Source organism: Schistosoma mansoni, chromosome 1 (assembly GCF_000237925.1).
Source record: "Schistosoma mansoni strain Puerto Rico chromosome 1, complete genome".
NCBI lineage: Eukaryota > Metazoa > Platyhelminthes > Trematoda > Strigeidida > Schistosomatidae > Schistosoma > Schistosoma mansoni.
In genome coordinates, this window is record NC_031495.1 from 54,471,915 (window position 1) to 54,529,275 (window position 57,361).

The 57,361-nt window shown below is 31.7% G+C and overlaps 1 protein-coding gene across 1 annotated transcript; it reads right to left on the minus strand.

Moving 5' to 3' along the window:
• Positions 1 to 26,413: 26,413 nt before the first annotated feature.
• On the minus strand, positions 26,414 to 35,822 carry Smp_173010 (putative dro/myosuppressin receptor; the record flags this gene model as incomplete). The annotated part of the gene is made up of 3 exons (XM_018794877.1): positions 26,414 to 26,614; positions 34,758 to 34,822; positions 35,024 to 35,822. The coding sequence occupies 3 exons, from the start codon at positions 35,820 to 35,822 to the stop codon at positions 26,414 to 26,416; spliced, it is 1,065 nt and encodes a 354-aa protein (XP_018649245.1).
• Between the last annotated feature and the right edge of the window lie 21,539 nt (positions 35,823 to 57,361).

Sequence of the window (57,361 nt, forward strand, 5' to 3'; positions counted from 1 at the left end):
AATCCAGGACGAGCATTTCGTTCTATTTGAGACTTGTCAGCTGGATGTGCCTGGATGTACCAGAGTGAACATCAACTCTGAGATGCAGGTACATCCAGCTGATGAGTCCCAAATAGGATGAAATGCGAGTCCTGGATTCCACTGCTAACCACTATCCATCTTTGCTTATAATGCTTGTAAATTAAGGCAATATCGAGGCAGTTCTGACAGGATGCACATGTGCCAACAAGAGACTGATCAATTGCAGTCCTAAGCATATATGGGAAGATTCAAACAAATAATATCAAATGAATTTAAAGAATAATTTAGTTATTAAGATATTAAGAAGTCATTCAAGTCATAAATTTTGTTTACAATGATTACTTTAAATATATTGTTAAATATAAGATAATGGTTAATGTCAATCAACCGTAGACCTAGGTTTTTATTTTACGGGGACTAATGTTCACAGGTAGATTTGATCATATGTTTAAAATAAACCCATCTATTCATTGATATCTCTTTAATGCATTTAGGGCACACAGCATAACCATAATAATTCATACTCAGCAGTGAAGAAATCCCTATTGTTTTATAAACATGTCATGATGTGTAATTATGTAACATCTCAGTTTGTCACTATTATATATAGTGTTAACCATAGTGATATAAATAACGATTCACTAAATCTATGTCTTCGATAACAATGTATTTTGAACCTATTTAATTTTCTATAAACGAATAGCAGTGACTACGTAGATTGACCTTAAACTAGCTATTGTGATAAAACAGTTGTCCATTCAATCATTTCTTGTTACTTTATGTATGGAATATGAATTTATGTAATTGAAGTTCAACTATGTCTAGTCTTGTTTATCTATATCATTCAAATAATAACCAATATACGTAATTATTATGTAGGTATTATTGACGAGGTTGGACTTGATGGTTTCAACTTGATCATTTAAACTTGTGTTGATTTTATTTCGCTTATTTATTTATTCTGAAGTGACCTACATTAAGTCACGAAATGTCAGAAATGCAATTTTCTACTCATTGGGATACCACAAAAATAAATCTATTATACATAAAAATAGTCAGATCGTTATTTGCATCCGGTTGAAATGTTAGTACAATGTTAAAATTGTCTTCTATTTTCAGTTAGATTGTTATAAAATACACTGTATTATTCAACAAAAAGCGTTTCACTCTGTTGTCTCTCTAGCAACATGATTAAAGTGTTTATTCTTACTCCACATTGATTAATCTCCAAGTAGTGACCAACACCATGATTGTCCGATCTCATCATAACAAAAAATATGTTGTGCTGATCGACCGTAAATAAAGCCATATAAAATGCCGTGGATTGGGTGAAGTTAGACAACACAGTTGGATGTCGACTAAGTGGTCTAGAGATTAAGCATTGGTGAGCAAAACCAAGGGCTGTTGGTTCGATTTCCGCGCTCAGGGTCGTGGATGAGTGCTGCTGAGGAGCCTCACACTACGATAAAACGGCCGTTCAGTGCTGAAAGTCTTCTAATGGCGATCTAACTCAGATCGGTTCACGATTTAAATAAAGAGACCATATTCTGTAAGTGACAATATAATTGATATAATATATAATTGATAATACTGGTCACCTAACTAGTGCTTTCATTCCAACTTTTTATTTTATTAAAATTCAATAAAATGGATGTTTTTATGGCGAACATGTTTGAAAGATTTCTAACTGATAAGATGTTAGTTGTTCTTCTTCAGCTTATGACTTCTTTTTATCATTGACAAAGTGATAAAGTAGCTATTAAATAAACGTCATTACCGAGCTTGAGTAGTATGGTAAGAGACATATAAAACCTGTACATCCTACAGAAGTATATACTTTACATGGAGATTTTAGTGAATTTTTTGTTATCAATTTTCATTAAAATTTTCCATTTTAGAACAAAGTAACTTACTTTGTTCTCAAATACCGTGATGATAAGATGTTCAGTAGGTAATTCAGTTTCACGTTTATTTATTACTAGGTCACATTGTACCATTCTGCAGTATCCATTGGTCATTACTCGTTTCCTGCAATTTTAACAGCCATAATTTGTTCACTACAACTTCAATAACCAACGCAATAAAACAGTCCTTTAATGTTAACAGATTCTCATTTATAGGGTGAGAACAGAATTTTGACTTTGCTCATGTGCATTCAATCAGCCACAAAACTATGAATGAGCATCAACTATTGAATCCTTCTGTTATTGCCCAAATAATGTAAGCTTGTATCTTGTAAGTTATGTATAAGTATATCGGATCATATCACACCATCAAATGAAAAATAACAATTACACATGATCAAGTCAAAAAGTGGCTATTAGTTGCAAGGGATGTGAATAATAAACCGGCAATAGGTTAGAAATAGTAAGTCTTACAACGGTAGGTAATGGGTTTATAGAAAGATTTTGATAAACGGAATATACAAATATAATAATCTAGTTACTTAAGAATTATACAAAAAGAATATTTACATAGAAATAGTCCATAAACTAATCCTGGAACTTACCATTCCTTTAGTCTTCGTTTGGACGTAACAAAAAAGTAATTGTGCACACTAATAAACCAAACAGACTGTTATTAACTTAAATGTGTACCAATGAAACATAACTAGTAATCACATTGCATTCCTATGTAATTGTTAGAAAATGTAAAAATACATATAGAAAACAACATTTCTAAACCTTTAAATAAAGGAATTTCACGTCGGTTTTTCAAACAACTGACCTAACAAGTAAATATTTTTACAGCGCATACCAAACTACTAATATAAGATTAATGATTACTTATGAACGGAAATAATAAATAGAGTGATCGGTTGTTAAATCTAGGTTGATCTGAACTTTGAAGTGACCTACGGTTACTGCATCAAAAGTAGAATAATTTTTAAAGTATTTGGAAACTTATACCACAGAAAGAAACTGGATAAATTGATATGATTTTTTTCATACTAACCGAAACAAACCTCATTTTCTATAAACAACCAATTTATGAAATGATTGGAGCGTACCCTACAAATTTAACTTCCATTCACTTGGTTCTGACGTCGCCATTCAGTCTTTTTTAGTTTTGTATCACGAACTGACCTTAGTTAAGTTTCCATTTAGACTAGGCTCCCAAATGCCCTGGTACGGCCGAAAGTGGGGAAAGTCCGCTCCCCATCTCGAAATGCTCTCACATGGTCACGCGTATATAGCCTCTGCCAGGGAAGTCCTACTCACTTCCTTCTCATGGCATTAATGTTGTTTACGAAATTGAGAGGACGAAAGGTTAATGTCCGTCGCTTTAACCGGGTTGGTGGACACGAAGGTTCCACCTAGGGGAGTTGGAAAACTCTGATTCTAAACTATCGGTGCACATCGGCTCCAGTATCCTGAGGGGACAAATGGCGTATGAATCAATCGTTGATCACTGGCTACCATGGGACTGTATCTCTTCACGATGCTCCACTGCCTTGTGGATCAGACCTTTAGGTCAAAGGCTCGGGGTGTGGCTCCCTAAGAAAACCACCTGCTTCATTTTGGGCACCTATCGACACCATTAGAACACACCACAACGCCACTTATATTTGTTAGGTTTACTTAAGAAAATATAACCATTACGTAAATGATGTATTTTCTAAAAGAAATTGTTTTCTTCTTTCTTTTACGAATAAATATAAGTTGATAAGAATACAAAATGATATGGGACTACAATCATTTATTCATTTTGAGATAATTATTCAAATTCCATTATTGTCTGATAGAATTAATACCATAGGATTATGATAACGTAATACCCTAAAAATGATAGTTTTAAATAGGAAATAAATAAATAGAGATATAGATCAAACAATGTCAATAAAACTGAAGTATTTTTCATATATTCCAATGAGTATGTTGATTATCTAAACAAATTAGCAATGGAATATATATATATTTTTTTCATAGCTCAGTGGTCTATTGGTAAAGTGCTCACGCGCGAAACTTATAGGTCCTGGGTTCGAATATCGCGTGGCGGTATCGTGGATGCGCACTGCTGAGGAGTCCCACACCAGGACGAAACGGCCGTCCAGTGCTTACACGTGGTCTAGCTACAATTGACTCATGATTTCAACTATGAAAATACTGAAATCTCCACAAAACCCCTTCTGTAATGTAACTAACAGCAATTAGTTGATAATGACTGTAAACAATTAATCATTGATTATGTAATATTTAAATGTTGATAATTTCTTTTATGCTAATTACTCAAAATTTGATTTATCAAAACATTGTCTGAACAAAAAACACAAAAAATAAGTCATTTAAAGTTAGTTATCACATTCCTACTAGTTTACCTTATGGGGTTCGATCTCGTTAGTTACACATAGCAGAAGCTATAGGAATTCGGGCCAACAATCCAAGTATTTGTGTTCATAAGAAATTTGTAACAGCTTTATCTCTCCCTTAGCCTTAATGAATGATTTTATTTACTGTTATTTTCTACACTCTTCCTTCGTTTATTTTTCTTCACCCCCTCCCACCCTTTTCTTTTTTCTCAAATATACGTTTCACGGTCCAATTGTCTGAACACATCTTATTACGTAATCTTATAATCTCTATGACTGTTATTTCACTGTCTGTATTTTTTCTAACAATTGATCTATTACCCATTATAAAACATTGATTCAAGCCATTATTATTCTTATCACAACTGGTACTCTTGTCATCATACTACCAATTTGTACTATTCACTTATTATGTTGATTTATGTAATCTATTCCACTGTTATCATTGGATCTACCATTAGTTCATTTTGATTAGTCTCTCAGTGAAATATTCGCATCCTGTTCAGATTGCCTTGATATTGCCTTAAATCACAAACCTTATAAGCAAATGTGGGAAGAATTCAAATAAATCATACAAAAATGAATTAAAAAGTTCACCCACTGACACAAACTAATATCTATCTGGATTTAGTAGCTAAGCGGATAACGTGATGGTGTTTTAAGACAACAGTAATGGGTTAGAGTCCCAGAGTGAACATCAACTCTAGGATGCAGGTACATCCATCTGACGAGTCCCAAACAGTACGAAATGAGAGTCCTGGATCCCAATGCTAGTCACTATCCATCTTTGTTTATAATCTATAATTAGTCGTAATTTACAACAATTAACTTTTTCTTTGGTGAGTTTTTTGTCTCTCACAGGTTATATAAGAAAATGAAGATGAGAACAGATGACGTGTAACTATTCAATGCAAAGAATTAATGTTATTTTCTGAAACAGCGATTAATATTGTAACATCAAAATATGATTATTTACTTTTAAATTGTTTATTCTATTCACTTGGTATTATTTGTTTGAATCTTCCCATTGATATTTAGGACCGCAATTGTTGTTGTTGATGTTTACTTTGGGACTTGAACCCATTACCTTTCGCTTCAAACGCCATCGCGTTTTTCACTCAGCTACTGAGTCCTGGTAGCCACTTGCTTGTGCAATGGAGTGAAGTTTGAATCTTCCGATTACTGTTTGGGACTGCAATTGATCAGTCTTTTATTGGCATATGTGTATACTGTGCGTATTGCCTTAAACTAAGTCTACGTCGAGGCAATACGCACAGTATGCACATTTGCCAATAAAAGACTGATCAATTGCAGTCCCAAACATTAATGGGAAGATTCAAACAAACAATACCAAGTGAATTCAAACAATAGGATGTTATCAATTGTAGTATTATTAAAAGAGGTAAAGATAATTGTTACATTCGACTATTCTATCTGATTATGATAGTTTTAGACTAATAAATCATAAGTCAATTGTTTCTATTCTTAAATGTTAATCATTTTAATCTTAATTTATTATAATCCGATAAGACATTGAACATAAAAATGTAACATATTTATATTATAGTTCATTTTTATTTCCCCTATAAAGTATAAGTTAAATTAAATATTATGCTCAATTTTATATAGTTGAAATCATGAGTCAATTGAGGCTAGACCACCATGGAAAACCTGGAACTCAGGTCCTAGGTTTGAATCTCTCGAGGTGGGATCGTGGATGCGCACTGTTGGGGAGTCCCACAATAGGACGTAACGGCTGTCCAGTTCTTTCAGGTTTTCCATGGTGGTCCAGCTTCAATTGACTCATGATGTCAACTATACAAAATTACTAAAATCTCCACAAAACCCCCTTCTGATATTAAATACGTGTTGAATAATGTAAGAAAAATTTAGAAAAAGAAATTTTCTCTTTTTTTTCAAAATTAAAACAAAAACTTTTTGTTGCTATCCAATTGTTAATTATTATCAATTTTTTTTAATATTTGCATTTCGTTATTTTACAATTCGATTTGTTTAGATAGCTAAAATAACAATTTTTCATTTTAGAAATAATTCAAATAATTTGCTTATAAAAAAATATTTCTGTTAAAGCAAATATTTGACAGAATGAAAAATTTCTTAATGATGTGTAGTACTACTTGAAAAAAGAAAACTTATATACAAATAAGTAGTTAAGTAGTTTTTCTCGCGAAAATATATTTTGATGGTCCAATTTTTTCTATTTATTGTCACATAAAATGTTCGTATGTTGTGTGTATATATGTGGGTGTGTGTGCGTGCGTGTGCATAGTTAAAAATGATCCACTTAAAATATGACTGAATATAATGAAAACACTTTATAATCAAAAACTAAGTCTCTGTGTCACTACTCACTTCTGTACGAAAATGTCAGAGAGCAGTTGATTACGATTAGTATTGAAGATTTTGTTTGATATTATTATAGATCAACAAAAGCTCATTATTTAGGTAGTCAGAATTAATAGGTCGGACAGACGATCCCTTTTACAAATTATGATGGCCATAGGTGTGAAAGGCATTTTTTTAATATTATCATCTTACTTGTATTACTTAAATACATAGATGAGAAAAAACTGTATAAAACTAAATAATATAATTGTTCGCATGCTGTCAGAAATATATACAGAAAAATATTCACCAATTTTCTAGTAGTTCACATCTGTTTTTGCTCCTTATTTTGAGCATTCTAGAATTTTAAAATCAGTATCAAGCTTTTATCTTTTTCTAATTGGCCATCCAGTTTTTCCAAGTTTTCCATGGTGGTCTAGTTTTAATCGACTGATGAATTCAACTAGTAAATTACTATAATACTCACAAAGCCTCTTACTGATTATAATCATCATATACTCACTAGTGATGGTCTCCAACAGGTATTCCCTGGAATTCTAGTGAGAATCCGTGACCAGTGGGGTTTAACCGGGTCTGCTGAGAGATAGTAACTCACTGAAGACAATGGTGGATGGTTGCTCAACTTTTTGTATTGGTTGAAGTTAGACATTAACACCATTGGATGCCGGCTCAGTGATCTGGAGGTTAAGCGTTAGTGCGCGAGAACAATAGGCCCTGGGTTTGAATCTCGTGAGTTGGGATCGTGGATGAGCACTGAAGATGAGTCCCACAATAGGACGGAACGGCTTTCCAGTGATTACAGGTTATCCATAGTGGTCTAACTTCAATTGACTCATGAATTCAACTTTAAACTAAGATACTTAAATCACACCGAAAAATGGAATCAAGGTGATGTAACATGACTTGATCAAGATGAATTATTCATTGAATTGTCACTATCATTCTATACAGAATCACTAGCACAGAACGATTCTTAGTTTCATTATAATTTCAGATAAATTTAATGTCAGTTACGTTACTTATTAAAGTCTGCTTAATTGTAACAAGAATATACAGTAAATGCTTAATAACCGAATTGGCAATAGTTAAATTTGTCTTTGGTTAGTTAGAATTATTTGTTTCATAGTTAAACACATTATAAACTCACATTACCACTTGTAACTCATTTTTTAATAACTGTTATTTTAAACATAAGAACTCATTTTAACTAAATTATTAACTAATTTATTAATTTTTAAACAGGATACTCATCGATAACAGGTGATCGGTGATCAGCTCAAGGATAAAAGGTTCAAAGGGTCATAAATAAGATGAATTCATTTAATTACATTCATCTTAAGTACAACAAAGGTATAATACAGAATAGCGAAAAAAAACATTTATCAGTACTTAAAGTGAGTCACTGCAGAAGTTAAAAAATAAATATCATCACTTTTACAAATTAAACATTACAATTCAAACATTTTAAGTATCATCTTTCTTATTGTCTTCTAATGCAAGGTTGTGGTTGCTTATTGCTGGGGAAACGAAACTTTCAGTGCTTCCAAGTTTTCAATGTTAGTCTAACATTGATGAGCTCGTAATCTCAATAAAGACCCTTTTATTGACTCTCTCATCGTAGAACGTATCAATGAAATTATGAACAATGAGACAATTTTATTACATAGTATCTAGTACTGTGGTGTATGCTACTTATGTTTGTAGATATAAATAGTATGTGACACCAGTCGGAAGTGGAATGTCTGAGAACAGGAGGTTGAGAAGATTGATATGAGGATAAGCGAGAAGGAAACTGGAAGCAATCAAGATATAAACAGGAATCAAGGACAAATGAAGCTTGCAAGAGATAATTCAAAGAAGATGGGCAAATGATGGATTTGATGTATGATTTTAACATTTTAATAAATCACCGTGTAATTGTGCATTAAACAATTAATTGGTCCTCCAATTTAGGTGTTAATTCACTACAGTGCTTAGTCATGTCGATATAGGTTATTCTAGCTTTCCAAAGGACTAATTAATTTATTGTTCATGGATCATATTTTGACCTTGGTAATTGTTTGCTTACAACTCTTACTGTTTTTATTATAGCGTATGTATGTTTATCGTCTACCCTATTCATCACCTGTCTTAAGCTTATCTTGGCCTAGTGATAAACAGTGAGTCTAGCTTTATTAAAATTATCTGGAATGCTTGTCTTCTCCAGTCCGCTTCTCTTTGCCTTCTCGCTTCTCAATTTGATCTCTATCTGAGTAAATGAAGGTCTGAAATTAATCCATACAAATCAATCCATATTTGGCTTTCTACTAACACCTTCGCCCGGGCTGGGTTAACCTACAGAACTAAACAGAAGATTTATATTGATGGCATATTCATTTGTTCATACAAATTGGTGTAAGATCTCAAGCAACTAAAGTGATTGAGTCAACATAGTTTGTAAAACAATCAAAACCACTGTTTCTTAAATTTCCAGTGAAATTCTTACTTCTCAGATTATCTATCGTTATACTTATGAAACCATGATAAATTTCGCATATTTACCCTCTAAAATTTAGTAACTATTATAATAGAATTCCAGTAAAAGTATGTCGGTATACAATTTTACAAAAATGATGTAACATTAAATTGTACATTGATTAGAAAATACCTTTAGAATAATTTTGTCCCATTTGAAGTGATTTAAATAAGGATTGAATAAGTGTAACGATCTATTTGGTAAGTTTATGCAAATCACTAAATTGTATCCCATACAATCAATCATTTCAAAGTAATGCTATAAACAATTATAATTGGAAAATGAAATTAACGAAATTACTTTTTTCTTCTCGGAATACGCTTACTCTCAATAGTCTTTTGAATGCTTTGTTAAACATAGTGTTCTTATAGTGACTTCAACTATGTACAAGCCGCCTAAACTGTGGAGTACTATATAATATGCCGTTGTGTCGCATGTATTTCGCTGCTATAATGTTTAATTATCAAAACGTCAATTGCCCATATGCCAACAGAAGACGTTAAGGTTAGTACAGTTTGATCTTTTTCTGATATGATGAATGAGATATTGTCTCGAAATTGGTCTGATTAAATTCATATTCTACAGCTTCGAACAGAAAAATATAACAGAATTTTTAAAGATGCCGGCTCAGTGGTCTATCGGTTAAGTGCTCTGGCGCGAGACTGGTAGGTCCTGGGTTCGAATCTCGTGAGGCGAGGTCGTGGATGCGCACTGCTGAGGAGTCCCACAATAGGACGAAACGGCTGTCCAGTGCTTCCAGGTTTTGCCTGGTGGTCTAGCTTCACTTGACTCACGCTTTCAACTATGAAAAAAATAAGGCATTTGTTTCCTTGCAGGACCAGATAAAAATAAGTTGGTAAGTGTCGTGTAATAAGGTCTGTCAAAACGACTTCAAATTATAGCATTAAAAAAACATGGATTCAAAAGCTAATATCTACGACGTCATCTTATCTCTCATTGTAATGTGATTATTGCAACTGGAAGTTAACATTTAAAATAATAACACGATCAAACTTCTCCTGTGATAACTACGGAGAAATTATTTTTTGAGTAATTTTGTGTCTAAAATTTAACCTTAATGGTTATGTATATCGTGATTGTGGCTTGTAAACTATAAACTGGAAAAACATGAACTACTTTCAGACCTGAACGTGGATATGTCAATTAAATATTTAGTATTCATTACGCTCAGAATATAGACACACAAATACTCGCCCACGGTTTTGTAGTGGATTATCTTCGTGATAGTTCCTTAGGCTTTGCATATCAGTCACCCTGATAACGTTATTAAATGAATCCCAACGATATATGAGTTACAGAAGGCAGTACGAAGCTCATATTACCGTTTATTACTGTACAGAGCAGGTCAATAAGCCCAAAGCACATATAGCGAATTCAAGCAGAAATGAGAAAGCTAACCAGTGAATATAGAGGCGAATTAAGAGTCTAATAAAGAGTCGTATGAATTGATGAGATGTATGCACAAATGTATATACGAAAGTTTATGATTCATCGAGCCATTTAAGCAATTTAACCTAGTGAGAACGTTATGTGCTTAGGCTGTGATCAATCATACAGACAGTATACTACTACTAATATTAATAATAATAGTAATACAAAGATATACAAATTGTAACTGTTCGAATGACACTGTCCGTTAAATAAGTCTATTGAAGGGCTTGACAAAATTAAACATAAACTGACTTATGTGTAGGTGAGCTGCTATAGTTTTTTTAGAGGCAGCATTAGAATCTATTGACCGAGGGGTTATGTTATAATATTCACAATTAATAGGTGTGCTGAAAGAGTATACTATTCTTGTGAATGATTTGAACTTAAACACCATTGGTGGAGTAGGAACTTATGATTGATTGTCCCTGAAACTGTCATACCCAAGTGTTTCATACCGAATCGGCTCAGTTTTACCGTTTTTATTTACTCCTGTCATTTATGTTCTTCTAGTAATCTTTTCTTCTTCATGTAATATAAGAGGATTTGTTTATATCTTAGAGGCCCTAATGTAGTCAAACGACATAGTTCTGTCTGATGAAGACACTGATGTAATGCAGAGCCTAATGAACACCTCGAGTAACAATTAGGTCATGTTTTGAATGAGTTTCCCTCCATCTAAAACCAAAATGTTGCTTCAGGATTGATCTGCATCATTACCTGGATTGATATTAGAAAATTAAGTAATGTTTTGAGCATTTTACTTATTTAAAGTAATTAGTCCCTTTTATAAATTTTTATAGAGTAACGAGAAGACAAAATTGATCTGGGATTTTTTTAGATCAACTTCGTCTTCTCATTTTACTTATCTTAGGAGTTTCCTAAGCCTTGGTGGCTTGGTGCATATTAAAATGCTAGTACGATTTCAGGAAATTGGCTTGGTCTTTGCCGACTTGCATTATTGGTGTCGAAGGGGGAAATATCCGTCTTCTACTCAAACTGCGAGTTTACTCGATAGTAGTCCGCCCTGTATTATTCTATGGCAGTAAAATGTGGTCTATGAAAGTAAGCCGCAGATGTTCGACTGTAACTATTCAAAACTTTTTTTGAGCTTGTTGGAACAACCGAGTGAGTAGTACCAAGATTAGGCCAAAAACGTTAAACTACGACGGAAAATCAGTTGATGAGATTGTGTTATGTGTAGTTAAGCACAAGCTACCTTGATCCCACAAAGCTTATTGGAATAGGATTGAATTAGAGAAATCTACAGACATCCAAACCATGATTTGGCATCACTTCATAAGGTTAGTGACATTTGATATGAGAGGTATCGATATATCCACATTACCAGATTACGATCATCTCAGCTACCACGATCTGTAGTTTTATATGTTATATGACATGGTTCAGAATTGCATTCACATTCTATCTTACTTCAGATTTTGAGTTTCCATATTCCTTTAGATGTACATGTAGGTACACCGCTATCGAATCATTTTTTCAATGTTAAGTATATCTCATTATAATTTTTACTATCTTTAGTTATCCATATTTACCATCTGTTTTAACAATTTTATCTCGATATGCCACATGTGTTATGACAACTTAAGTTAACTCATATTTGTATTATGCTCTCACTTAGTTGAACAAATTAAAAGTTAAAAATATTTGATGCATTAAGTCTATCCTTATCTTTGAAATTTGTTTTCATTTAAACTAACATTCTGTCATTTAAGCTACAGTGATTTTATTTATTAGTTTTAAGTACAGCATAGTAATCTGTTATTATGAATAATGTTCAGCACTAAACTCATTTGGTATTGTTTGTTTGAATCTTCCCATTGATGTTTTAGGACTCCAATTTATCAGTCTCTTGTTGGCACATGTGCATCCTGTGTGGGTTGCCTTGGTATTGCCTTAATTCACAAGCATTATAAGCAAAGATGGATAGTGGCTAGTAGTGGAATGGAGGACGCGCGTTTCATCCCGTTTGGGACTCGTCAGCTGGATGTGCCTGCATCTCAGAGTTGATGTTCACTGTGGGACTCGAACCCAGTACCATTCGCTTCAAACGCCATCACGTTATCCACTCAGCTACTGAGTCCATCTTTGCTCATAATATTCAACACTGCTTTAATCGTTAATGGAAGGTTACAAAACAATGTACGAAATTTCACAAAACTTATGATTATCTTCAGTTATACTACTGTTCATAAATCCTACTTTCCCCCCCCCCTCGAATGAATACTTTCTACTTATTTATTAGTGAGAAATATTATTGTAATCATTAAATGAATGGGGTTGTTATGTAATTATTTTTGGAGCCAATTTTTATTTGAAATATTTAATCTACATAGCGAATAACTTTTGTTTTTGCCGAATCCATATTTATCATGAAGATTGAAAATAATGTTTCTTCTAACTTGTTATTATTATTTTGTAAGTAGTACTGAAATATTCATGAAATACTTTGAAATTGTTTACAAAAATAACAAAACTCGACTGTGTAAAACATATCAGATGTTAATATATTTGAGTATAGATAGACTTTACTGGTGTCAGTAATATGGCCTTGATAGGATTATTAGTAGTGAATAATGTTACATCCTAAGGAATAATAAATGGATGGTAACTGCTAGGATTTATTTATGCACTATTATTATATATATATTCTTATTGTATTGTGGTGTGGGTTACTTATATCCATAGAAATAGTATATAACGATGGTCGGGTATTGAATGTATTTCAGTAGAAGATCGATAACAAAAGAACGGGAACGAAACGCAATTGGTATGAAAATGCATGAACAATAATAATCAATGACGATGGACTGATATCTGCAGAAGAAACGGTCAGGATTGAGACAATCGATTGATAGTTTGCAAATTAACTGTTTACTGTATGGTTGTCAGATTTTACTGAGATATTCTGTAATTTTGTGACCAAATACATCCCATTGTCCTGATTCGTGTTCTTGTCCACTGCAGTATGAATATTAAGTAACTAGATTATGTATATTTGTATTTCTGTTATTATAAGTCTTCATCTGACCTAGTGTCTATTATAATATGATTTACTATTCTTAAGTTATTTCCAACTTATTAGTTACAATCTCTCACAGTCACAACCACGTTTTTGTTTGATCTTGTATGATTGTTATTTTTTTATTGTATGATATGATGCGGTCTGGTTTGTTTATATACAAACCAAGTTCGTTTGAAAAATATGATTCATGCGGTGGAAGCTGTGGTTGTGTTCTGGACTTAAACGGACAGGTCTGGGAGTGAAAAAACAATAAGAATTCAGAGTTGATTCGAAGCTACTCGTACTGGTTAACGCATCATTGGTTTGGCATAGTGCCAAGATTAAATGAATCAATGTTCTAAACTGTGATTTAATCACGTGATAAGTAACAGAGCATAAGATCATAACATGTAATTTGTTGAATCTATGTACAGACAGAATATTGGCAAACATCGTTGTATAATATTTAAAATTGGGATTTTGAGACAGATGTAATTATTTCAGTTGACTTGTAATTATAAAAACAATTATTTAGCATGAGACGTTTATCAATTTTCATAAAAATGTAATCTTGATTGGTAACACAGTTAGATCTTAACAAATTGACATGAAAAAAAACATGAAGGTTTAACACTCAGATGGATAAAGTAAGTCTAAATTATTGATTTGGTCAGATTCTCTTAGATAAATTGACAATGTATTGTTCACTTTTATAAGTAATGTGGTAGCTAATATGAACACTTAATTCATACAACTCGGAAAAGAGGGAAATCTTTGGCCACGAAAAGCTGTCAAGCGAGCTTATATTAAAAGTACATCCGTGATACGTATTCTTTCGACTGTAATGATGGTGTCTTATCTGTTGTCACTTTTTCTCAAGTTCTTTAAAATGGAAAAGATTTTTTTCAGAGTTGTGAAAACATGAAAATGTAAAAAAAATTTGAAGGTAGGATAACAACAATGAGTAATGCTTTTTATGAAAATGGTTATCTGGAAAAATCTATCAAGTTTGTTAAAGTAAATGTAGTATGAAGAAACCATTTAACGTCAGTGAAGATTGCCAGCGCAGGTAGAGAATAGGCTTCTAAGTCTCCACTCCCACGTAGACCCACATACGGCATAACTAATTGGGCCAACTGTTTTATACTTGAGCATTATCCAGTGTGATTAGATAAAGGACCAAACAAATCCACCAATAGTTCAATATTATCCTATTTATTGAATATAGAACACTAAATCTGTAAGATCTCTTGATACGACATCATATACAAGTGGATCCGGCATCAATTTAAAAGAAAGCCGTTGAACAAATAACTGATACCAGTTATTTGTTAAAATTCAAAGGCATCGAAATTGACTAATTTGACAAAAACGAATAGATATAGATTAACGAAATCAGAGGATACATTTGTGGAAATAATGCTCAGAAATTTATGTCAATCAACTGAGGTCAGATATGTTTCTAAAGTAAAACTCAGAAAAATGTTAGACCCATTTTGTAGAACAATGTTAACTGAATACAAAAGGTTTATAGGAACTAATTTCTTTTTACAGAATGAATAAATACAAATATATATCCAAAATGCACTGAAAGGGTTACAGTTTGATATGCACTATAATGATTGACTAACAAGTTAACATATTTCATGAGATCTTGAACAAAAGATTAATAATGAAAGTTTGATCGTTTTCAAATTTCAAATACAAGTATACCATTAGAATATATTCAATATTAAAATGAATCTTTTTATAAGTTTATAAAGAAATGTCAATAATTTTTCTGGTGCAGGAGTTTCACAGAGATTTTTCAACTTATAATTGACAACCACTGCAATAGCCCACAAATGCTCTGGTACGGCAGAGGGTGGGGAGAAAAAACTCTCCCTCTCCGAATCCTCTTACATGGCTACAAGTATACAGCCACTACCAGGGAAGTCCTACTCACTGTCTTCCGGCAACGGGGTGTTGTTTACGAAATTAAGAGGACAGAAAGTGAATGTCCAGTGCTTTAACCCGGTTGGTGGATATGGAAGATCCACCTAGGGGAGTTGAAAAACCCTGACTTCGAAAGAATGATGTTCATAATCTCCAGCGACCTGAGGGAACAAATGGTGTATGAACCTTTTATTCGTCACCGACTACCATGGGACTGCATATCTCAACGTTACTCCACCACCTTATGGATTAGTCCTCTAGGTCAAAGGTATAGGGAGTGACCATCTAAGAAAGCCACCCACTTCAGTACGGGAGCCTGGACAGTGTTCCAGCCCTCATATACGGGACTATTCTTTAAATAAAAATGACCGTTTTGGTTTATTTTGTAAAAGGAATACAAGTATACAGAAGCTTTCTAAACAAAGTACTAACAAAAGTAGTAAACAGTAGTAATCTTCTTGTGTGAAAAAAAAGATATTGTATCATGAAATTCATTTTTTCAATGTGATTCCCATGAGTTAAATAACTCGTTATTGTGTAGCTATAAAGTATTGTTACATTTTTTTCAGGTTTGTTTTCTGATGTTTGCGTAAATTTTATTTTACCTGATTACTACAATTTTAATTTATTTCTGATTAGTTAAATACTTCCAAATAACGTCCATACACTTTTATACTGGTTACCTTCTCCAAACTATTATTATTATTACTATATTTGATATCCAACTATTCATTTACATAACAAATCTCTAGTACATAAGAAGCATACTATTTATGAAGAATGAAGAAATAACTTTTGTCTGAGTAAAATTTGGATGATTTTCTCTTGTTAATAGCTAATTCGATGATCTATCAAAGATAAGTTGTATTGCTATTTAGCCTCAGTATGTGTTAATTGCTATATTTGATCCATTTTCAGCTAGTCATACTAATCACACAAGAGAGTTCTTTGCTAATTTATCTCTGTCACTTACTTTGAATGTCTATCATAAAGGAGTACAAAACAAATGATGTCTGCTTTCTAGAGCGTCTTGTCAATAACCACAAAATAACCCTAACAGAATTATCTGTTATGTTGTGCAGTGTCCGGTTCTGATACTGGTAAACTAGCTTTTGGCTACTTGAGTCAGGAGAATAAGAGCAAGAGAAGCTTCTTATTGACCAACTGAGCAGAGAAGTAACTGTACACTAATCAATATATGGAAATGTATGTATATGTCCCTTATAGATTTAAGCTACATCTTTCCACCGACTTAGCGCACATCATTCCGCGAGAAAAGAGCCTATTTTTACCAGCAGTATAGGCTTATCACCAATATTCTGATTGACACCCCCCTATCAGTTTACTTCGAACTTATTTATAAAACTAAACAAACCGCACTAAAAAAGAAAGAAGATCAGAAACAGTTGAAGCTTTGGCAATTTAGCAATTCCTACTTGAACTCTGTGTTTAAAAGCGTAAGTCTCTTGTTTCATCATAGCTTAACACACCTTCAGATTTCACAAGTGATTACTAATACCATTTAATTGTTCCTTCTTCATTTTCTTTTAAAAGATAGTTATCTTTCATACTTTGTTTTTATTACATTTCTTTATCAAAACAGGAAAATACAAACTTTTATCATGAAATTGATGTACTTTCAATAAGTTGGTTGATACCTAAACCAGGTGATTTAATGATTTAATGTATAATCCGTTGATATAATAGATTCTACTCCCAGTATGGATATTAACACAGGGAGGTATATCTAGCTGACAAGTCCCAAACCAGAGTCTTGGATTTCATTGCTAGAGAGAATCCTAAAATAGTGAAAATTAAGGCGCAATATTAACCTATACTCTTTAGATACACCTGTACAAACATCAATATGACATATATAGTCAAAACTTTATGTAAAATATTGCTCTGTCTTTCAGAATAAACATGGACGAAAATAGTGGTTTTTCTAGCCTCCCTGCTGATTTTGTTTAAGTCATATTTATGAATACTGACCATCAAATTTATTCAACATTATTCATTCATGTTGGTACAGTTAAATAAAACTGATATATAGAATTTTACCAATAAAAGTATACACTTTTGATTATTGTTATTCATATTGTATATGGAAAGTAATCTTACTTTTCTTAACAGTTTAAATTATAGAACAATAATGAAAGCATTATTAATTTTAAATGGCTGTAATTTGTTACCTGAGGAATCAAAGTTGATTTTCTAAAATTAAAAATGCCTCATACTGTTTGACTGAATATAAACTATATTTTTAATCTTGGCAAAGTTAAAAATGAAATCTAAACTTTTCAATATGAACGTTTCTTAATTCAAACCAAGATAAATTATTGACTTGCATCAAATTTATAAGATTTTTCAAATCAAGCTAATCTTCATAGTTAGGCAAATTTACTCCTAATGGCTGAATTCATGAGTCAATCTAAGCTAAACCACTATTGAAAACCTGAAAGCACTGGACGGCCATTTAGTCCTAGTATAGGACTTCTCAGTAGCACGCATCTACGATCCCACACGCGGACTGGAACCCAGGATATTCGGTGCCGCGCGAGAATGCTTAGTTTCTAGACCACTGAGCCGGCATTCAACGGTGGTAATGTGTAACTTCAATCGATTCACGATCTTGCGCCACTGTTCATCCATTGTCTGAAGTGGATAACTGTCTCTACCCGACGTAGATTGTACTTCAGTGGTTACTACAGTCTCCCCAAATCCTCATTCTAATAAAATCGACTTCTAACTTCAATAAGTCTTTGTATATTGACTTAGTGATTGAAGGAGCTGATTCGGTAATCTTATACGTCTGCTTCAAGCCATGAAATAATTTACATCTAAGATCACTTCACAAAAACACCGTCATGACGGATAAGAATAAACGATTGAAATACCAGCATCAATCATGATGATGGAGTTATTTCAGCTGCTCTGCATTTCGTCGATCATATTGTTGGAAAAAACTGTTATCATATGATAAGACAAACAGTATTGAACGTAGGTAGTATTCTGCAAAATAATACGTTCTTTCTTTGTAAATTCCCTTCATATCTTTCCGTACAGTAAGCAAGCAACAAGTCGATATGTTAGATTCAAAGTACTTTCTTACTTACGCCTGTTACTCCCAATGGAGCATAGGCCGCCGACCAGCATTCTACAACCCACTCTGTCCTGGACCTTCCTTTCTAGTCCTATCCAATTTTTGTTCTTTCTTCTCATGTCTGTCTCCATTTCTCGGTGTAATGTGTTCTTTGGTCTTCCCCTTCTCCTTTGGCCTTCAGGATTCCATGTGAGGCCTTGCCTTGTGACGCAGTTGAGTGATTTCCTCAGTGTGTGTCCTATCCACTTTCAGCGCTTCTTCCTGATTTCTTCCTCCGCTGGAATCTGGTTTGTTGTCTCCCACAGTATGTTGTCACTGACAGTGTTTGGTCAACGGATCAGAAGTATCTTGTGTAGACAACTGTTAGTAAACACCTGTATCTTCTGGATAATGGCTTTCGTAGTTCTCCAGGTTTCCGCCCCATACCGTAGAACTGTGTTGACATTTGTATTGAAAATTCTGATCTTGGTGTTGGTTGACAATTGTTTTGAGTTCCAGATGTTGTTCAGTTGTAAATATGCTGCTCTTGCTCTGCCGATCCTCACTCTCATATCTGCATCTGATCCACCCTGTTCATCAATGATACTGTCCAGATATGTAAAGGTTTTCGCATCCTTCAAAGCTTCTCCGTCAAGTGCAATTTGATTGGTGGATGTTGTATTGTATCGGAGAGTCTTGCTTTTCCCTTCGTTTATATTGAGACCTACTGCTGCTGAGGCTGCTGCTACACTGGTCGTCTTCTCCTGCATTTGTTGTTGTGTGTGTGTGATAGAAGAGCCAGATCATCTGCGAAGTCTAAATCATCCAGCCGCATCCTAGCTGTCCACAGTGTATCGTGCTTCCCTCCAGATGTCTATGTCTTCATGATCCAGTCGATCACCAGGAGAAAGAGAGAGGGTGAGAGTAAGCAACCTTGCCTGACACCTGTCTTTGCCTCGAACCAGTCAGTGAATTGTCCTCCATGGACGATTTTGCAGTTTAATCTATCATAAGAATTCTGTATGATATTGACTATCATCTCAGGTACACCGTAGTGTCGAAGAAGCCTCCATAGTGTTGTCCTGTCCACGCTATCGAATGCCTTCTCGTAGTCGATGAAGTTGATGTAGAGTGATGAATTCCATTCAATTGATTGTTCGACATTGATCCGTAGAGCTGCGATTTGGTCTGTACACGATCTATCCTTACGGAATCCAGTCTGTTGATCTCGAAGTTGGGCGTCTACGGAGCTCTTCATCCTGTTCAACAATACCCTGTTGAAAACTTTTCCTGGTATTGAGAGAAGAGTGATGCTCCTGTAGTTATCGCACTTGCTGAGATAGCCTTTCTTTGTTATTTTGATCAGAAGTCCTTCTTTCCAGTCTGTTGGTACTCGTTCTTCATATCAAATCTTAGTGAAGAGAATGTGGAGTATCTTTGCAGTTGCTTCTACATCTGTTTTCAGTGCCTCTGCCGCAATGTTGTCTGGTCCCGCTGCTTTTCCTCTCTTGATTTGTCTGATGGTCATGTTGATCTGTTCAATTGTTGGTGGGCCAACATCAATTGGGATTTCCGTGGGTGCTGCTTCGATATTGGGTGTGTTCAGTGGAGCTGGTCGATTCAAGAGTTCTTTGAAGTGTTCTACCCATCTGTTTAGTTGTTCTTCAATGTTGATGATTACCTTGCCTTCCTTGCTTTTCACTGGTCGTTCTGGTTTACGGTAATTTCCAGCGAGTTTCTTTGTTGTATCATACATTTGTCTCAACAGTCCTTTTCTTGCAACCTATCCTTAACTTTCACTTTATATTTATTTGATGATTTTGATTATTACCCTGAAGAAGCCCAGACAAGTTAGCTGGACTAAACGTTGGAATTATTTAAATTTTAATCGCTGAGATTATTTCAAATATAATTTTTACATATAATGAATTTGGTTGACTGTTTTAAATGTAATGATCTGTATTTTTCATATACACATAACTTCTACTGAAATGTTGAGTTTAATTTCTAACTTCTTAAAAAGATGTATCCTATTCATTGTATTCTCTAAAAGAATTTAACATTAAATTCTATACATTAGTCTATGGATATAAATCTAAACTGATACAATATCTACTCTCTTCTTTTCTCATTGTCTGTAACTAACCAACCAATCAATCGGAATAACAAATTTCCTCGCTTCAGTTAACTTATAATGAAATATAAAATGTTCAATAATGCCTAATAATTATAACAATAATTTTGTTTTCAAAACATGTCCATAAATAGTCAATTGTATCAGACTATTATTATCTTCATCTTCAAGACTATATGGAGAAATAAAAAATGATTTAAAGATTCATCTATAACATAATATGATAGTAAATGACAATTATTCAATCCTCTTCTCATATTGCTTTTACTGTATACTTCTGTAATATTTCACTAGTTCTATACAAATGTTACGTAACAGTGTAAAAAAAGTGTATAGCTTTTACTACGGACGAAATACGTTTGAATGTTCTTTCAGATGAATGGATATTACACAATTGTGCTGAATTCAAGGTTAGAAGTGTTTCGATGAATGAATAAATCGATCAACTCTCTCTTAGGTAAGCAAAGATGGATAGTGGCTAGCAGTGGAATCCAGGACGCGCGTTTCGTCCTATTTGGGACTCGTGAGCTGGATGTACCTGCATCTCAGAGTCGGTGTTCACTCTGGGACTCGAACCCAGTACCTTTCGCTTCATCCATCTTTGCTTATAATGCTTGTGAATTAAGGCTATATCGAGGCTGGTTGATTAACTTGATTAGATCTGAACTTTTATATCTGTATGGAGTGTTATAAACAAAGATGGATAGAATTAAGGCTATATCGAGGCAATACGCGCAGTATGCACATATGTCAATAAGAGACTGACTAGTTGCAGTCCTAAACATCAATGGGAAGATTCAAACAAGTAATATTAAGTGAATTTCTCTTAAGTAATTGTCAAAATGTTATGATATAGTAAATCATTCATTCCAGTTATAGTTAGAATTGATGTTTTTTGTTTGATACTGAGAAATCTAATGTGAGAAATATGCTAATCTTTATCCAAGCGTAAACATAACTACTCAACTCATCCGTAAGCTTGAAAAAGAAAGAATACACGAAGAACAGTTTTCAACACTTATTTACAGTTGGAATCAGTGTGCTACTCTGAAGTTATTGAAATACACCTCGTTTTTTTTTCTTACATTCAGTAGTTAGCCATTTAAGTTATATTATAACATTGAGACACAATAGGTGTCTAAGTAATGAAAACATCGACTGTTTTTCATTTATAACAAAATCACATCTATAATATTTTAACTTTCGATAAAAATTTGGAAACCAACCAGTCGTCAATATTGATCACGAAACATTAAACTTTGGAATCAATCAATACTTTTATTTTTAAAGAAATACTGTAATATTATATAGTTGAAATCATGAGTCAATTGAAGCTAGACCACCATGAAAAACCTGGAAGTACTGGACGACCGTTTCATCCTATAGTGGGAGTCCTCAGCAGTGCTCATCCACGATCTCACCTCGCGAGATTCGAAACATGTAATACTGTAATAAATAAATTAATTATCGGCCTTCTTTATAGGTAATTGAAAATGTTTGTGTCCACTTATTCATTTTAAGCCATATTAGAGAAACTGAATTTTCATTAATTTTTATTAAGCTCTCAAATAAAATTTCGAGACAAAATATTTCGTCTTTTGTTGAAAACTTATAATAAGGATTCGTTCGACGGTAAATTAATCATCTATTAGGTTTTAACAGCTTGTCGCATGTAACATTCAACATTTCTGGATTATTTTGTGCTTGTTAACTGTCTGTCTTACTTGTTGTGGAAGATCATGATACTACGTAGGTAAGGTGTTTCAAAAGTGTTAAAACCAACAAGATACTGTTTGATATATACTGAACTGGTTGATATCATTCTTTTCATACATCTAATTCATTACACTTGATGACATTAGATATAACATATATATTTTCGCTAAAAACGCATATATTAAATATTTGTGTAAACTATTGTTTCTAAAGATAGATTACCTAATTAGGTAGATCTCCATCGACTGATACGGTTGGAACATATGCTACTTATTCCTAACCACCCCTAATCCGGACAAGCGAATTTCACTGATATCAGATTAAGTTAGAAGAAAGCCATGGCGGCCAAACCAAGACATGACATCAGTTCATAAATCCGTTGACTATTGGTACGAACCATGTTGTTGGTTACAAACTACGTTTCTGAGGCACACGAAATAACCTCAAATGATGGTTAGAAAATTTGCGCGATATGACGTGGGATCTTTCATGGTGGTGCAGATGAATTCACCCTTTATCTTTCTATAGATCTCTAAATCCAATTTTCTTTCTTATTTATCCTTTAACTACTTTTTCTTACCCTATTCTTTATCCTGAGACAGTTTTGTAATCATCGTTGCCATTAAAATATACTGATATCTTGCCTCATTAATCTTATCACGTGTTAGTGTAGCTCAGCAACTTGGACCAACGTACCTCTATAACAGACTCAATATTGATGATAACTGAATAAATGGAATACGTTTATATATCACATGAGACATAAAGTTTGATCCTGATTTACATTAGGAAATTGTTCTCTTCCCATTACTCAGGAACAAATGCACTAAATGCCATATATTTAAATGTGTATTATGTTAACTTATTTGACTCATACTCAAATGAGGCGCTATAAGGATGAATTGATAACAGAAAATATAAAATTTGGATTGAATTATTGTTTATTTGAGCATCAAAAGATAAGTTAGTGAACAATTTGAGTCGACTAGGGTTAATATGTTAGGTGTAAAGAAAACCACTCGTATACAATTTATTTTTATCGACAGAGGATGTCTAAACAGTCGTCAATTTTTCCATTATTATTTTAAAGAAATTTTTATTTGTATAATTAAATCCATACAGAATGAAAAAAAATTATTTAATTTTGATGGAGTTTTATTCTCTGAGCTGAATGGTTTAGTCGTGGAGCTTTCATCATTCCTCTGAACGACATCATCAGCTGATGATGTCGTCATCTACTTGAGTTACAAATCTTCTCCACCACCTCATTATTCAGTTTTCACAACTTTAATTATACTTTATATATCAATACAATTCATTATTACTTTTCTATGTTTTTCATAAAATATATTAACAACACTAACTGCATTCAAAGTATTTGTTGATTTCTGTAGGGATTGAAGTACCTGACATTATTCTTAGTAAATGTTCTTACTGATATGCTGTAATTCCTTTTAAGTTTGTTTACTAAATATAATAAACTAATATTAATTATTTAACTTCGCCTGTAGCTCCTCCGGGGGCTACTGTCAGTCACAAGCCCGGATGAAGGAGGAGGGTTGGGCATGGGGTAAGCGATCCCATCACGTAGAAAAACTAACTCGCTAAAAGAAACGCTAACCAGAAAACATTATTCAAACCATTTAAACTCTGCCCTCCTAGTTGAAGGAACAATTATGACGCCTCATGATGAGAGCTGAGTTCCTTCGGAAGTCATGAGGCCGACGCACCTTCTAACAACCAGAGCATCACTCCCTCTTAATATTATGTATATGATCAAATTATAAAAAATGTATGAACCATTATAATCTAATAACTTTATGAATAGTTTACTCGTAATCCTCCTGTTTCCAATCTTTCTTTTTTTGAATAACCGGGATGAAAACTTATTTATACATGGCATTCAAATTGCACCTTTACAAATCTATGGATTTAATCTTATTTTGGTTTTCAACTGATGATTATCATTTAGTTATGGGTACATTGTGATAATTATTTATTTGGAATAGATAATTTGTAGTTATTTCTAAGTATATAAATATTTCTCCCAAAAAAATTAACCCCCATATTTTCCGTATCCCACTGGTTGCGTAATGTCAGTTGAAATATTTTATGTAACAATAAGAGACCTTATATTTGACTTACAAGTCTTTTGAAAAGAAAAAAAAACAAAGTTAACATACTGCTGACTCATATTAATTAGAATTTATCTAACCGCTGTGCTGCTTGTCATTCATAAACAAGTTACATATTCGAAGTATATAAATGATAGACACGCAGGTTGTTAATAGAAATAGTCAATAATTTGATAGTTTTGAAGTTTAAGACATCATATCAGATATCATTTTCGTTAATACCCACCATTGTGAAACTGAATAATGAAAATACTCATTTGATATTCACAGGATATATCTTTAAAACAAGCCAAAATTATTACTATTCTTCTTAAGTCATTGGAGGAAGAATGCAATAAACATAAAAAACAGGGTACACGACATTTACTCCCTCAAATTAATGACCATTATTTAATTTGTTAAGTAAAATGAAATTACGAAGTTAATCGACATCCTTCATTTATAATAATTTACTTAAATTACAGAAAAAATCTGAATGTTCAAATCATTCGAAAGTTTTATGTGACTGATAAAATCTTACAACTAATCCACGTCTTCTTACATGCGCGAAGTTCTTCTTTATGTTCAGTAGAAGAGTTTTTATACAGATCTATCTAAATACACTTCAATGAAATACTTCACAGTGCAATGCTAATCAAACGGTGTTTCATACAACAAGACGTAAACTTTAAAAAAATGTAAAGAAACTACAAACAAGACAGCTGGTGCATGAATCAATTTCTGAGATATGTATAATGTTATAAGTCCACCTATTTATTAATCAAATGTAATTGGCTAACCAACGTCAAATGATAATTGTTAAATATAAAGCATTAAGTAATTGAAATTTACATTACCCAAGCAATGAAATATGGTATAGGCCTATTAAGTTTCAGGCAATTACATACCATGAAAACACAAGTAATTTGATCTTAATCGTAAATAAAGGCTTTTTCAGTATATCTTTAAGTATTCACATAAATATCAATTATGATAAAACAATAAAATAAATTTCATCATTCGTAAGTTTAATTTAACTCAGGACACATCCCTTTTTCTTGATGTAAGTGCATTAAACTTTGTTGAGAAGAAAATCATCATACCCCCTGGGAACTTGGATGGATGAAATATAGTTAAAATCCACCTTGCAAAAATATGCGATACAATATGCCCGTAATCAATAAATATATTGAAAGAAATCGCATAAATCGACAGTGAATACTCATAAACCAGATAAAAATTTATACACATATATATGAGGTGTCTAAATGATTGATATGAAAGAGGTTAAACTTCGTGATCCCCCGGGTAGATATTTGTCATTATAAACACAAGTACTCCTTCTGAGGCGAAATAAAGAAAGAACACGATATTGTATTCAGTCATTCTCTTTAAAATAACATTGAATTACCAAACATAATTATGGTTTTATTGTAAACAATAAATATACAATAACAAAGATATGATTAAATCTTGTGAAGAAAACTGAATTTCCATTTATTCTAGCTACATATCACATTTGCAATTCGTCTCCTCTAGTTTCATATGTATTTTTTATGTCATTATTGTTTTACTGTGTTTAACAGGAAATTAAAATATGCCTATACATATGTATCTCACTGTGGAAAATATGAAGTGAATGAAGGGAGAACATGATTGAGATGTTGAAAAATGCATTTAAAAGAATGAAAAGAATAAGCGAAAAAAAAATGAAGGAAAGTAATAAAGATTTATCAATAATGGGCATTAGGTCTTTTTACATATTTTAAATATCCGTGTACAGAATTGTATGAAAGTTGTACGAAATTGATGTGACATTGAACAATACAATATAAAATTGATACCATTATTAACAATTGTTAATAGATCCATAAAATCACCCAATGCATTATACACAGTATCTGTGAAACAATCACCAACAAGTCCACTTAAAAATAGTAATATTGCCTGTAATGTATAAAAAGTAGTGAAAGAAGCGAACATTATAATAATGAATCAGGTAATTTAATGTTATATATATACATACATATAGCTACAGTGCAAATAGACTGATAGAATTTAATCAACATCAAAGGGACTAGATAGTCATGTTTTGTTCAATCAATTTAAATCTTAAAGGAAACTCCAGAATAGCTTGATGATGAGGCTGAATGATAGGAAATCGATTCCTTCAGGAATCACCATTTCCCTTGACATTTCTGGTACATCTTGATAAAGCGTTCTGCATAACAATCAACTTAGGTCTATGGTTTACAGTTCACAACCAACCACCTCACATATGTATGAACGATCTTGTATATATCCTTTCAGAGTCTGACTTTTTCATAAATTTGATTGATTTTCCCAAGTTATATGACGTTATGAAATAAAATGTTTATATATTAATCCTGAATGCTTTAAAACAGGTGATGATAAATTATTTCGATATCGATGGACCCTCAAGGAGTTTTTGTTTTTCTCTAAACTATTGCATAACAATGATAAGTATCATATGATAAGTTATCAGATTAATTTTATAAAAACAAATTAGATCACATATAAATTTATCAAATATCAATCCAATGAAATAGGGGAGAAATAAGAACTACTGAAGTACTTTTGAATATATACTACTTCAAGATATCAACGGAAATCATTTGAAGTCTTATTAGAAATCAACGAACTGATGTTACTGTTAGATGAAAACTAACCAATCTACATAAACATTCAATTTTAATAAGTTTGCTTTATGTTGATCTTTTTAGTTAATTTTCTTTATATTCGCTACATTCTTTTAATTTACAATCTATACTTCTTTTAATGCTTGAAAATTATTTATATTTCTATCAGAAGGGGTGTTGTGGAGATTTAGTATTTTCATAGTTGAAAGCATGAGTCGATTGAAGCTAGACCACCAAGAAAAACCTGGAAGTACTGGACGGCCGTTTCGTTCTATTGTGGGACTCAGCAGTGCGCATCCATGATCTCGCCTCACGAGATTCGAACCCAGGACCTATCAGTCTCGCGCCAGTGCACTTAACCGATAGACCACTGAGCCGGCATCCGATGATGTTAATGTCTAACTTCAACCAATCCACGAGGTTGGGCAACCATTTACCAATTGTCCTCAGTGAGTTCCTATCTCACAGCAGACTTGGTTTGAACTCCACTGGTCACGGATTCTCACCAGAACTCCAGGAATTGTCTCGCGAGGCGAGATCGTGGATGTGCACTGCCGAGGCGTCCCACAATAGGACGAAACGGCCGTCCAGTGCTTCCAGATTTTCCTTGGTGGTCTAGCTTCAATTGACTCATGCTTTCAACTATTTATATTATTACTTAATAATCAGCGTCAATTTGAAATGTGACTTTATGTGTTTTGATTTTTAAAATATTGGCACTTCACTAGTTCAGTCATCTTTTATTTTCAAACACCTGGGTATTCTGTTTTTTGTAGCCAACTATAACAGTTTAAACCTTACATCTCAAACTTCCATTTAATGATTTTCTTCTATAACTAATCATTAGGTATTATTATGGTGTAAATAATTTGTAATTTTAAGGATTATCATATCATGAATGAGAACAAAATATATAAGTGAACAATATTGTTCTCAACTATATCCTAATTAGGCTTTACTATTATATACAGTAATATTTATATGCATAGACGAAATTATTAAACCAATTAAGGCAGTTTATGAGTCAGTGATGACATTGGAACAGATTACATAACTAATCACAATAAGTAAAAAAGTATAAATTGATAGTGTGATAACAGGTGTACTAGTTGTGGTAGAAGAAGATTAAAGTTTACAAATTTCCTATGAATACAAAGACTCGAAACCCTATGACTTCTGCTACGAACAAGAGGAGAGATCGAACCTCATAAGGAAAACTAGTAGAAATATGATAAATCATTTCAAATGACGTACTTATATCTACTACATGACATCTATCTATCATGTGTGATAGAACACAGCTGAGTATTGCTTTGACGACACCGTTTCCGAGCCACGTAGGGAGTTTTTCACCAACTCTTCGGATGAAATCATGTATCGTTCTGTGTTGAACAATATTTTACTATTGGTTTGCTTTATTTTTCTATACATTAAAGTTTCTACATTGTTAACTAACTGTTTGTAATTAAACATGTATTTTTTCAGTGACGTAATACTTTCTAATGTGGTAAACAAGATAAAACTGTGGTGAGACTATAATTTATGGACAACGTTTGATTGACACTAGACTGACCTTGAGATTGTCCACCTAATAACCTGGATCAAATGAGGGTTATAATACTATGTGAGGAATTTGAATTATGATCTACAGTTGATGATTTAGGTTAGAAATTAGATTTCAGGTTTTCATCACGAACTGACATTAGTTAAAATGCCAAAGTTCTATTTAGTCAAGTGGATAAGTGAATTTCGCGCCGAAATCCGAAACCTGTTTTCTTATACGTGATTGGTTCGTCTATGAATTATAGTCACGCCAAAATCATCATTAATTAGTGAACAATAATTTTTCTTATACTGTCATCAATTTTACTCTAATGATATTTTACCATTTAAAAAGAGAACAATAAAGAAGATCAAATTTATTTCCGGTAAAATAAAAAAGAAATTAATCAAATTGTTGTTTTCTTCATTAACATTAAATGATTTTTTTCTTCTTTACGAACAAGTTGAATTCAAATTCACTTAGTATTATTTTTTTGAATCTTCCCAATGATGCTTAGGACTGCAACTGGTCAGACTCTTATTGGCATATGTGCATATCTATCTTTGCTTATATTGCTTGTGAATTAAGGCGATACGCACATTATGCACATATACCAATTAGAGACTGACCAGTTGCAGTCCTAAGCATCATTGAGAAGATTCAAACAAACAATACTAAGTGAATTCAAACTTCACCCCATTGCACAAGCAAATGGCTATCAGGACTCAGTGGCTCAGTGAATAACGTGATGGCGTTTGAAGCGAAAGGTACTGGGTTCGAGTCCCAGAGTGAACATCAACTCTGAGATGCAGGCACATTCAGCTGACGAGTCCCAAATAGGACGAAACGCGCGTCCTGGATTCCACTGCTAACCACTATCCATCTTTACTTATAAGATGAATTAATTTTTTTTTTCAAATGTTATATCCCGTAGATAATTATGAATGGTAATTTTGAGAACTATTTATGGACCAACATGATACGTATATTTCCTATTGTATAACTGTTAAGGAACATAACTATTCATATTCATGTTTCCCTTATTATAAGCTTTGTTTTGACCTATGAACTACTACTATACGATTTATCATTCTTGAGTTATCCCTAGTCTATTAATTATGGTTCCCCACCTTCACAGCCACTTTTGGCTGAATCTTGTACAAATGTTATTTTCTATTTTATGTTAAGATGTGGTCAGTTTGTTTGGTATATAAACCCAGTATTTTTGAGAATAATGGTTCATATTGCAGAGGCTGTTATTGGTATTCTGGACTTAACTTGCTGGGCTAGGCAGAAAGCAGGACTGATAAGTACTCAAGACTGCTCGTACGGTTTTCGTGTATCATTGCTCTGATCGATAATTCCACTCTAATTGGCGGTCTTATAACGTTCATTTAATAGCAGGGCACTCAGGCAATCGATATAACAAAAAGAGTATTGTATTTCATATTGTAAGAATTCCCTTGAATATTTGGTAGGCTGAGGCTTATTTTTAATAAGATAATACATGTATAATAAATGTACGTTATGTACATACTACGTTGGTCTGCAATGCACTTTATAATTATTCTTATAACAGTTTCTACTGTATTAAGTATTTGTATACATACTGATCATTATATAGTGAATAATTTAATTATGACACCCTGATGGTATTCTTATAATCATTTGCCTAATTAAATGAAATTCGATATTTTGATAAATCTTAATGAATCATCAAGAATTTGATATAAATGACAAGGTAGCTGAAAGTTAGTTAATCCATAAAATCTATGATCAAATAGAAAACATCGTGATTTTAGATCATTGAACAACGTTGATGAATAAAAACCTAGTCAGAGTTGTTTACGAAATCGGGAGGACGAAAAGTGAATGTCCGGCGCTTTAACCGGGTTGGTGGACACGGAGGGTTCACCTAAGGGAGTTGGAAAACCCTGATTCCATTAGCCCATGAGCTCCAGTATCCTGTGGGAACAAATGGCGTATGAGCCAATTATTGGTCACCGGCTACCATGGGACTGCATCTCCTTACGATGCTCCACTGCCTTGTGTATCAGACCTTTAGATTAATTGCTGCGAGTATGGCTCCCTACATCAACCACCTGTTCCGGTTCGCGCACCTGAGCACTATCACAGCCCTCACACAAATCAAATAAGATTTGTGTAGCGCATATGTATCTAGTGCCCCTTTGTACCAATGTTTATGTGTTCAAATAAATAAATAAGTCAGAACTATGAATTAAAACAATAATTCTGGGAATAATACAGTGAGAATTCTCTTCTAAAGAAAATAATCATTTAATTCAAATTACGCAATTATAACGTCTCTACCCGGAATGTTTGTTAATAATTTACCATACTTTACCATTTATTCTTTAGTCTATCAATATACATCTTCTTGTGGAGTCCTGACAACTATAAAATGTATATTCAAGCATATTATGTTTATATCAATAATCTATTCGAATAGGAGTATGTAGCAAGTTGAATTAGTGAGTAGGATATTTTTATCTCTATAAATTTTTCAAGGTTATTCATAATGAACTAAGCATATGAAAATCTTATATTTGAATAAATTAGTCGCTAAGATAAGAGTTTATTTACATTAATCTCCGATGACCAATCAAAACAATTTGTTTAACTTAATAAAATTTTTTATTAAAAATTGAATAACTTTATTGATAATGCTGTATTGAGTATCACAGTGTACAGGTGAATTCTGAGAGGATAATTAAATCACACTAGATATTCATGTAACTTATACTATGAGTATCATTAATATTACTGGTAGTAGTAATAGTAGTACGTAGTAGTAAGCAGTAGTAGTAGTAGTAGGAGGAGGAGGAGGGGAAGGAGAAGGAGGAGAAGGAGGAGGAGGAGTAGTAGTATTAGTATAATCGAACTATGGAAGTAGGTAAATCGAATGAATCATTGACATATTTTTTGGTAATTAAATATTTTATTACAATAATTTATTGCAAAAATAAACTTAATGACTTTTTGTATGCAAAATAATCAGTATCTACATTTTGTTGTTTCTTCGAATTGAATTATTGTCACAAAATAATAAAATATCTTTATGAAATAATCAAGATTGGATGAAATTAGACATTAAGACTGTTGGATCCCAGCTCAGTAGTCTAGAGGTTAAGCACTCACGTGAGAGATCGAAAGTCCTAAGTTCGAATCCCGCTGACGGGATCGTGGATGAGCACTGCTGAGGAGTCCCATACTATGACGAAACGGTCATCCAGTACTTTCAGATTAGCTTTAATTGACTCATGAACTCAACTATTGAATTATAGTTGTTGATAGCATAAGTTTGACATTTCAGTGTTAATGCTTAATTTTATTTTATTGATGTGGAGTTAAATCAATCTTCATTTTATTTTGAAAGAAAATTATGATTTCCTATTTGAAATTATCAATGTAGAACTAATGATCAGTATCACGCGATATTCTTCACTAATCTTTTCAATTATTATAGATTTTAGATTGAAGATTTCTATATTTTTGATTCAATTAGATTAAACTGGATATTGTACCTGTACCTAATCTCTCTCTTTTTTTTGTGGTGAATGAACATGACATAATTGTGATTGACCTATGAATGAATACATTAGCTCATTGAATAATGTACAGTAATATGGATGATTAAATAACACACTACTGTTGTACAAACTCTTCAGTAATTGAAATTTCATTTTATCTTTTTACAAGAAGTACATGTTCATGTTCTGATTAAAAGAGTATAGTGATTAAACTAATTCTATATAAACCATTCTTGACATTTTCATTGTATGATGGCTGAATGAGCAAACATGTCAGAATGTTTACTTTTGAAGTTCACTGATCGAATTCGGATCATTATTGAAGCAAGAAAGCGAAATTTTTCGTACGATATGAAGAAAGCTGAATTCTAGGTTCACTACTGTACTGGGTCATAGGTCAGTAATGCTGATAAATTTTAAAATAGAAAGGAATGATTGTCTACTGTCCCCTAGAACTCACTTATCTTGAATCTGAATTCGGTTTGTGACTAAAACCGAGAAGTAATTACATTTATCACTATGGTTTAGCTCAGTTTATAAGAATAGTATTGTTGAGTTTAATTACATTTTTTCCAAACATCATGTTTATTCAAAATATTTCGTTCTTCTAACATGTTATATTACTTGCTCCATCAAGAGCTTCCCTTCCTTTTTGGATATAAACCAAATCTAAATTATTTACATCTAACTAGGACAGAACAAGTTTTGAAGGAAGACAAATTATGAAATTTAGAACAAAATTTGGAAAAAAAATAATATTCCATTACAATTGTCGTTGCAAATTTATCAACTTCATTAAAGGTTATGGGAGAAGTAATACTAGTTTTGATCACAGACATATCAAATATATGAGCTCTGATGAAAGACTGATAAGCATACGAAACTGTGCCAACTCCTACTAATATCAACAAGTAGGGTTTAAATCAAACTTTGTCATTCAAACAATAGAATGAAACCTAAACCACAAAATTTATGTAAATAAATGTTTCCCAAACAATGATTGGAAATTTAAAATACATGGATTCTGGGGGTAGCTAGTGTTTTGTTTTGAATGAGATATCTAAATATGTTTAGTGTGATAGACCTGATTTAGAATAAACTTTTGGATAAATCCTCACCAGTGAAATTGAACCAACGTTTTATATACTTCCCAACTGAACAAGTAATTGACTCCTGTCTGTAAAATTTCCGCTAATATACTACTATTTCAATCCTTCAGATACAACGGCATACAAATAACTGAACATATTAAGGTCAAACAAATCCTGTGGGAACACTAAAATGAGCTTAGTTTTAAACACAGTCAAATTTGTTTTTTTTTATAAGAGACGTCATTATGATGTAACTACGCCTACCACTAAAGACATTACTTAGTTATCTAAGGAATCATTTTAATAGTTGAATTCATGAGTCCATTTAAGCAAGACAGCCATGGAAAACCTGGAAGAACTGGACGACTCTTTCCTCCTAGTACGGGAATCTTCAGCAGGGCTATCAATCATCCCTCACGCAAGATCTAAAGGTAATGCGTTTGTGCACGAAACCAAATGTCCTGGGTTCGAAATCCGCCTGCGGTATCGTGGATGCGCACTACTGAAGAGTTCCGTACTAGGAAGAAATGGTCGTCCAGTTCTTTCAGGTTTTCCATGGTAGTCTAAATTAAATCAACTCATGAATTAAACTATTAAATTCCTACAATCTCTACAAAAACTCTCAATCTGATAAGGAAGCATTTGTTCACACAATCAATAATAGAACTGATCACTTAATACAAATAAATCGATTTAAAAAGTAAATAAAATATCAATACAAAATTAAATAATGCTTAAAAACAGTCGCTCAAAACAATTGTCTGTGAACCAACACCAAGATCAGAATTTTCAATACAAATGTCAAAACAGTTCTACTGTATGGGGCGGAAACCTGGAGAACTACGAAAGCCATTATCCAGAAGATACAGGTGTTTACTAACAGTTGTCTACACAAGATACTTCTGATCCGTTGACCAAACACTGTCAGTGACAACATACTGTGGGAGACAACAAACCAGATTCCAGTGGAGGAAGAAATCAGGAAGAAGCGCTGGAAGTGGATTGGGCACACTTTGACGAAATCACCCAACTGCATCAAAAGACAAGCCCTCTCATGGAATCCTGAAGGCCAAAGAACACATTACTCCGAGAAATGAAGACAGACATGAGAAGAATGAACAAAAACTGGATGGAACTAGAAAGGAAGGTCCAGGACAGAGTGGGTTGTAGAATGCTGGTCAGCAGCCTATGCTTCATTGGGAGTAACAGACGTAAGTAAGTAATATATATATTTATACAGCTTACCTGAGGAAGTAACGTAATCATAAATATGATAACAATAGCTAATAAAAATTTTGTCATTCTATTTTCTGCTTTTTCACGTTCATTTTCAAAAGTAGTACGTTTTTTTAATAGAGTATCATTTTTATATATTGAACTAGTGGTGTATGGCAATGTGTTAGACATATGAACTGATTGAAATTTAACATTTACTTTTGTATTATGATTAATGAATTGATGTTTATTATTATGATCTAATTCATTATTATCAATGATCACAGAATTTGAACTAGTAGGATTTTGTGGATTGGATGTTTCAACAATAGGATCAACACAAATGATTGATTTAGTTTTCATTTTTCTCATACGTGAATTTTGTCTACGTATTGTAAATATAATCAAGAAACTGAGTACACATAAACATAATAATGGAAGAAGTTTCAAAAAAATTGCTGTATTCCAATAAAGATAATTTAACATAACTTCATTATCCACATAAGTAACCATGTAACTAATCACTTTATCTTGATTATTATTTTGTACAATATGATGATTCATAATACATGGAATAGATAATATACTACTGATTACAAGTACTATAGTAATAGCAAGTTTAGCTCTTTTCATACTGCATAAAATTTGACATTGTACTATAAATTTAACATAGAGAACACGAAATACAGCTATAACAACAACAATATAACTTGAAGTTAAATGAAGAAAATTTTGTAGACTAATATGAAATAAAAGATAAACAGCCCAATTATAAGTTGAATTACGTGTATGACGACCAATTAAAAAATAACTTGTAAATGGTATATAGAAAATCATTAATAAACCATCACTAATTGCTAATGATGTTAATAGAAAATTTGTTGGTGATATCATATCACGTTGATTAAGTACAATGACAATACAAATATTAGATAATATACATATAGGACATAGAAATAATGTAATATATCCATGCATATCACCATAAACACGTCCAAATAATTCTAATGATTCAATAGGTTTACATTTTGTATTGATTATTGACATAATATTAGTAGTTGTTACTAATGATCTTGTTGTCATAGATTGATTCATTTCATTTATTGGTGATGTTGATAGATTGTTTGTGGTTATTGTTGATGCTATGGTTGTTATCATTGTTGTTAATTGAGTCATATTATTGAGCATGATTCAACCTGTTCAATATATATCCTAAATTATATAATCCATGAAATTAAAATAACCTGAACACAATGTAAAGAGATAAAGGAAATATAATTTAGCGCTAACACGTAATCGCTAGAATTAACACATTAATTGAACACTAATTTACATTGCCACTCATTAGGGGAACAGTTTAACAAGAAATTTGGCACCAATTATATCCAAGCCATTAAATACAAAGATTATCTTTTAAATAATTTTAGAGGCTGAAATTTAAATAATTCTAACAGTTCATCTGACAGTGTGGTAAGAGCTATTTATGACAATACAAAATTATCATAGGTAATTAAGGTTTAATATAAGTCTGTTCAAATTCTTGTCCAATCTTGTTCAGATATCGATTTATTATGCAATGAGAATATGAGTTATTTGACGTGGAAAGTCCTCAGAATGAGGTATGGGTATATATGTTTTCTGTTGTTTTGGTTACGATAGGGAAAAAATTCATTTCTTTGTTTATATTAAGGCCAAAAGCACTTAGTAAAACAAATTAACAATTGTACTATAGACGTTAGATACAAGGGACATGATTAATATTTAAGGAACTAAATATCTTAAAGAAGGAGTAAGTGCTAGAGTTCTGTAAATATTGGAAAATCGGAACAATCTGAATAGAAGAGATGGACTATAGTTAGCTACACCATGGCAACTGTTGTTTAACAAATAAAAGCACAAGCCTGAGAATGATATAGTAACTTATATCATTCGAATTCATCTCTGACTACTGTAAATGTGATAACGTAAGTCATTATCCATCTGTTCTTAATCCACAAATCCCTAGACAGGTTTGATTTGTTTATATATACTTTCAATTGCACAATAAAAAGATGTTTACATTTTCCCTGGCCATGGCCAAAAGCATCATATTTCATTGAAAATTTGAAAAAAACAGCATACAAATACAACACGTAAATACATGTTTACTATACATTGAATTCGTATTTGAACAGGATTACATAACTCGTTAAATAAACCTATTTTAAACTGATTTTTGATAATTCTGATTTTATTTCCCTAATCACTCGTATTTCATATAATTCATATAACCTGTGAATTGCATTATTAAATTTTGTTTAAAATGACAAAATGATTTGCAGTGTAGGAACTAAAAGTTCAAACCAGTAATCTTAAGTCAAGTAATAACTATAATATTAGTAAGCAGAGATGGATGTTGGTCAGCGATGGAATCCAGGACGCGCGTTTCGTACTATTTTGAACTCGTCAGCTGGCTGTAACTGAGAAAGTGTTTGAAGCTAACGACACTGGATTCGAGTCTCAGAGTGAACATTAACTCTGAGATGCAGGTACATTCAGTTGACCAGTGCCAAATAAGATGAAGCGCGCATCTTCGACTCCACTACCAGTCACAATCTATCTCTGCTTTAGATACTTGCGACTTAAGGCAATATCGAGGCAATCCGTAAGGATACACATACACCAATAAGAGGCTGATCAATCGCAGTCCTAAACATCAATGGGACAATTCAAACAACTAATACAGAAAGGAATTATAATATTTGTTTGGTATATTTATTCACATTAAATAGAAAATCATCAAAAAATTAGTGAATTTATTTTTTTATTTTTTGAAAAAGATTGAAAAATGATCATTGACATGCATAAGTACAATATTCAGTTTATATTATAATTTCCCACTGATATATTATTTTCTTCATAGGAATAATTAAACTATGGAGAATTTTGATAGAAGTTTGTTCTTTGACCTGGATGGTTTGGTCTTGGAGCTTTCAACATTCTTCTAAACGACATCAAATCGATAAAAGTTCCACGACCAAATCATCCGGCTCAGAAAACAAAACTGCATTAAAATCATCTACTTGATTGGCTTTTCTCAAAATTAATAGAATGATGGTGAAACAGAATTATTCAAGATAACATTGAATTATCATATATCTAAGCGAAAGTAACCTGATTTTCATTTATGAATAAGCTGTACCATTTATTTGTAATATGCATATATACAAACTGGAAAAATAAACAATGCGATAACCAATTCATTATAAGATAAGCTGACACATTTTGAACCTAATAGTTGAATTCATGAGTAGATTTTAGCTAGACCACCATTGAAAACCTGGAAGTACTGAATGGCAGTTTCGTTCTAGTATGGGACTCATCAGCAGTCCACACACACGACTAGAACTCGAGCGCAAATACTTGACCTCTAGACTACCGGGCCGGCATCCAGTGGTGTTATCGTTTAACTTCAACTAATCCACAAATCTGAGCAACCGTCCACCATTGTCTTCAGTGAGTTACTATCTCAAAACAGACACGGTTGAACTCCACCGATCACGGCTGTAGTATAATAATTCATTGAATGAATTCTTTTGTAAAACTGGTTGAAATTATTGAATAAATAATATTCATTCAAATTTATAACTCAGATACAATATTATTATTAATTGTATAATTTGAAATAGGTTCATTAGTTTTAAAAATAAACGATGTTGCTATGGCCTTTTATTTCAGAATTTGTCAAACTATGATATTGATTATAATGGTGGAGGAGATTTGTAACTCAGGTGGATGATGATTTAGAGTTCTGTTCTCCAGCTTAGAGAACAAAACTGATTATAATGTTTTACGGAAAACAAATTAAATTAAAAAAAATTACATCACATACTTTAGTTCTTAATTAAAATAAAATACTCTAACTCTTTGATGTTGAATTGGATTCATAAGCAAATTTGATTTAAACATTATATATCTATTATTGTTGACAATAAAAATTAAAGTACATTTACCAAGGCTAATTTACGTAATCTATATCTATCGGTATATCTATATTGTTTGTTTTGGAAAACATCTAACTGTTTTACGTCATCTAAATGTATATCTAATGAATTTTAGTCATAGAAGAAAATATTAATTTGTTTACTAAAATTTATTTGATCAACAAACAAATCGTAATACAAAAAAAAACAAAACAAAAAGAGACAGATTTGATCAATTTGACATCAATATCAGAAGGGGGTTTTGTGGAGATTTTAGTATTTTAATAGACTTGAAATCATGAGTCAATTGAAGCTAGACCAGTGGAGTTCAACCAGATCTGTTGGAAGATATCAACTCACTGAAGACATTGGTGAATGGTTGCTCAATGTCGTGGATTGGTTGAAGTTATACATTAACACCAATGGATGCCGGCTCAGTGCTCTAGCGGTTAGGCGTACGCGCGCGAGACCTAAAGGTCTTATGTTCGAACCTCGTGATGCGGGATCGTGGATGCGCACTGCTGAGGAGTCCCACATTAGGACGAAACTGTCGTTTAGTTCTATCAGGTTTTCCATGGTGGTCTAGCTTCAAATGACTCATGATTTCAGCTATATAAAATTTGACATCAGGTCAATATTTTGAGAAAAGTTTCCGTTTATTCATTAATTACTTTCAGTACGAATGTTCAAACAGAGAATACTCTTTCTTTTTTTTAATAATAATAATAATTTACGTTACTACTATAATTTTTGTTCTGTATGACCTCATGAGGTTATCATAAAGAAAATCTAAGGTTCATAATTTTATTTACCTAATTAATTATTGTAATCTGTTGATTGATCATTTGTTAATTTAGTTAAATATGCTTTAACATGATCTACTACTAGTAGTAGTATGTATATATGAAACATTTGAAATTATTACTTATTATCAAATAATGAGTAATATTATAGTATCTGATGTATGAAAGGTAAATTAGACTAAAAAATTTATACTACTTAGTAAATCAATAGATATCGGTAAAGAAGGTAGTGATATTTTGATTCACAACCACAATTCACTATTTAATTTTTCAATAGTTGAGATCATGAATCAATTAAAGATAGACCACCATGGAAGACCAACCTGGAAGCACTGGACGGCCGTTTCGTCCTATTATGGGACTCGTTTTAAGATGAATGTTACTCACATGAATAATTTATATAATTTTTTTTCATAAAACAGTGTAATTCATGGTATTGTTATAGTCAATAAATGTATAGACAAGGATATGTTTAAAGCTAGTCATATAGTCAGTAACAAGCATAAAACTGGTAAAGTTTTAGACAATTTTTTAACTACAACTAGTCTCTAAATTTTTATAGTTGGAATCATGAGTCAATTGAAGCTAGACCACCATAGAAACCTGGAAGCACTGGACGGCCGTTTCTTCCTAGTTTGGGACTCCTCAGCAGTGCGCATCCACGATACCGCCTCGTGAGATTCGAACACAGGACCTATGAGTCTCGCGCGCGAGTGCTTAACCACTACACCTCTGAAAAGTCATCCAATGGTGTTAATGTCTAACTTCAACTAATCCACAAAATTGAACAATCATTCACCAATGTCTTCAGTGAGTTATTATCTGACGACAGACCCGGTTGTTTACATTAATTATAGTTATATTAATTACAGTTAGTTATCGTAAAAAAAGTCAATCCAATGTAAAAAAATTTTCAATGGTTGTAGAAATCTGCTTTCTTGATTTATAAGCTACTTTAGAACAATAATTGAGGTGGATTAATACGAATTCATTACATTTTATGATTACTTTTTAGCTGCTTACAACCAATATGTATTAATGTTTAACATTAAAGTATGATATAACATTACATAATTAACGTTGATGACTGAAGGAATAAGAGTAACAAAGATTATCAATAATAAGTATACATATTGTAGTTCTGACTTTATTATAATAAATAATGATATTTCTAAGACACAGGTATGTTTTGTACGTTATGTAGTTGAAAATAATTTCTGAAAATGTGCGCGCCGTTTCAACTTGCGCTATGTGCATATATATATATTCTTTGTTTTAAATCTTCCCATTGATGTTTAGGACTGCGATCGATCAGTCTCTTATTGATATATGTGCATACTATACGTATTGCCTAGATATAGCCTTAATTCACAAGCATTATAAGCAAAGATGGATAGTGGCTATCAGTGAAATCCAGGACGCGCGCTTCGTCTTATTTGGGGCTCGTCCATCCAACTAATATTTAGAAATAGTATTTCATCTAACTACGATTGTATAATTTTCAATCCTTATTCAAAAAAACAATTTAGTGAGCAATTTATTTATCCTTTATTATGATAGTTTTATTTTAATTAAAGGACATTTAATCTTATGTTTATTTGTTCTACTATATATAAATATATTGTAGATAACTATTAACCAGCCTAAAGAAATTAGCTTGATTCGGTTAGCTTATATCAAAATCAACTAATGGATATAAAAACTATTTGGCAAAAAGAAAATATTTTTTCCTATTTTCAATTAAATTCATACTAAGAAATGGATGCTGAATTCAATATTCATATGCATTTATCAACCCCTCTATCTATCCATCCATCTATCCATCCATCATTCTGTCACAAATCAATTGTTATCTCAAGATAATTGACAGAATGTTTAAATACAAACTAACAATGATGCTTTCAATATATTAAATAATCTTCATAACGTTTTTATCCTTTTATATATTTTCTTTTCAATGAAAAACGTTCTCTAATCTTGTAAATAGATTAAGATTCATCTTGGGTATAGGGAAGAAGGTGGATGTCCTCCTGAAAATGAATATATATATATATATATAATCTCCAGTTTTGTGTAGTATTACTAGTTTGAAGTGAATGTAATAAACTAATTTTTTTTAACCCATACTAAATATCAATGATAGTTAGATAGAAAACATAATACCAACATAATAAATGAAAACTCGAAATCTGAAAGAAAATATTTTTATAGTTGAAATTATCAGTCAATTGAAGCTAGACTACCATGGAAAACCTGGAGGCACTGGAAGGCCGTCTCGTCCTATTGTGGGACTCCTCAGCAGTGGTGAATGGATGCTTGATTTCGTGGATTGGGTGAAGTTACACATTAACACCAATGGATGCCGACTCAGTGGTCTAGAGGTGAAGCGCTTGCGTGCGAAACTGATAGGTCCTGTTTTCGAATCTCACGAGGCCGGATCGTGGGTGTGTACTTCTAAGGAGTCCCACAATAGGACGAAACGGCCATTCAGTGCTTCCAGGTTCCTATGGTGGTCTAGCTTCAATTGACTCATGATTTCAACCATATAAAATTACTAAAGTGTCCACAAAATCCCCTTCAGAAAATATTTTCTCAATTTTTTCTATTATTCAGTATGCATTTACTCAATGGATTTCAATTATAAATTTATCCAGAGACAAATGACAGAACCTCTATCGATTATATGAACAGATTTTTACTGAATGACTGACATAGTATGCTGTAAATTTATCAATATTATTTTGTTTTATACAACTGAAAATGTTCTTGTATTCTTGAATTAACGTCACAAATGAATAATGTCAATGGTATTTGTTTAAATTTTGAAACAACTAACGAGTTACAAAGGTTATTTTGCCCGTCATAGCATTCAAAGTGTTGATTTAATTCATTCACTACTCAACGAATGAATTTAACCGTATCAAGACAAATAGTATATTATATTGGTAGGATGGTTCTATTGAAACTGTGTTTCAGAAAAATGAGATTTTGTACAAGTTCTCATTATTAAATGAAATCATTTGACAGACGAATGGATCATGGCTTACCATCAATCTGATCTTTTTTATGACTTCTTAACCATGAGCACACATAAAGAACTAGTTACCTTAGTTTTACATATTATAATTATTATTGCATTTACATTGGGTACAAAAATAAAACTCTACAACATTTCACTTTAATAGATCTTCATTTGGTATTATTGGTGTGATGATACCGCACTAACTGTTATGCTTAATTCAGACACCATTATTTCTTTTTACTAGGTCTTCAGTAAGTTACTCATAAGTACTATGTATATATGTATGTTCTTAGATTTGCTGAGATTTTGTAGAGTTTAGGGACAAGTTATATTTTAGGGTAATTAATTAAAACTAAGTAATACTGCCTACTTTATTAAAAGAATACTGTTTTCATCTATTTCAATTATGAATAAAATGAATGTCATAATTTATGGTAAATTATTCATATATTTTTTTGAAACTATTATTTAATTAAGTTCACTTGGTATTGTTTGTAGTAAATCTTCCCATTGGTGTTTAAGACTGCAATTGATCCGTCTCTTATTGGCGTATGTGTATCCTGTCCGGATCCCTTCGATATTGCCTTAATTTACAAGCATTATAAGCAAAGATGGACAGTGGCTAACAGTGCAATCCAAGACGTGCGTTTCATCCTATTTGGGACTCGTCAGCTGGTACAGGTATATCCAACTGACGAGTGCCAAATAGAATGAAACGCACGTCCTGGATCCCACTGTTAGCCACTATCCATCTTTGCTTATAATTTAGTTGTTTATAAAATGTTGACTTATTACTGTTTAAATAGTTCTGTTTCTTATAACAAAGTATCGAGTAAAATTTACGACTACGAATTCCATGGTATTTTTATTATTCGACCTTTCAGTAAGTCTATCAAAACAACTGAAATATGTGAAGGAAAACAAACAAAAATAAACAGCATTTTTCCCTAAAGCTTTTAGCCAATTTTGAACTTTAGTACTACAAGCTTAATATATTCTATTCTTTATTATTAAAGATATGTTGATGATCATATGGATGCTCAATATATCGAATAACTTACTTTCTAACTTTATTTTTCTTAAGAAATTATTATTAATGTAAACGTATGAGGGATCTATCATCTTCGCTGTTCTCAGAACAGATTGAAATAGCTTACAAACAGTAACTAGATTGATAAAACTATGTTAGAAATAACAGTGATTATGTTTTATATAGTGAATCTGTATAAGATAGAAATATGAACACGTTGTTAATGTGTAATAATCACGAAACTGAACTATTGAAAATGAGGTTTATTGTGGCTAGTGATTCGCTGGAACAATCGATGTTTTACTATTAGCAACAGTACAGTTTATATATTTATGAATCAACTGTTACAAAATAGTCCGGTTAAGTAATTATTTGATGGCCAAAACAAATATCTAATGTGCTTTAAAATGTTCAGACACATCTACATGCACCAGATATCTGATAACGGTAATTCAATATTACTGAAAACGTTGAGAGTTTCGATTATAATAATATACTCCAATTGATATGATTCAAAATAATGCAACGATTAAAGGAAATAACCATTTAATTGCATAAAATGTCACATAGAAGCTTGAATTATCCAATATTCATTGAGATAGTTTTAGCTAAGTATTAAAATTTCTTAAAAAATGAGTGGAGTGATGGAGTCTTTTTCTCTAAGCTGGATGGTTTGCTCAAAGAACAAAACTCCATCAAAATCATCCATCTGAGCCATAAATCTTCTCCACTATCTCACAAGTGAGATTACTTTAAATGTAATGCATTAAAGCATTATAAGTATATACAAAGTAAAAATCATATTTACATTTATGTTTATAAAGCTTAGATACACTTACCAGTTTACAAATAATAATAAGAAAATGAAGACATTTATAATTTCTATTTACAATTATGAATTATGAATTGAGAAATATACTTTACTCATTGAATTGTTTATTTTATGCTGTACATAGTAAAAACACTGAATAGATATAATGAACAGAATAACAACTTTGAATCAGTATTCAATTGTGAATCAGGCTTGTATACATATAAGTAGTATAAGTAAATGTCTACCATTTCAATGATAATTAATGAGCTAATTATTTATATAGTGATTTGTAAGAATGTTAACTTATTTATTCTAAATAAATTGGGATTAACCAATAGTAAACAAATACCAAATAACAAATTCATTTAGATGATTTGATTGGTTTAATTTTGTATTACAAATATATAAACTAGCAAAGCAAAACAAAAAAACACAATAGTAATCCCAATTATACATTCATGTCATTGTAAATAAATATTTATTTTAATGAACTATTGTAGTGAGCAAGAACACTAGTTGGGACAATCGAATGTATTTTAGCACAACATTACAGAATATCTCACTAAAATCTGACAACTATACAGTAAACAGTTAATTTGCAAACTATCAATCAATTGTCTCAATCTTGACTATTTCTTTTGCAAATATCAGTCCATTGTCATTGATTATTATTGTTCATGCATTTTCATACTAATTGCGTCCTGTTTCTATTCTTTCCTTATCGATCTTCTACTGAAATACATTTAATGCCCGACCATCGTAATATGCTACTTATGTGGATATAAGTAGCCCACACCACACTATGAAAATTTATTTATATTGATTAATTGATTTTATATTATATCAAAGAACTAATGACTTGAAAACTATTAAAAATAATTAAACAATAAATAAGTATTTTATATCAAGTTAGAAACAAACAGTAACATTGTACTTTTACAATGTTACATAAAAGTGCTTATGGATTCATTTTGTTGTTTTTTTATAATTAATTTGTTTGACTACTTCATAAACAATTTCTATGGGCTTTTAAAATTTAATCAATGCAACCTGTTGAATTTAATTCAATGGTTATAAACAGGATTGAACTGAAGCTTATGTACATACTTACGCCTGTCACCCCTCGTGGAGGAACATAGGCCGCTCTGAACTGAAGTTCGAAATGTTAAAATACGAGTTTATAAATCATGACTATTTATTTTTTTTCTCTTTTCGATTCTGTACACGATCGTGAGAGCCCATTACTAAACACAGATGGATTAGTTAATTAAGGTATTGAATATGAGTAATTTTTTCATTTGTTTGTTTACAATCAAAATAATAATAATAATAAAATGAAAATTTATTTTGATATGTTTCAATGATTTTCGATTGTTATTGTAAACAATTTTAGTTAATTGAATATCCCTAAGTATAAATATTCAAGAATAATTTCCGATTTCTTCTATTCTAAATGAGAGATTCATTGCAATTGGTGTATTTAGTATTTATAAAAGAGGTAATAGCCTTATACAACTAAAAAATTATCTTATATAATCAGTGGTTATGATTAACAATGATTCATTCATACATAAGTTATGCAGTACATTATTTTCTTAAATGTCACTTTTGATTAGGTTTAAAATAAATATTATCCTCCAATAAGGGCTTGTGTCAAAGTGGGTGAGCTTCGAAACAGCGGTAGTCAAATGCATAGTTTCTTAGTACAAAAAATCAATGTTAATATATCAACTGGAGAGAAATAAAAAATAATCAAGAGAAGCAACAAAAGAAGGATTTACTAACGTAATATTCGTTGTTCATTTTATGAAATTTATTCACACTGTGAGTGAGTGCGTGCCCTATTTATTATATGAACGTGTTAATTCCTGTCAATGAGAGAAGAGTGAATTATCGATCGAAGCAATGATACACAAAGGCCGTATGAGCAGTTTTGAGTACTTATCAATCCTGCTTTCTGCCTAGCCCAGCCAGTCAAGTCCAGAATACCAATATCAGCCCCTGCAATGTGAATCATTATTCTCAAACATACATGGTTTATATACCAAACAAACTGACCACACCGTACCATAAAATAGAAAATAACATATGTACAATATTTAGCCAAATGTGGTTGTGAATAGGGGGAACAGTAATCAATAGACTGGGGATAACTCAAGAATGGTAAATCGTATTATAATAGTCTATAGGTCAAAATAAAGCTCATAATAAGAGGAACATGAATATGAATAGTTTAGTTACTCAGTAATTATACAATAGGAAATATACATATCACATTGGTCCATAAATAGTTCTCAAAATTACCATTCATAATTCTCCACGGGATATAACACACACAGAAATGCGAACATTTCATAACTCATTTTGGGAAATCAGAGTACTGGTGCTTCCTCATCTTTTTGATCTCTCTTTTCAGGTATCTCAAAACAAATTCATTTTTCCCCTGTTCAGTACACAAAATGGGGACTCGATTATATTATCAAATGAAATTATAACATCTGAAGCCAGTACTAAAGCTAACGTTTCCAACCATCAGATCTGAGAGCAAAGTTCCTATTTGTTTTTGAAGGTTTTTTGAGTTATGTAGTATTTGTCATACACATTGGCTCAAATGGAACGAGTAGTCTTTTCTTACTGTATTTGGATACACCTATCGAAATGTTGAATTTTCGTAATCAGTCATGACACCTTATGAACTTTAAGTCAGGAGCGGTACATTAATTTCATTGGGGTCACTTGTGTGTTCTTTGGAATGTAAACCAAGTAAATATTCAAGGCAACTTCCTCAAGCATTGCTTGGGTAGATCTAACTACACAAAGATGGCGAGGTCTTGAATTAATCAATGGCATACCATTGAGGATACTGGTCGAACAATTCCAAATTCTTAATCATAACAAAGATCGGAATTATGTTTTCTCCTAATTCACTATCATATAAACAAAAATCTTTTTTCTCGACACTCTTGTTATTTTTCACATATTCTAATTCCAGTTCCATGTATATAAAAAAAATTAAAACCTGGAATACAGTTTCCTCTCAATATGTATTATTGTATTATTTTGAACTTCAATCGAATAATCTAGCTCAAAACAAACAAGTACTAATTTATAGTAAATACAATCACACTTTCACTGAGGTTAATTAACCATAGTTTAGTTTAACATTTCAACGTTTTCTACAATTTGAAACAGTTCTGTTCACATTGATATTTTGAATAACATTAAAGTATACTGGAACTCATCTTATTTCCTCAATAACAACTGATTCTGTTAAACGAACGACTTTTTTCATTTGAGCTGTTAATGGCTTCTAATTTTGACTATTCGTTTTTTTCCAGTTGACAATGAAAAATTATTTTCTATATTGATACATTTCGTTACTTTAGAAATCTAACAGTTAATTACAAATTCTCACTTAGTTATCAAATCGAACATTCAATCTAACTGATAAGTTCTCTTTTGTCATTGATATAATTTCGTATAAACATAATATTCACGTGGTAAACAAAAAGAAAAACATAAAATACAACTTATAGGGTATTATGTGTAAACTTTTAGTATTTCGCAAAATCTCAGTGAATGATAATGGTGTCAGATAATTTTCATATGCAATCAGATAAGAACAATGTTATGTTAGTAAGTTGAACGGATAGAATGTTACGGCAAGATGAAATAGGTGCAAGAATGAGGTATTAGCCATGACATAAATAGAGATAAGATGATAATTTACTGTCTGGATAGTCAATGACCGAATAATGATAACCGGTTTGATGATTTAATATATATATAATATATATATATATCTGCAACTAATACCACCTACAGAATAAGCAAGTATATAAGATACCTGAACATCAAAATTCTAAAAATTGTTATTTTAATGTATTCTAGGTGTTGTCCAATCTTAGCCATCAGGTTTATGAGATTAAATCAACTTTATAATTTTATTATCAATCATAAAACCTTACAACATACCCCCATTTTCGATAGCTTATTATAACTAATAAGAACTAATGTCAATCAAAGTAGAATTACTTCTAACACTTACATTAGTAAAGAGAAACACTTTCGATAAAAATCCCTTTGATTCATTTCACTTTTGAATAAACTATCTATTAAGCGACTTTAAGTTTTATCATGCTTTTAATTGATCAATATTAAAGAATTAACCTACATTAAAACAATGTGTTGTTATTTAATCTCCTTAATAATATCGAATGATAAAAAGTTTACTTCAAAGAAAAAACAAACATTTGTCAAATCAATGTATCTACATAATTGTTAAGATAACTAGTAAGGTTTCGAGGGAAAGATATAACTTACTGTGCAATAAAATATTGAAGATATCCTATTTTTAAGAACTTTATTTGACATTTGGTTGAGATCAAATATTTTCACAAATTCGTTATATGCATGTAATTTCTAATCAAGAAAATGACAGATAACTTGTCATTATGATGGCTATTGTATTCTAGACTATGGAAGAGAATCTTCAAGGAATCCTCAATATGTGTCTAACTTTGATTTGTGTTGAATAGTAAAGTATGTAGGCATTCACGGTTGTATTTAGTTGTTGTGTGTTCAGAATTTCCCAAAGCCATAATCCTACTCGATACGATAGTTATTCATTATAGTTTACGGTCATTTGAACAATTCGGTGAGACAAATAGTATGAAAATTTCAGATTATAATAAAACCAAGTCATCAAATTGTTTTGGTACCAGATGAATGCAGTTATAAGTGGCATGGAAAGGTCATCATGGATGATATACACAGAAATATATTGATATTTTCATTATTGATATTTTTTTTCAGTATTTATTTCTCACAATTTAAAGTGAAGTTACTTCAATTAATATGGATGACAATAAGGTCTGACAATCTTGACTTAAGTTATTTGGAATCTAAAATAATAGGTGGCTGTTGGCAGGTTATTATAATTGAAGACGATCCTGATCACAACCTACTAGAAGTTTTTAAAAAAAATATTTGACATTCTTCTTAGGATTTCAGCCTATATTATCTATCGTTGCACTGAGTTAATCAGCTTTTTCAGAAATATGTGTCAGAAATAAAATTAACTCCAAAACCACTTAATTGGTTATTTCTACTTGAATATATTACTCATAACGGTCAGATATAAACAGTCCTTCGAATATATCAGACTTAATCTTTGTATGTGATAGAAGACATTTACAAGTGAAGTTTATTTACTCCCTGAATTGTTTAACGTATATGGTTTGAAAACTGAGATAGTTCTTATACTTAACATTATAAAAATAGATAAAATATGAAGTATCAGAGAAACCTAGGGTAAAGCACGATTGATGTTTTATACTTTGTTAATTTGAAATATTAAGCGTTTTTCTCTAAAACATTTAAAGTTATGTTCACACACTATGACAAATTATGTAATGGTTTTTTTTAAAAAGATCCACCTTTAGAAAACAAATATGGAATGGCCAACTAACCAACTTCTATAGCTGGGTTCCGTTAAGTAGAAAGAGAAACCCGATTCATTCTTTATGTTGTCGTATATATCGGATATGTAGTACGGAATGCATTACCGAAGAACTCGCGTTCCTCAAGAAAACCTTGATGAAAAATGGCTACCCAGATCAGTTCATAGAGAAGAATATGAACAGAGGTAGCTTCGACAGGAAACCTAGTTGTTCCGTCCCAAAGAAAAACGTTTTTAGAAGTCTGGAATTTAGAGTTGATCTATACTTGAACACCTAATCGACTGTAATCATTCTACGGATCCACAGTCTGATTTTAAGGTTGTTTATATGATTCATTCAAATCTACCTAGATTTCTTCGTACCCAACTCCTAAAAAATAGCCGAAGCTCTTACTGTCCATGAGCTTGAACCAGAACTATGCGTACAAAAGAAATACGTCTTATCGTTATCGTTACCATAGCCTTAATATTATTATCGTTCTATTATTATTACTCCATTTCCCCTTTATTTATGTCTTATATTCATGAATACTCACCATATCACCGTATTTAATTTTACACCTCGATGACTTTTAATGACCTTTAATTATTGTAACCAAAACATTTTATTCATTTTAATCATCTTATTATATTCACTAAATCTATTGTTACTGCTCGCATTACGTAATCTACTATTATAATCTTTCTATTACGTCATCTTGGTTATTAGTATTCACATTTCCTCACGGAATAAGCACTTTACCAAAACATTTTCATATATATATATATATATATATATATATATATATATATATATATATATACGATTGTACAGTTTGATAATAAATTCGTTGAAAAGAGATCCCTTCACTGAACTTCGTGTTTTTAATTTTAATGTTTAAATGGGAATTATATGACAAATTATGTATTAAAAAAATATAAAATTCAATGACAATCAGTGTACTTTCGACATACTGATTCCCACGACATTGTGGATACAGTCAAAACTAGTGTAAAGTGTGAATTTTATTTTTAGTTGACCTATGAAACACATTAATATCTATAAATCTCTTTTTTGTAAAGTTTAACATTCAGTTAAATCCCTTTAGATGTAGTAAAATTTATTGTATTTAAAAGTAGTTTTCATAAGATGCCATCGCAAGTAACCAATAAGTATGGGAAAAATTACATTGGCTACAGGAAATACTAACTTAGTATAAATAGTCTTCTTCGATATTTATTATAAATAAATGACAAAAATATGTATCAATCCTGAAGGAGCCATGAGATTTTGATTTCGCAAATTGTTTATGTTCATTTAAACATGTAACTGAAAATGATGTAGGTTGTCACTTGAGTTGAGCCTAAAAATAACAGATCTAGAAAGGGAAGTCAAACTTTCTGGGGTTTTTTTTTGTTTTACATTCTATCTGAATAAATATAAATTGTATGCGAAAAATTGCTTGCAAAATACCAAGCTATATGGTTAATTTAAAATATCTTAAATTTTTATTAATACTGTAATCAGAAAGGCTTATGTTAGTGTCAGTCCAATATAGAAAGAGTTTTACCACTATACTGTTAACCAAGAAACCTGAATAAGGAGAAACTATCATAGAATCGTTGTAGTTCATGCATTTTCACATATAATACATATTTTTCTATTATAAACCAGTCACGTTCATAAATGTTGCTGTTATATCCCGAAGCGATTTATGAATGGTAACTTTGAGAACTATTTATGGACTAATATGATATGTATATTTCCTATTCTATAATTTCTAAGTAACTAAACTATTCATATTCATGTTCCTCTTATTATGAGCTTTATTTTGACCTATAGACTATTATAATACGATTTACCATTCTTGAGTTTTCCTCAGTCCATTAATTACTGTTCCTCCTATTCACAACCACATTTGGCTAAATCTTGTACACATGTTTATTTCTATTTTATGTTAAGATGTAGTCAGTTTATTTGGTATATAAACCCAGTATTTTTGAGAATAATGATTCATATTGCAGAGGCTGTTATTGGTGTTCTGGACTTAACTGGTTGGGTTAGGCAGATAGCGGGATTGATAAGTACTCAAGACTGTCCGTACGGTTTTCGTATATCATTGCTCTGATCGATGATTCACTCCTCTCTCATTGGCAAGGATAATCACGTCATATACAAACAGGGCACGCACTCACTCAATCGAAATAACAGTTGCGAAAGAACTCAATATTTTAATCTTATTTGATATATGTAAGTATACTTATTAGTCTCGTAGGAAGTCTAATATAGTAAGGTGTTTAATCAATTAGTTCTCCAGTTAGCAAACAAAGGATTTATTTAAGTAAAATGCACAGGATACAACAATCAGATGATTCAGAATATGTTTTCTTTAATCAATTGATTAGTTGAAACGGCCAGGTTTCAACTAATTCAAAGTTATACATTGACTTTGTTGCAAAATCAAGAGAAATTGCAGAATAGATTCAACAATCTTAAATAAAATATAACAAGCGAGAATACTGAAATTTTGAGATTGTCTCCTGAAAATAAATGTCCTGTTATGAATTAGTTCAGGGTATGTTTTATTTTAATGACAGGATAATATTCGGCTGACTAATTGTGATATCAGAAATTCGATAGTTGTTTTTGTGAATATCCTATTTTTATATTCAAAAGCAACACCTATAAGGGTGTTTGTAAGTAGTTAGGTATGTGAAGTTCTATGCTGTTATATATATATATATATACATATTTTTCAAAAATTCAGCAATTCAACAAAATAAACCATTTAACTATACTGTTGTTTGATGAATCTTCTATTGAAGGTAATGTGAGTATTATTTAATGTCATTCACATATGATGATCAGAATTATTTGTCAGGAACAAAGTCACCTCGGAAACCATACAACTCATTAAAATATTTTATTTCCTAAAAAAAGAATGAAAAGTTAGTATAAATGATTTTAATCATATATCGTTTGTCATGAGATATTAATTTACACCTTTGATCACCATAGAACTGTTTCCTATCATTGTGTAATCAAGTAGTACAGTGGTCATGAAAACGATTTACATATATTTGAGTCTATCGGTATTTGTTTATTTTTAATAAGTCATGTGAAATTAACAACAATAGATTATTGTTATTATAAATTAGACGTTACCAGAAATATTCTGTAAAAAAGATGGGAAGTAACTGTCTAAAACAGAATTAGAGTAACCAATTCAATTCCCGATTTTGGCATTTGTTTATGAATGTGATAATGATACTTTAGTGATAACACTCAAATTCATAATGATTTTTTTTAACATACATATTTATCTTTCAGTATTATAGTGAGTATAGACTTGAAATCGCCTTTAAGGCGTTTATAATAGGTCATATGTTTTGCATACACATGTTATCAGTAGAAGAGATTACTAAAGTATTGGACATTCACAATACAAATATAATTTATATAAACGAACACACCATAACATGTCACCGAAATAATAAAGTTACCGCAAGTTTAATATCTTAATATTCACTTAGAAATGTAGATTTCACTTTAAACCTTCACAGGTGGAGGCGTTGACTTTTTGAAAATGGACTTAAAACTAAAAAAACGTTTTTGATTACCATTATCAATATTCGAATGTATTATATCAGAAAAACTGAGCATTGAATGGAAACATCAGGAATTCAGCTCTCTACTTATTGGGATATAAAAAAAGTATAATCCTTTTATTACTGTGAAAAAAACGTTCATTAAACCCAATTTTACCAAAAACAGTTGCATTTAACGCTGTGAATACAAAAGCTGAAGATTAAAGTATTGTAAGAATGTTGGATACTAATTGAAAACCTAATATATATGGGTTCGGTATTACGTAAACATACTTTACTATGTAGATAAAGAGGACATGGATTATGTTGATCTATGCTCGGATGTTATGTACTAGCTTCCAGTTTATTGTATGGAATTTTTTATTACTGATGAATGGATACGTTTTGTGTAATAAACGTTCTTGTTCATGTGATATTTTGTCGTGAAACATCCAGATTATATACAATGTAATAGACTAAATAAAATATTGTAAATATATACCTTATTCAAAAAGACACTGTACCAGTATTCCAGAGTTGATGTTCACTCTAGGACTCGAATCAAGTGAACATCAACTCTGGGATGCAGGTACATCCAGCTGACGAGTCCCAAATAGGATGAAAAGTGCGTCTCGTATTCGATTGCTGGCCATAATCCATCTCTGATTTTAGTACTTGTGATTTAAGGCAATATTGAGGCAATCCGTATGGGATTCAAATATACTAATAAGCGACTAACCAATTGCAGTCCTAATCGTCAATGAGAAAATTCAAACAACCAACACAAAAATGAATTAAAATATTTATTTGTTAAAATTTTCATTGTCCTTTATTAAGTTCTAAAGCTACTTTTCTTTCCTAGAAACAGAATTAAGATATTTAAATACAAAAATGTGGATATTTATACACTATAAAATGATGAACATTCTGTGGTGGTCGATATTCGATATTATCCTTAAACCTCGTATATTGTTCGTCACGATAACCGTTACTCGATAACCCCCAACGGTGTATAAATCAGAAGGCGAATACGAAGTGTCGATTGCGTTTATTATCGAAGCACACACAGAGATCCCAAATTACAGGCACATGAAGCAAGCATGAAAGAGTAGTGCCGTAAAGCAAACGAGTGCGCGTACGCGAGATCGATTGATCAAGTGATCGAGTAAAAGAGTGCAGAAAACAGGATTGAGATATATATAGTGAAATGAATGAATCATCAAATCAATTAAGCGATTAATAGTAAGGTTAGCAAAATGAATATATGCGTAGGCAGCAAGCACTGTTCAAGAGTACATAATAAAGGTACAATAGTATAGATAGATTGTTATTGTACGAATGACTGTCCGTTAAATAAGTTAACAAAAAGGCTTAACAAAATCAGATGTGGACAAACTCAATTGTATGTGAGCTGCTATTATTCTCAGTATTTTGAATTCTCTGTCGACATTCACTTATGTTTGTTTGGTATATTTAAAATTAAACAAAAAACCAACTGTCATTTTCCATCATTTTGGTGTTTGAAATATGTATTAAATCAATTTCGTTTATTCCCCATTATCCATTAGATCTACAACATTTCCATATTGTCATATCACACTTTACTTACTTAATGGACATCAACATCGTTTCTCAATTAAGTTTGATTGGTGTTACTATTCTGTGATTTTTTTTGTCTACAGTTGATGTCAGGGATGTAGAATGTCTAGTAACTAGACCATCACTTAGAGCTTGATTTACAGTTAGACTGTAATGAAAACGTTTTTAAAAATTATCGCTACATATTTGAAAATTAGTTAATGGTTGTGAAAATACACAATCTTAACAATGGATGGATAAATAAAAGTAACACAACTGTACAACTAGGGAAATAAAATGTCATATTTTAAGGCATATTCGATTACTTTGTTTAACTGAAAAGATCAAAATTTGGATTATAATCAATGTTTGTATTATTTGAATCTGATTAAATTGTAGTCATGTTAATCAGTATCAGTCACTAAAGTCATCAGTTTATAGTATTATTTTTCTGATATTATTATTACTTCATGCTATGTAGAATGTAGGTGACAATTAATAACTAGTATGTTAAATTTGTCACCATCAGAACGTGTTGAATAGTATTTTTTGAACATTGGTGTTTGTGATGGATAAACATTTACTGTAAACCTTTAAATATCATGCGACTTTTGTCCATCTATACAGATCTAAGTAAAGAACTTAACAACACCACAAGTAATAGTTTTCTGATGAATTTTGTCTTTTCAACGATTTCTTGAAGTATTTTCATGGAAACCGATGATCCAGACAAAATAGCTGTAATGTTTAATAATAACAGCAAAGTCGAAAAGTACAAAAATCCTATGTCACATACATTCTTTATCTAACATATACTTATATCTTGTAAACTGGAACTATATCAAAACATGTCAAAGCTTTCTAAAAGATAATCTACACAACTGAAATTGCTCAGCGAATTAACACAGTTGAAAAATTTAATGTATTCTGCATTGATTAGTTGTAAATTTTCATCTAGTTTAAACGGAACCCTGAAATCAGATTATTCAGAGAAATGAGTCTCATTAAACACATTATGAGTTATAAATAAATTATTATGAAACACAAGTTCATGTCTTGTTAATGTAATGATGATCTAGGTTGTCAGTGAAAGCTTGAGATAGCAAAAACCCGAATAACGTTGTTCAGTACACTTATGTGGCCTTTAATATGACTCCAATTCGATCGTTTACTACTTGTTATTGAAGTATACATATTTTCGATCCTCGTGTATAATGATTAACTTAAATCGCGTTAGTGGATAACGGAATTAAATAAGTTGAATAAGAGAATAAATTTCGAATACGCATGTTTCATACAATCGTTGATTGGAAAGCAATGCAAAACATAAATGACGTACAATGGACAACGAGAGTCAACCAACTCAATTTAATCAACCGTGAATCCATATTTATAGTCCAACAAATATAACTTACAGATATTTGATGAATAGAATGAGAAGTGCAAATGCATATGCTCACATAAGAGCAGTCAAATTTGATAAGTGAATGAATAACAAGGTGGAAATGTAAGTTAAGACTACTGAATAAATTGGCTTATCCAGAAGCTAGAATAAGTTATGTGGGTTCAACATAGCAACTGACACTACATACTTACTCAGTAATGAATAGGCCTATATTCTGTTAACTACATCTCTTAAAAAGTTCTATATTCATTAATTTCAAACATCGACAGATGATATAAATTACAAAAATATACCAGATCTATGAACTTTATTTTAAAACAAAATTAAGTTTATTTGATTATGAATATCATTTTTAAAGAGTAAAGAACAAAGAACAAAATTTCATCTAAACATTTCTTTGTGTTGCAAATTATAAACAGACCGTGTTGACAAGCACCAACGTATACAAGGTTTTCTTCTTATCTATAAAACACTATACGATATTTTAATAAGCATTGATAACATTCATTTCATTTTCTCATGATATATATTCTATTTTTTATTATAATAAAAATAATATATTTATAATATCTGAATGAGTAGTAAAAATTAGATATTCTGACATTTCGTTTATTATTCTCTGAAGAAACTGAGTCACGAAACATCAGAAAATCTAATTTTTTCTACTCACTGGGATATTACAAATATTAAAATTAAAACACGAAGTTCAGCGAAGGGATCTCTTTTCAATCTACTTAATGCTTAATTTATTCGAAATTATCAAATCAAACCCTGGTAATCATATTTACTTAGTATTGTTTGTTTGAATATTCCCATTGATGTTTTTAGGACTGCAACTGGTCAGTCTCTAATTAGCATATGGGCATACTGTGCGTATTGCCTCGATATAGCCTAAATTCACGAGCATGGTAAGCAAAGATGGATAGTGGCTAGCAGTGAAATCCAGTGTGATGCGCGTTTCGTCCTATTTGGGAATCGTCAGCTGGATGACC